The sequence below is a fragment of the Panicum virgatum genome, chromosome 3N (genome assembly GCF_016808335.1).
Source record: "Panicum virgatum strain AP13 chromosome 3N, P.virgatum_v5, whole genome shotgun sequence".
NCBI lineage: Eukaryota > Viridiplantae > Streptophyta > Magnoliopsida > Poales > Poaceae > Panicum > Panicum virgatum.
In genome coordinates this window covers 67,257,183-67,316,319 of record NC_053147.1, presented here as the reverse complement: position 1 = coordinate 67,316,319, position 59,137 = coordinate 67,257,183, and the positions used below count along the sequence as shown (strand labels likewise).

At 47.7% G+C, this 59,137-nt stretch overlaps 4 protein-coding genes and 2 pseudogenes across 6 annotated transcripts; 3 read left to right on the top strand and 3 right to left on the bottom strand.

The window, feature by feature from the left end:
* Positions 1 to 7,564: 7,564 nt before the first annotated feature.
* LOC120668049 lies at positions 7,565 to 10,050 on the top strand (annotated as a pseudogene).
* Positions 10,051 to 19,378: 9,328 nt separating this feature from the next.
* LOC120668048 lies at positions 19,379 to 22,025 on the bottom strand (annotated as a pseudogene).
* A 274-nt stretch (positions 22,026 to 22,299) lies between these two features.
* LOC120666943 (pentatricopeptide repeat-containing protein At5g41170, mitochondrial-like) lies at positions 22,300 to 25,172 on the bottom strand. Of its 2 annotated transcripts, none has more exons than XM_039946935.1 (2): positions 22,600 to 25,172; positions 22,300 to 22,479 (listed from the first exon to the last, which is right to left on the bottom strand). In XM_039946935.1, exon 1 carries the CDS (start codon positions 25,001 to 25,003, stop codon positions 22,832 to 22,834), a length of 2,172 nt encoding a protein of 723 aa, XP_039802869.1. In that variant the 5' UTR covers positions 25,004 to 25,172; the 3' UTR covers positions 22,300 to 22,479; positions 22,600 to 22,831. The 2 variants fall into 2 exon arrangements, with proteins under 2 accessions (XP_039802869.1, XP_039802870.1); XM_039946936.1 differs by having other exon boundaries at positions 22,300 to 22,410.
* A 6,674-nt stretch (positions 25,173 to 31,846) lies between these two features.
* Positions 31,847 to 36,517, top strand: LOC120666939 (putative hydrolase C777.06c). 2 transcript variants are annotated; one of them, XM_039946932.1, is made up of 10 exons: positions 31,847 to 32,108; positions 32,815 to 32,950; positions 33,106 to 33,233; positions 33,715 to 33,862; positions 33,935 to 34,040; positions 34,592 to 34,650; positions 35,357 to 35,392; positions 35,495 to 35,604; positions 35,780 to 35,846; positions 35,974 to 36,517. In XM_039946932.1, the coding sequence occupies exons 1-9, from the start codon at positions 31,912 to 31,914 to the stop codon at positions 35,835 to 35,837; spliced, it is 978 nt and encodes a 325-aa protein (XP_039802866.1). In that variant the 5' UTR covers positions 31,847 to 31,911; the 3' UTR covers positions 35,838 to 35,846; positions 35,974 to 36,517. The 2 variants fall into 2 exon arrangements, with proteins under 2 accessions (XP_039802866.1, XP_039802865.1); XM_039946931.1 differs by having other exon boundaries at positions 33,715 to 34,040.
* A 503-nt stretch (positions 36,518 to 37,020) lies between these two features.
* LOC120666941 (2-methyl-6-phytyl-1,4-hydroquinone methyltransferase 2, chloroplastic-like) lies at positions 37,021 to 38,693 on the top strand. The gene is made up of 3 exons (XM_039946933.1): positions 37,021 to 37,708; positions 37,865 to 38,171; positions 38,337 to 38,693. Exons 1-3 carry the CDS (start codon positions 37,125 to 37,127, stop codon positions 38,490 to 38,492), a joined length of 1,047 nt encoding a protein of 348 aa, XP_039802867.1. The 5' UTR covers positions 37,021 to 37,124; the 3' UTR covers positions 38,493 to 38,693.
* A 1,272-nt stretch (positions 38,694 to 39,965) lies between these two features.
* LOC120666942 (wall-associated receptor kinase 2-like) lies at positions 39,966 to 42,691 on the bottom strand. Its single transcript, XM_039946934.1, has 3 exons — positions 41,682 to 42,691; positions 41,236 to 41,418; positions 39,966 to 41,140 (listed from the first exon to the last, which is right to left on the bottom strand). Exons 1-3 carry the CDS (start codon positions 42,580 to 42,582, stop codon positions 39,966 to 39,968), a joined length of 2,259 nt encoding a protein of 752 aa, XP_039802868.1. The 5' UTR covers positions 42,583 to 42,691.
* Positions 42,692 to 59,137: the final 16,446 nt, after the last annotated feature.

The following is a 59,137-nucleotide window of genomic DNA, read 5'->3' as shown; positions in this document are numbered from 1 at the left end:
CTCGAGGTTGGACTGGTACGTGACTACGTGCTGTTCTGCTCGAAGGCGCCGCCGTCCCCGCAGTGCGTCCACGGCAGCTGGGCAGCGACGGGCGGTGCGACGAGGAAGGAGAGGAGGAGGGTAAAGACGATGCTGGAGGAGGAACGGCAAGCCCGTGAGGTGACGGCCCTTCTCCCAGCTCGCGGCAGCTCTCCTCCCTCGCGCCGGCGAACCAGTGCAGCGTGGCGGCGGCCGGGTGCGGCGTGGGGCCGCCTCCCTCAAGGCGCGGCGGCGGCCGAGTGCGGCGTGGCGGCGCCCGGGTTCGACGCGGGGCCAGCTCCCTCGCGGCGTCGGCGCGTTGCGGCGGCCGGGTGCGGCGCCTCGCCGTCCTCCTGGAATCCGTTTGGGGCAAAACGAGCTCGGATGAATGTTTAGCGGTGAAAAAAAAAATCAGAACTTGCCTTCCTCTTTTCTCAGCCGTTGGATACATCATGGAGGTCCCAGATCGGCCCGCCAGTCACGCTGTGACTTGCCTACCGCAAGTCACCCAATCTGGATCGGGCTGGCACTGGCACTGGAGCTAGCAGAAGCGGATCGGCTTGGCACCCGCCGCAGCCCGCAGACTCCTCCCGGTCTTCTGCGGCCACCGCTGGGCTCCCCCCCCCCCCCCGCCGTCTCGGGCGGACGCACCATGGCTCCCACGCCAGCCACCGTGCCGGAGGAGGCGAGGACGAGGAGCAAACAAGCAGGAAGCAGGCGAGCATCTTGCCAGGTAGATTTTCTTGGTGTCCTAGAAATCAACTGTAGCCGTGTACGGTTATTTCTCAAGCATTCAACAGACGGTAGCGCGTTGATTTAGTGAAGTGTAATCTGAAATCAATTTTGCTGCATCTTAGAGGTTTACAAAATGAAGAGAACCAGCAATATTTTCAATTAATAAGAACCGATACATTCATATCATAAATTCATAATCAGTTTTCGTTTTGTGTCCCTATTTTTTCCCAACATTGACAGATTACACTTCACTAAATGTAGTACTACTGTAGTATTGTTGATGGAGATGAAGATGGAAGCTTAGAATGCGCCAAATGCTCACTAATTAGACAGACTCCTTCCTGAGCTACCTCTGGCCACCGCCGTCGGAGCAGTTACAGTCCAATTGAAACAGCCATGTCAGTGCCGTTCAGCGACACCCTGCTCACTGCAGCCTGTCAGGAACACGCCGGAGAGACGACGCAGATTACGTCGCTGGCGAGCTCACGGCCAAACACAAACTCATGCGAACACAGAGGACACAATCTCGTTGGTGCTGTCAAAACTTGGCAGCTTTTCTCAGTGTCTATTGCCTTGCTTAAATAAACAATTACAAGGAAAGTAATCAGGTCCTTACAATCAGGCCTGCTGTACAATCACTCAAATACTTGCTAAGATTAGCTACTGCTAAACTAGGAACGCTAGCACCCAAGGATTATTCCCAATAATCTCCTCCTAAGCCTTGTGGTGCGAACTGCATATATCAATCAAGCCAATCTTAGAACGAAGTTCATGGAACTTGGTCTTGCCCAGCGGCTTCGTCAGAATGTCGCCCAGCTGTTCTTCGCTCCTGATGAACTCTACCTCGATCAGACCTGCTTCAACAGACTCCCGGACCAGGTGGTACTTCACTTGGATGTGCTTACTCTGGCCGTGGAGTACTGGATTTTTCATCAAAGCAATGGCGGACTTGTCCACCCTCAGCATTGGTGCTCTTGGTGCTGATCCCTGCACCTCAGCTAGCACTCTGGCTAGCCACAATGCCTGACAAGCAGCATTGGCAACTGCTATGTATTCTGCCTCACAGCTTGACTGTGCCACCACCTTTTGTTTCATGGACTGCCAGGTGATTGGGCTGCTGCTGAGGAAGAAAATCACCCCTGTCGTGCTCTTCCTTGCATCAACATCCCCAGCATAATCGCTGTCACTGAAGCCCGTCAAATGAGCCTCCTTCTTCCTGCCAAACCAGAGTCCCCAGTTCTTGGTTCCCTCCAAGTAGCGCAGGATATGCTTCACTGCCTTGAGATGATCCTCGCGTGGCTCTTCCAGGAAGCGGCTCACATACCCAACAGCAAAAGAAAGATCTGGGCAAGTGTTCACCAAATACCTCAAGCTCCCAACGATGCTTCTGTATGCTGTTGCATCCACCGGCAGTTCTGAACTGAACTTGCTCAGTTTCAGCCGTGTCTCCATTGGCACCTGACAGGGGTTACACCCTGCCATGCCACTTCTCTCCAGGATCTTGGCAGCATAAGCACCTTGGCTGAGCGAGATGCCACTCGCGCCCTGCTTCACTTCAATGCCGAGATAGTAGTGAAGCAAACCAAGGTCACTCATCTTGAATGCAGCCGCCATCTCCTCCTTGAACCGCTTGATGTCGTCGCAGCTGGCTCCAGTGATCACCAGGTCGTCGACATACACCCCGACCACTAGCTGCGCGCCCTGGTTTGGCCTGATGTAGATGGCATGCTCCGAGGGACTCCTCCTGAACCCCAGTGACTGCAGTGTGTCGTCCAGCTTGGTGTTCCAGGCACGCGGCGCTTGGTGTAGCCCGTACAAAGCCTTCCGCAGCCTGAACACCTTGTGTTCCTTGCCGGTGATGATGAAACCAGCAGGCTGCTCCACGTACACCTCCTCCTGTAGGTCGCCGTTCAGGAATGCCGACTTGACGTCCATGTGGTGCACCTCCCACCCTTCGTGCGCAGCAAGGGCGATGAGCAGGTGCACCGAATCTAGCCGAGCCACCGGGGCGAACACCTCATCGTAGTCGATGTCGTGCCGCTGCGCATATCCCTTCACCACGAGACGCGCCTTGTGCTTGGACACCGCCCCCATGTTCATCCCTCTTGACCTTGAAGACCCATTTCAGCCCAATCGCCCACCTCCCAGGCGGGAGATCAGCAAGGCTCCAGGTCTGATTGTCTTCAATCGACTCCATCTCCTCCATCATTGCCTTCCTCCAGCTTGGGCAGCACTCTGCCTCAGCAAATGAGGCTGGCTCATCGGAGCTCACTGCGTGCAGCTCCTCCATCAGCAGTGCTCGCGGCGCGAACCTGAGCGGTGATGTCGGCCCGAGGATGTTTTCGATCTTCCGGAATCGGAGTGGAGCCTCCTCATCATGGTCAACATCCAGATTGTCGTCGCCGCCGGCGGGTGGCGAGGCAAACTCCACTGCCTGCGCCCCGCCGGAACCTCCTGCCGCCTCTCCTGCAGTGGCGTGCGGCGATGGTGGCGGTGTCGTGTCGCTGTCCGCAGGACCATCCCAGGCAGCCTCGGCAGCACCCTCAGCAGCCGCCGGAGGTCCCTGGTCCACGGTGGAGCACTCCACCGTGAACACATCGTCGTTGCCGTCCGCCTCTCCAGAGCTGTCGCTGGCAGCCCAGTCCCACTGGGCTTGCTCGTCGAAGACGACGTCCCGCGTCACATGGATGCTTTTTGAGATGGGGTCGTAGGCACGGTATGCCTTTGACCCACGCTCGTAGCCGATGAAGATCATCTTGCGGCCAAGATCCTCCAGCTTCGACAGATGAGGACGAGTGCTGCGGACGTAGACAATGCAGCCGAATGTCTTGAGGTGGTGCACCGCCAGCTTCTTTCCATGCCACGCCTCGAACGGCGTCATGCCGTCCACGCTCTTCGTCGGGCACCTGTTCAGCACATACACCGCCGTGCTTACCACCTCGCCCCAGAACCAGCCAGGCAGCCCCTTCGCCTTGAGCATGCTCCTTGCCGTCGCCACCACAGTCCCGTTCCGGCACTCGACCACGCCGTTCTGTTACGGACTGTAGGGTGCGGTGTGCTGCCGGTGAACGCCGTCCGCCGCGCAATACTCCGCGAACTCGATCGAGGTGAATTCACCCCCTCGATCAGTTCGGAGTGCCTTCAGCTTGACTCCAGACTCGCCTTCCACCCGCGCCTGGATCTCCTTGATGGCAGCCGCAGCACGATCCTTCAAAGGAATCGCGGCTACCCACATGTATCTGGTAAGGTCATCCACCAACAACAAGAAGTACCTGTTGCCTCTTGGTGTCGCCGGCGTAATGGGACCGCACAGGTCCCCATGGACCAGCTCCAGGTGCTGCTGCGCCTGGTACTCTGCTTGCGCCGGGAAGGAGTTGCGCCTCTGCTTGCCTGCCTGGCAAGCCTCGCACACCCGCTCCACCTGGCCAATCTCCGGCAGCCCGCGAACCAGCTCCTCCCGAGCCAGCTTCCGCAGCGCCACCATGTTGACGTGGCCGAAACGCTCGTGCCAACGCCACGCCACTTCGTCCTCGCGCCCGCGCACCGCCAGGCACACGGGCTGTGCCATCTTGATGTGGAGCAGGTACAGCCGATTCTCCACTCGCGGCACCATCGCCAGCAGTTGGCTGCCGGGCTCCCGGATCCTCATGATGCCGTCGTCTATCTTGATCTTGTACCCGACCTCATTGAGCTGCCCGATGCTCACGATGTTCGTCGTCAGCCGGGGAATGTAGTAGACCCCGTCGAACGAGCGAAGTTCACCGTTCTTGCACACGAACGTGACCGTCCCGCGACCTTCAATCCCTGCCGCCGAGTCGTCGCCGAAGCGCACGGTGCCCCGCACTGCCGTGTCCAGCTTGGCGAAGGCGGCCCTGGACCCGGACATGTGGTTGGTTGCCCCGGTGTCCAGGACCCACATCTCCGCCCCGCGCTCCTGCACCTCTCCGAGCTGGGCGAGAACCTTCTGCTCCCGGATCTCGATCTGAGATCCAGATCCCGCCTCCGCCGCTCCATGATTGCCACCACCATGTGCCTGCCCGGGCCTTTGTAGTGGCACGGCAGCACGCGGCAGCGGAATCGCCGTCGGGGAGGTGGTCGACGGGGATCCAGTCGGTGGTGCCGAAGTGGATTGCGGCGGCGATGAATGGAGGACGGTCGGGGAGGCCTTGATGAGGAGGAGCGATGCCTCCTCATCCTCCTGGACGGCGTGGGCCTGCTCCTTCTTGGGCCGCGAGTGGGCTTACCCGATGACGGCCCACCCGACGACCGGCCTCCACGCCCACGGCTGCGACCGCGTCCTCCTCCTCCGCAACGCCCTGAGCCGCCGCTTGTGCCGCCGCCGGAGTGATTCTCTGTCTCCCTCTTCTTCCGCCGGGCGTCCCACTCCTCCTCCGTGAGGTAGAGGCGCCCGTCGTGTTGCAGCGACCCCGGAGCCTCCTCGAAGGCGACCTCTGCCACCTTCAGCCACCCCACCAGATCGGAGACGGTGAGGGTCGTCACGTCGAGGAGCGTGGTGATCGAGATCCATGATTTTAAATAGCGGGCTATGATAAATAACGACGTATTTTTTCCCGAGGCTAAGAGGTTATAGTGGAGACTATAGCGTGTTATGACAAATAGCGGTTTACTACTAAATCATGAAAAATACAAGTAATAGATGCACAAAAACATAGTAATTAGTGAATTTCATAAACATAAATATGTTTCTAGAGCTATGAGAACATTACTTAAGTTGATAATGCAATAACAATCATACAATCAAATATTTATTTGTCCAAAAGACCAAAACAGTAGCACTAAGCTAAGGATAAAGACTATAGCGGAGCTAAAGCTATGCTATTTAGCGCAGCTATAGTCCAATTTAGCGTCCATAGCTGTCATAGCGGCACAAATACAAATAGCGTAGCGGGAACCCTCTAAAAAGGCTATAGCGGGGCTATAGCCCACTATTTAAAACCATGTCGAGATCACGATCTGCTTGAAGTGCGGTGGAACGCTCCGCATGATCTTATTAACGATCTTTACCTCCTCGACTGGATCACCGAGTGTGGCGAGGGTCGATGCCATGCTGTTGATGTGCAGCGCGTAGTCCTCAATGGACTCGCCTTCACCGAACGTCGCCATGTCGAACTTCCGCCAGAGTTGTGCCGCGGACACCTTCTTGACACGTTCGTTGCCGACCAGGCCTCCTTTGCCGACTCCTTGCCGATGATGGCAGGCACCATCTCCGGCGGCACCGCACTGCAGAGAGCTTCGAGCGCCATCATCTCGTCATGCTCGTCGACGCCCCCGTTCTCGACGATGTTCTAGAGCGACCTCGCCTTCAACTTCACCTTCATCAGCAGTGCCCAGTCGGAGTAATTGGTCTTGGTGAGGACGGGGTAGCTACCCCCGCCGCTCACCTCACGAATCACCTGCTGGATCACGACGTCATTGCTGGCGGAGCCGTCGGCGAGCTTCTCGCTGGGCTTCTTCTCGTCACCCATCAGCCCCGGTCCGAAAAACCGGCTCTGATGCCAATTGTCAGGAACACACCGGAGAGACGACGCAGATTACGTCGCCGGCGAGCTCACGGCCAAACACAAACTCACGCGAACACAGAGGACACGATCTCGTTGGTGCTGTCAAAACTTGGCAGCTTTTCTCAGTGTCTATTGCCTTGCTTAAATAAACAATTACAAGGAAAGTAATCAGGTCCTTACAATCAGGCCTGCTGTACAATCACTCAAATACTTGCTAAGATTAGCTACTGCTAAACTAGGAACGCTAGCACCCAAGGATTATTCCCAACACGTGAAAGTGATCGGGTGCTCTAGCCTAAGAGGGGGAGGGGGTGAATTAGGCACTAATAAAAACTTAGACCTATGGCTCCAACTAGTTTGCACAAAACTTAAACTAAAACATGCTATTTAGATGTGCAACTAGGTTGTTCTAGTGTGAAACCCCTATCCCAAAAGAGTTTAGCAACCTATAGCCTTTCCTATCAAGAAACTATTCTATGAAAGTAAATGCACACAAATTGCTAGTATGAAATGCGGAAGCTTAAAGAGCGGGATAGGAGATAGCAAACTCTTGACGTGGGTGTTTATCCCGTGGTTTGGTTAGCCACAAAGGCACACCTACATCCACGTTGTTGTAGCACTCACTAAGAGTATTGCTACTCGGCCACCAAGTCTCTTCCGTGAACACAATCACGGTCACCTTGGCCCCGGGTTCCACTAAGGAGCTTCTCCACAAAGGATGGGGGTCTCCACGTCCCCCGCACAAAGTGTCGTCGCCGCTCCACACCAAGTCGGAGGGTCGATGACGTTGCCGGCGAGCTTCACGCTTCAAGGTGCCGGCGCACCAAGCTCTTGTTTTGGTTCACTAGAGAACCACAACACAAAGGCTCAAGGCCTTGCAATCACACTCACTAAGAGCTAATCTAGCACTCACACTTTACAAAGCTAGTGCTATAATCTAAGGATATGATCTATGAGCTCTTGTATGGCTTGGAGATGTTCTTGGATGTGTATGAGGTGTCTTGGGACTCCAGCAAGCTTCAAATGGCCGGGGTGAGGCGTATATATAGGCCACCAAGTCTTGTAGCCGTTGCTCCAACGGTCAGCTGAAAATCTGCGTATCACCGGAAGAACCGATGCCTCTGGCAGGGGTAGCGTCGGTTCTTCCGGTCACTCATAAACCGAAGTAGCCGTTGAAGTCCTGACAGCTGACGCAGTGACCACCGGTTGAACCGATGCTTTGTACCGATGCATCACCGGTTCATCCGATGCTTAAGAATCTTCTACTGGGCGCTGACGTCATTGCACCGATGGTATACTCCGATGCTCCGTCGGTTGAACCGGTGCTGAAGAAACTTCTCCTGGGCTCTTGACATAGTCTCTGGAACATAGGACGCCCAATGCACCGATGCCCCTTTTTGACCTGACGGTTCAACCGGTGCCTATAGGCTGACTTGGCTTCGATTCACTTCTGCACCAAACTTCATAGCGCCGGTTCTTCCGACAAGCGTCGGATGCACCGATGCCCTTGGCGTCGGTTCTTCCGGTGCTCCTGATCCGAAGAGCCTGAGAATGATCATCTTAACAATCATATTAGTCCAAGTGTTGTGTTGTCATTTGATCATCAAAATCACTCGAAAATGGCATAAAAGGTGCCATGTTCGTTACAACACGGCCAACAACATCCAGCCATTTCTTGTCCTTCACAAGGCTGCTGCATCCTCGGTGCCATCTTCCCATGCTCGACGCCGTATTCAAACCTCACAGCCATCCTCCTCCAGCCCCTATTTGGCAGACAGATGATGATGCAGCCAGTGTGCACTGCGAGGATGAAGGGGATCTGGATCTGTATGAGCAGCTCCGCCTTGAGGCCTTCCACCAAACCTGGTCCAAAATTCAGTCTACGATCAATGAGGTCCTCAAGGGCATTAACCTCAAGCTGTTTGACCAGGTGCTGCAGTGGGTGAAGGAGTCCTTCTCTTTGGTCCATGCCATTGGAAGACCACACCACGCTGAAGTCCAGCAATCGTACCCTCTCCTGATTGATGTGATCTGCAAAAGGATGCCCCCAGCGTTCATTCTCACCAAGAATGCAGAGTTTGTTGATGACATCACGACATTTCGGGATCTTGCGGGGCATCTGGAGTCCAATGGATGTCACCTAGCCAAGCTGTCAGCAACTGAATTGTCAGCAAAACATGGAGTTTGTGGTTGCTTTAGGAGCCTGTTGAGGCAGCTATTATCTGATGTTCCAGATGTTGCTGGTGTTTCTGCGCTGGCGTCTTGGTATTGCGAAGCTGAGAACTATGACCAGCCTATCATTGTCATAATTGATGATTTAGAGCAATGTTCTGGTGATGTGCTGGGAGAGCTTGTGATGATGCTGAGTGAATGGGTAATCAAAATTCCAATCTTCTTTGTAATGGGGATAGCAACTACCCTTGATGCACCAAAGAAGCTTCTCTCATCAGAGGCTCTTCAACGATTAGAGCCCTGTAAACTTTCCTTGGGGTCTCCGTCGGATAGAATGAATGCACTTGTTGAGGCCATCCTTGTTAAACCATGCGCTGGATTCTGCATCGGCCATGAAGTCGCGATGTTCCTCAGAAATTACTTTTTTAGGCATGATGGAACAATAACTTCTTTTATTAGCGCTCTCAAGCTTGCATGTAGTAAGCACTTCTCCTTGGAACCCCTGAGCTTTCTGTGCTTTGGAATGCTTGAGGAAGATTGTGAGGAATTTTGGCGTGATAAGTTTGAAGCACTTCCCCAGCAGATACAGAAATATGCTTTTGGTTTTCCCTCATGTGCAAGTGCAAAGATCTCAAGCAATTCTAGCAACAATATTGTAGAAGGACTTTCTAAGCTGTTGAAATTGCAAAATGATTGGGGTTCTGTTCTCTTGTGCCTGTATGAAGCTGGAAGACATGACAAAGTTCAGCTTTTGGATATATTCTGTGAGGCAGTCAATCCAGATCTGCAAACTGAAAATGTCCTATTTGTCTCTGAAGTGACTTGTGAAAACTTGTCAGGAGTAAAGTCAGGATGTGGTAAAGGATCTATGGCCCAAGTAATAAATACAATAAGGCACCTGCCAATGGAAACTTTATTACATGTCCTTGAAGTTTGGAGCAACCATTTAAAAGGGATTAGTGAGGTCAACGACAAAGTGAAAGAGCTTCGGTGCACCACAATCGGTGCAAATAGTGTGAGGCCGGCAAAGGAAAAGTGGGCTAGGACTAGGAGATCAACAGCCAGTACTGGAAATGGTACAGTTCCACTGAATGAGAAAGCTGTTGTTCTATTACAGGATGTTACTAGGAAATATTTGGTGCCTGTTGAGTGTTTACCTTTTCATGAAATCATCTGCTTCAAGAATGTTGACGTTCTCCAATCTGCACTAATTGGAAATCCAAGAAGAATGGTTCGACTTGATCTACTGAAGTCACAGAGCCATCTGAAATGCTCTTGTTGCAGGTGTGGAACTGCTGTATCAGGATCCTTGCATGACACATCAATTATGTGCAATCTAGCCCAAGAATATGGTGACGTTATTAACATTCATGATTGGTACATGACCTTTGAAGGAATTTTCAACAGCAGAAATTCAAAAATCAAACGGAAATCCTACAGTTCTCCCTCAAAGAAGAAATCAAAACCCTCGACTCCGGAGGGTAGAGCTATGATCCAAGCAAGGTTTTGCAGGGCTGTTACTGAGATACAAATCACTGGCCTTGTACGGATGCCAAGCAAGAGAAGGCCTGATCTTGTTCAGAGAATCACATTTGGTCCTTGATGGTTCTATGATGACATGATGCTGTGCAGGTGAAACAATTCTCTACATGTCAGGATTGGAGTGGACAAATCAAATCCAACCAAGATAGATTAATTAGCCACAAACTTGAGTTTTGTGGCTCTTAGGTGGTTTTATTGTTGATGGATCTGCAGGCTCATGACAATGTCATGTGGTGGAAGGTTCGCTCACTTGTATTGGTGCATGTAAAGAATGTAAGTCGGCTGATAATTGGACAGATCGGCTAAGTTGTGTCGTTGTTTTCCTTGCGTAGCAGTATTTAACATGTTTTTGTTGCTTCACCATCTCCAGAGCTGACATCTGCTCAATGCAGCCAAAGGGTTTATCTATTTTGAATGTTTAGATTCATAGATCCTTAACACCTAAAGAGCATACCATGATTACTGAATCTTACATATGGCCAATCCTTTATGTTGTGATCATATTGACATGATAATTTCAAACCATATGATATTATATTCCTCTTGAGCTCACCATACAGACCGTACAGATCAATGCTACCATTCTGGCACCCAAAGCAATGACCTTTCGTAACAGTTTAGACATCCCTTAACCAAATTCACGGATAACAAATATAATCCTTTTGACCTCACCATACAGATTCACGTTATTATATTCCTCTTGAGCTCACCATACAGATCAATGCCAGCATTTTTTTTCCTTGTAAAAAAGTAGACAAGGACCTTGCAAAAAAAAAAGAAGTTTGACTGGCCCTCCTACTAACGTGCTACTCGTACTGCCCTACTCCATTCGTCCCAAAATACAGTGTGGGTGTGGAAATCAATGCTAGTGAGAATTACATATGTACCCCTATAAAGATATAATCAATGCTGAGAAAGTAGAAAAAGATAACAAAAACTATGTTGTCTTATTATTTGTAGATGTACATTTATTTTGGAACAAATTTTAACTCTAGCAGTGTATTTATTTTGAGATAGAGGGAGTACCGAAGTGGCCGATGGAGGCGGCAGTAGCCTGAAACCCACTCACCCCAGCCTACGAAGGAAGAAGAGAAGAGAGAGCAGCAGTCCAAAATCCCCATGTTTTTCCTCTGCTTTCCTTTTGGAGCGCCGGTCGGATTTCCCGGCCGTTGTTGCCGATGCATGTTGACGCAAATATGATCAACACACGAAAATGCTAGCACATGTAGATTGCACATAATTTTCACCAACGAACTCCCCTACGTCGATCGGTCTGACCGGCTAAGGAGACCGGTCTGACCAGTATGTCATAGAGATCATGAAGACCTAGAATCACGAGCTCGAGAGGGACCTATCGGAACTAATGGAACTAGAGTTGTCCTGAGATCGGCAGGCCACTCAAAACACCACCGTAGATATTCAAGAAGAATAGCAAAGGGTTGGAAAAACTAGTATTTGGAAAAATAAAATAAAGGTAAAGTATATTGATTTGATTGGGGATACCCTCAATCGGTTGTGACCCTTCATATATATAGGGTGGGGAGGTCTATACCCAATAAGAGTCGAAACCCATACATATTGCATGTCAAAATATAACTTCTAACTTGGATTGTGCTGTTTCGACCAATCCGACCGGTTCACTGACCAGTCTGATTGTCCTTGGATCGGTCTGACCGTTTAGACCCATGTGTAGGTGTTAGGCATAATTTCCTTATCCGGATTTCAAATTAGATGTTCTATATATGTATTTCAATCATCTCGACGAGATCTATGTAATAGTGCAGTCCAATTGGTAATTTGACAATATTTTCCAGACCGGTCTGACCAGTTTACATGATTGATCTGATCGGTTTGTCCAGATTGTCCAGCGAACCCGAATTGTGCTAATTTTGGATGTCAATAGTGCCGTGACGAGCGTTTTGCAGGGGGCACACACCCCAGCCTAGTGAGGAAGGAGGGAAAAGATGAGCAGCCCAAAATCCTGATTCTTCCTGTCGTTGTTGCTCCTGCCGTGGATTCAATTGGCTCAAGTTGTACGCAGCAGTCTGCTGCTGTGTTGTTTCAATCTGCGTGGCATAGACTGATCTATTGGCACGCCAGTAGCTGTAGAATCTGAAGAAGTGCCAATAACGAAAGTTGTAGTGCACACTTTTATCTTTCAAACAAAACTGGTTTCACCTGATTCCGATTGGTGGTTAGGAAGAAAATGTTATTTCAGTGCTGCTGTTACAGATTTCAGATTCTGCCTTGTAATTTGTTTATTGAATTTCGACCAGGATAGAAGTCGATTCATGAAATCTGATGAATGGGCCAAACAACGAGTAACCCAGAGAATTAGTCGAATTTTCAGAAATTGCGAGAGTTAATGGTTTAGGCTTTTAGTTCGGGATTTCTTTGAGTAGATAGGCTTTCGGTCGATATGAACTAGTTCTTAAGGGTGGTTTATTCCACAGGTTTGATAAATTCTAGTGGCGAGCGTGTGGCGCCGGATTCCCGACAAGGTTAAGGCAAGTGCAATGATGAATTTCTTGTTATGTGGATATGCTTGTTGTTTCTTGCTGCCCACTTGGGTTATATTTATTTGGTGGATTTATTTCACATGTCAGATTCTCCAAGTTCATGCTTTGATTTTCTGGTTCAATTAAATATTCAAGTTGCATGTGCTTCCCTACATATTATTCAAGTGCCGGGTACCCCGGTTGTGCAAATTGGTCCTTATGTTCAGGTTCCTGTGAATAAAGTGCTGGCCCCATTTATTCGGCTTTACCGGTAAATGCAAAGGAAGTTTCAGGTGACGTCCATTTCAGACGGAAACTACTGTTTCATTGGTTATGGATTTTCCGTTGTTCTTATACTTGCAGTCATTCTTCTGGTTCTGAGTTGTGCTTGCTGAGTATTTTTACTCACTCTTGTGTTTATTTGGCTTTTAGGTACTCGCCGATCAAGTTTGCATGGGCCACTTCATGACGAGCATGCACACATCTTTGCGATTCATTAAACAAATCTCTAGGCTGAATAATTCCTTTGATTTTGAGAACTGTCGTGTGGTCGTTTGGATGTTGCTTAAGTTTACTCGGTCGTGTTAGTCGATGTGGAGTTCTTGATAATATTTATTTATACCATCTTGCTTATATGACTTGTGTGCCCGCGAATGTTAGAATTTACAGAGAAGACTCTGCCGAAATTTACTAAAATATTTATACTTTGTGCGATTTAGTGTTTTTAGTAGTAACCTCCAGGTAGGTCGGTACTTTGGACGTTACAGCCGTCGCGCTAGAGTTGTCCACCTTGCCCTACCATCCCGCCTTGCCCAGCTTCGGTCAGTGCTCGTCGAGCCTCTGTCACCGCGTGGCTTGTCATCGGTCACCATGTACAAGGCTGCATTGTGCTCCAGCGCAGCCCAAAGTTCCAATCTTTTTGACAGAATTCAGATGTAATTGACCTCATCTACACTTAAGCGTCGCTAGGTGACTTAGATTTTAGCTAAGTTGGAGGAAAGAGAAGCAACAAAAGCATCCATGCTAGCGAGTATTCCATCGCTAGTTGATGGCACAGCACCCGAGAAACCGGTGGGATAATGCAGGAATCGAGATGGAGCTCATCTCTACCGCACCACTCCTCCATCCCTTTCAGCCTCCGGTGAGTCCGAGATGGATGGAGTAAAAATGCCTAACAGTGGACCCCATGGAAACTTCGAGAAGCGTGAAAAATTAGACGAGGAGGGTTGCAGTGACGTGGAAGTGATATGTAATGTAATCCTAAGACCCAGCAACCAACGATAACTGTTGTACATAGCTATGGTGGCTTTTATGCAGTGGTATGGTAGGTTGCATATGCTCACATAATGTGTTGCTAGCTTCTAATTTACCAAGCAAAGAAAAGCCAACCTTAGGGCTTTTTAGGAGGAGCTAAGCTTTAGCATATATTAGCACCCATGCACATGCTAAAGATTTTGAGTCTTAACTAAAATTTAGCTCACCCCATTAGCACTCCTGTTTGAAGGAGCACTTTCACCCATTAGGATTTGGATCCAAACAAGACCTTAGGTGATTAAAGTGGAAATTGGAAACCATCTTTTATATTTGAATAATACTCCCTCCATTCCAAATTATATGTTGTTTCGGTAAAAAAATATATCTAGAAATAGTGTATATTTAGGTGTATATCAAAAGCAATGTATCACATACAATTTGAAACGAATCAATGAAGTATATAGCTGAGTTTAGTAATCTTCATGCCATCATCATCACACCAATGAAAACACAAAGCCCCAACCTATTAGATGATATAATAACATATATTTGCATAGAAAAGTGTGATGCCAGCAGGATTCAAATCTGGGCATGAGCGCATGTAGCAATATTATAACTATTCATGCAAATTATCGAACCATAAAATTGAAGTATCTTTTCTTTCTCTGACTGTTATCATTCCTGTAGGTTGCTCATGGACTTGTTTGAGTTTTCTTATATGCTAAAATTGCCTTTTTACCCTCGTTCCCTAATATCCGAGAGATAGATGATTTGAGTTCTTTGGACTATCTGAAAATCTTTTGAGTTGCCATTGATTAAACAAACTAAAGCAAAGATACTCTCATCCTTGAACTCTATCTCTCAGTCACCATACTACAAGATGCTTGGTGTGTTGAAAAGAGAATCAGACGGTCTCAATTTCATTGACATTGATACAACTTATGGAGACCATGTAGTTCAAGAGGAAGATCTATTTTTGCTATCTAGTAAAGAGCCAAATGGCCTACAGAAACTAAATAATAAATTAGGGGTCTTTTCTATAGCAGCGGATATCAGACACAATAATCATTATGTTAGAGCCTTTCCAACTAAGACATTATTAAGTGACATTAAATCAAAGTTTAGATATATGATATTCTTGTGCAACATAAGTGAAAATGCGCATATCTGGAATATATTGGACATGGACATTGGGGATAATATTCTGATCAACCAAATACTGTCGCTTTCGCTCATGGTACTTCCTAGATATCCTTCTCCATGTTTCTCAATTGTCTTTCTTCACTTCTTTGCTCAAAACATAAGTAGTGCAATTGACTGCATTTTCTTAACAGGCTAAAATTTGTACTGTATGTTCTGCAACTCAAATGAAGGTATCTAACCTCTTTGTAAATTGTGGTCTTAATGAAGCGCAAGAACATCTTGCAGCAACAAATGGTTTCTAGTGCAAATTGTGATCATGCTCATAGTATAGATGTTGCTTGGGGTCTTCCGGGAATAGGCAAAACCAAGACTGCCTCAATAGTACTGGCAGCTTCGCTACAATCCAAAGTAGGACACTTGTGTGCGCTTCCAATGTCTTATGTTGAAAATAACAATGCATACCTATGAGAAAATTCTAGAAGATTGGAGGTTATGCATGAACCATAATTGTCATGCTTCACGATGAAATGTGGAATACTCTGGAAACTAGATATTTATATTGTTAGATATTTTGTAGGAAGTGTGTAGAAGATAGACACGTGACAAAACCATATGAGCCATGGAGTCTTATAAATAGGGTGCTCCCCTCCGTTCTTGCTATATCATGGCATAAGAGGTCTCAAGTAGGATATGACAAGGTTGTCATCCAGTGTATTAGTATCATGTTAGGGTAGCCACATAGAGAGTGTAAGAGTCTTGTCTTATAATAAGTTATGGTGAATAAAGAGTTAGTCTCATATAGAGTTGGTCTCCCGTACTGATATCTAGTTGAAGGTCTTCTTGGTGCAGTGTGGGTATAGGGTCCGCAAAAGAAGTGGTATCACATTACTTTGGTACCGCTTCTAGGAAGTCAGTGCCAAGATTAGGGGGCACCAATTTCTCAACATCTCATATTGCTCATCCTTGACTTCCATTCATTGTCTTCTTCTCAACCTCTCTGAACTACCGGAAAATAAGCACTGCTAGTCCCGTAGAAGCTGTTATTTGAATGACTTTGTTGAAGACCAAAGTGTTGGAGATGTACTGTTGTTGTGTGGTATGGGAGAAATAAAGAATGATGCAGCCAACCCGTACTGTTGTTATGAGAAGGATTTTAAATAAATTTACAAAGCTGGAAACAAAGACGCACTGTCAGTTCTAGATTTGTTTTGAAAGAGTGATTTGTGGCCAAGTCAAATAGACTAACCAAATTGTTGGCAACACTTCGGAATTATTCTCAACAAATTTTTTCTCAAGAAGCTGCAAAAGAGTTAGCATGCATTTTCAATGCATTAAAAGGTTTCAATAATCTTTTAGCCAAGTCATCACAAATGAAGAGGTCATGACTGCATTTGGAATATACATTGAAACAAACTCTCCTGCTAAGCCCCAGCGTAAAAAAAATTCATCCATAAAAATCCACGTGTTGCTCACTCTCATTCTAAGTCTTCACCTGCAGCTCCTCAACACAAGTACTAGATATCCAAAAGTCAAAAGATAAATGTCTGAAGCACTTGAAGGGCCTTGAAGAAAACACTTGCATTGACTTATGAGAAGGACACAAAGTGGATCAGGGGATATCACAAAGTGGATCAGGGGATATCTCATTCAAGAAGTAACTGCAATCATATCTCTTCCTGTCAATTTCTTTCTCTTTCATAAGAGTGATACCAACAGACAAATGAAAATGCTAATTTTGGTGAGAGCTGATCAAGTTACATAATATGAATTACTTCAGCATTATTACTTCCTTCAATCAAACATGCTTGGTTGATAGGTGATCATACTATCAATTATAAACAACAATTAAGAGTCAGGTATCTCATTATCTAATCCCAAAGGACTTATGCCAATACTTTCTGTTATTAGATTTTTCAAGATTTATTTGGCCTTTGTTGTAGCTTTCTGAGTTGTTATACAATTGATTTGTTTTGACAACTTTGTACGTCACTTAAGTTATTGTCTTTATAATTATGTTTAACATAAACATTTTCCTACACTTTAAGTTCTGTTAAATGAATCAACACATTGATATATTTTAGCTGTTTTTATGCTCCTTAGGTGAATGGGGACACCAGATTTGGACCGAGTCTCCTCAGGAGACTCATCTCATTGGTGTTGGAGCATTATATGTTGATAACTCAATACCGAATGCATCCTAATATTTGTTCTTTGGTAAACTCAAATTATTATGAAGGAAATTTTTCAAATGCAAACTCAGAGTGCCTCCCTCCCTCCACCACACTGCCGAAAGAGTGCCTCCGCGCGGAAGTCCGCTGGGGCTCAAGAATGGTGGCAGCAAGGCCTCCTTTTCTCACGAGATTTTTCCTCCCTTCTACGGCCCGGTGGTGGTCAGATTTGCCTCGTGCCGGGCCGGATCTCGCCCCTCCTCACCCGCACCGGCAAGGTCGGGAGCACCACGGTCGAGTCGCCCTTTGCTGGCAGGCCGCGTAGCTTCCTGGCATTGCAGGTCAGCTGTGGCCGGATCCGGCACTACGCCGACCGGATCTAGTGCTTCATTCCGGTTTGGAAGCATTTTGTGCAGATCGATGCTGGGGCGGCCTCCGGTGGCGTCCTCCAGCTGTGGATCGCCAGACAGCAGTCACGGTCGGGCCTAGGTCTGCAACAGGTGGCGGCCATCAGCGGCGTTGTGCTTTGCTGCTTGTGCGAATCACCAAGGATTCAAGCAGCGGGGTACACGAGCCCGCGGTGGCACTGGCAACCCCCGTGGCAGTGGTCGTGGAGGTGGAGTCGCGAGTACGAACTGGCGCAGGTGGGCAGTAGTTGCTGGTGGTTGGTCGTGGCGGCTGCCAGTGCCCGCGGTGGTAGTCGGCGACGACCCGATGGACGACAGTGTAACGCGAGCAGTAGAGCCATTTGCGGTGGTGGTCGGCGACGGTCCCATGTGCTGCCTGGTCAAAGGGGTGGCTGACGGAGCTGTGCGACTGCCGCATGCAGCTGGCACGTCGATGCCCCTCCAAAGAGGATGCCATGGGGCGGCGGGACAATGGCGGATGTCTTTGTGATCCCTCCATGGCACGAGGGCGACCATTGCTCGGCCATGGCGTGTTGCTGGCTACCAGAGAGCGGTTCCATGGCTACAACTCAAAATAAACAATGCGCCTTGCTGCTCGTGCGAATCACCAAGGATTCAAAAAGTGAGTGTCCAAAACCTGAGAAGACAAGTTGGATGGATGAAACTGTAAAAGGTTTGGAACCTAAAGGATGTGATCCGGCCATATTGGAAGCAGTCGACCACTTTGAAAGGATTGTTGCAGAAAGTGAATTGATTGAGAATTGAATGAAGCGGATGGAAAGTGAGGTTCTTCAAGCATTTGATTCTATAAGGATGTGTTTGGTTGGTGGGATAGCATGAATCGGAATGGAGCGGCTCCATTTTTTAAGCTGTTTGGTTGGAGTGCGAGAGGACGGAACGACTCTGGATGAGGAATATTCCAGATTCGGGATGAGTTCAGTTCCGTGAAATCGATTGAACCAGTTCGCTCCACTCTTATGGCGTCTCACCCCGTCTTCCTCGCTCTCTGTGCTGTCCATAGCTACACCGTTGGAGCTTCGATTCACTAGATCCGGAACTTCGACTCGCTTGCTCGCGACTTCAATTCAAGGGCCAGTGCTTCGCTTCAGCCGCAGCAAGCAAGCAAGCGCTTGGCCGTAGCAAGAAAGAGGGGCTGGCCGCGCGGCGCATGGGGCAACGGGCGCGCAGAGCCGGCGGCAAGGCCGCAACAGCGCGTGCGGCAGCGGGCGCGCGGAACCGGCAGCAAGTCTGCAGCGGGCGCGCATGGCCGGGCGATTGGCAAGCGCTGCAGGTAGCAGCAGCAGGCGAGCGCGACGAGGAAGAAGACGCACTGTGTTTTATTTCACTGACAGGTGGACCCAGATGTAACGGTACTTGACGGAGTCTAAGCCGTGATATAACTATCCCTCCAACCAAACACAAAAATGAAAGCGCTCCAACCCTCCAACCAAACATACAATGGAACCACTACATCCATAAAATTAGGAGTGGATCCATTCCATTCTACATCACTCTCCAACCAAACACTACCTAAAGCATCAAGTGGTTATCGAGTATGTGCAAATTTTCACCATTCAATTCAATTATTACACTTAAGGGGTTTGGTCATTTGGATTCTTATAAATCATCATTATTTATGATCCTAAGCTAAGGATGAATTTGAGGTGCCTCTAAATTCTAATAGATATCAATGCTTCAGGGTCCCAAGTATGAGTTTGTCAAAATTGACCAGCAATGTCTCATACATGACTCCTCAAAGTCGTACCACCACTACAATTTTACCATGAAGAAAAAGTCTTCTTTTTACCTCAGAAAAAGAGAGGAAAGAGATATTGGGATTATCAGCTCTTCTTTGCTGAAATCAAACCCACAAAGGAAGGAAAACAATTCATTTGCTGGCCACTGCAGTATGGTGAGAATGGTATAAATCTAATCCAATTGATATCACACATTAAATTCTTTTATGACATATATACTTTAATACAAATCTTTGCTGGTTAATTATGAAATTAAAAAATGTATTGGTGGAAGAAATAAGTTAGATTTATTTTCAATAACCTTTGTTGATTGTGTATATGACTATAAGATGTGTCTAAACTACTTTTGAAAGGTCACTGTTTTGGTTGCCGGAATGTTGGCATCTTAGGCACCCAAACAAGTGGTGAGTATGAGAAAGGTCAAGAGGACTCTGGATTTCTGTTTGACAGCATCGGTGGGAGTGACGAGTAGTGACAAGGTATGCTTGCTGACAACTCTTTCATGTTTTTTCATTACTCTGTGGGTTTTTTTTAACAGCTTTAATTTTGTCCTCTGTGCATGATCTCATAAACTATGGTGCTTTCTCTGCTGTGCTGTGCAGGGCACTTTCAGCCAACTGAACAGCTCTTCCAGCCAACTGAACACAAGAAACAGTGTCAGACAGGTCGATTCCTTGGGTCCTGCAACGATGTCGTTGACCGGAACCACGCCTGTCTGTTGCAGTTGCTGCTTCGCCTTCTCCACCTTCACAGTGAAAATGACACAATCAAGAGTACGTTCAAGAAAAAGCTTCTACTCAACAAGATCGAGAACAGTAAAGCACACTCACCTCATTGTCCCAGTTAGTCCTGGCTGTAAGAATGATCAGGGCTATTGTTTGCACAGTGACCGATGTGATTAAACGCCGCCATATTCCCTGAACACAAAGACGGGCTGGAACTAATCAGCATCTTCCTCTGAAAACAGTAGAAGTTACTAAAATTATATAATTCTAAAATGTCACTGAGGAACTTACAGCAGCCACAACGCTTGTTTTGTATCCTAGGATGCATCCAATTGGAAGCCCAATGAGATAGTAGGCCCCAGCATTGACATAGGCAACTATTGCTTGCAATCCACTCCCAATGGCAGCTCCTGCATAATTTTCAAAACAGTTTTGACTTTTGAGATATGTGATGTTTGATGAACAAAAGCTAGGCAGTTTCTGTGCTATATATGTTCTTCAGTACCTGAGAAGATTGGCTGAATCCCATTCAAGAAGATGCTGAAGGCCAGCAATGGCATCAGACTGATAATAGCCTCGATTACTGTGCTGCTGCTCGTGTACAAAGTGCTCAGAATTATGACTAACAGGGTCACAAAAACGCTGAAGTTGATGCTTGCCATGACAACCACAATGACTGAACCTTGCTACCTTTGGATGGCCAGCGCAAAGTTCATTGCCAACACAAATACTGCATAAGAAGTTGGTAAAAAATATTTTATCAATGAGGGTATATAAAATCTAGAGAGATAATTTAGCTTTCTACACTGACCTGGCTACATAGCTCAAGCCAAGCATGATCTGAAAGTCCCAGTTCCAATAATTGATGCTGAAACAAAAAGATTACAGTACAGAGTTATGTCTGAATACAAATACATAATCATGAGCTACCTAAGAGCTAGGATGGCCGTACCGGATACAGAGGGAATCGGGTGTAATCTCTGAGTTGGGAAGGAAGCCAGTAAGAAGCACAAATCCTTGCACATACCAAATCTCCATCTAATATAAACCAGCAAGAAGCACCTAAAACACCTAACAAACTAATAACTAGCACCAGGCCACTCACGCTAGCATGACGACTGAGGCAAAGGCTAGCTTGGCATATCCCCAGAGGCCTCTAAAGGCAAGCAAAAACAGTCCGGCCCAGGTCTCTTTACAAGCTGGACTACAGATGATGTAATCCCATGTCAACACCACAAGCACCCACCAATTACCAAGAGAAGCTCAGTATCAGCGCAGCATTGAGGAGGCCTCAGCCGAGCACAAACACCACTAGCCATGAGGAAAGGATGTGGAAGATCAACACCACCAGTGTGATGTATGCCACAGAGTTGACAATGTGTTCTGGGCCTGAAGGAACCTCTGCGTCGGGCAGAAGAGGACAAAAGCAAGCAGCTGTGGCAGCAGGCCACGAGCATACATCTGCCCCACTACAGCCACATCTACCTCCTGCCCGATGAGCTGCAAGAACAGGCCAGCATACCAGTAGAGGAAGGAGATTGAAATAGCTGCTGTGAGCTGGAGCACAAGTCCCCTCTGGCACACAATGCCCATGGCCTGTGTACCTCCCGGCTCTAGGCCTGACCACAGATAGTTTGAACTGCACTCACCATGCCAATCTGCATTGCACACATAGTGCATGCAAGCAACAAGTGTTGCAACAGGACGTTATGTTTAAGCAAATGAAAAAGGACTGGAGAGCGCAGGAAGCATGTGCACACATACCATGACGCCGTAAGGTAGGCCCTGGATGTCGATGTTGCTGATCGATGCGCCGGCAGGCTCAAGCTCACCAAGGTGTCCCACAAACATCGGCGTGATGAGGCTGAGTGTGAAGCTGAAGAGTGTGATGAGGATTGATGCCCATGAGATGCGCCACAGATTGCCTGCCTCCCACGCTGTCAGCTGTGCCAGCACGCCCATGGTATGAGCCTTCGCTGCAGCTGCTCCTCCGACGCATCTGACGAGTCCTTGATCTCCAGCAACTGTGCCATCACATTGCTGCCTTCACCCCCATTGTCCCCTCCACGAGTTCTGCTCTCAGTTTAGAGTTCACTCTATATGCATATGACCTGTAGTCCTAACTTCTAGAATTCCTGATTCCCTGATTGGAATGGAGGGTAACTAACCTTCCTGGGGGCACAGCTACCAGTTAACTTGCTGGTGAATAGGTTTGCGGAATGGTGGAAGTGGTGAAACGTGAATAACAAGTGGCGTTGCAGCTTAGGAGAGGGCCTTAGTAACCTACCAGTTCAAAGAAAATTACTGGTGCCATGAAACCTACTGATCAGTTTATCAAAAAAAGAAATCACAAGGAAATGGACGCAACCTCAAGTGTTGGCCTTATTACTATTATATCCCTCCAGTCACCAGAATATGGGTGTAACTGTGTAGGTGAACTATACAGCAGTATTTTCAAGCACTGCAAGCCTGAACAACGACAGGGTTGACAGAAATGGTCATATTTCCAGTAGAGCTGTCCCTATTGTTTCCATCTCTCTGTGTCTCAAATAAAAATAGGACAGATCAAATGAAAAAAAAATTATGCGCTAACTTTCATTTGACAACTTGAAGTTTCAGTTGCAGTTCAACAAGAAAAATATCATCACTCATGCTCACCAGTCACTAAGTTGAAGATGTGGTAGTGACATCAAGTTGCATAGGTATCCAGCTCCGGAGGAGTCACTGACATGTTACTGTAATATAAGACTCATGCCATGAGCCCCGAGCACAAATCTCTGTACAAGGTACAAGGCCATGTAATGGTCCTGGTTTGCACCACATTGACTGTTCATTAAATCTTAACTGTCCTATCAACAAAGACAGAGACACACCAGGACCATGGCATAAATCAGTGGTTTTGTTTTAGAATACCTCTTTCAACAAACTTAATGATAAGCTTTCCAGCTGCTTGTGACTCTCCCACTTGGGACAGCTTACTTTCAACTTTTTGACATAACTTAAGGTCAGGAATTAAATTTCTCTGGAACATGCGGCAGGCAACATTATATGATTGGAGTGGCAGACCTCTATTCAGAAAACTCTCCATCAAAACGTGGCATGTTTGAGCATCTCTTTTTGATGCAGTTCTTAGTACCTTGCTGAGGAGATTATAAGCCTCACTAAGTTTACCAAATGCACATAGCTTCTCAATAACCTGATTGTACGCACTACTAAACTCTTGCTTTGCTAACATCTTATCCAGCAGAATGAGTAACTCTTCAACTTTACCCCTTTCACAATATCTATGTATCACCGTCCTGTATGTGACAGGTGTAGGGAGCAAACCTCTTTTAAGCATTTTCTGTACAAGCTCTGTGGCTTCTTTCATTTTACCTTTCTTTCCTAGAGCATCGACAACAACAGTGTATGTAACAACATCAGGATGCCTGTTGGTCAGATACATGTCATCCAGTAAAGAGAGCGCCGATTCCAAATCACCCTGGCGAGAAAATCCATGAATTACAGTTGTGAAGTTAACAACATTAATGGAGCAGCCCTTGCTTTGGCACTGCTCCATGAAGTCTTTGGCCTCTGTTGGCTTTCCTTCCTTGCATAAAGCATGAATCAATAAGTTAATCTCCACAGTTGTGGGGAGGAAACCCTTCTGCAACATCTGCACTACCACATCACATGATTCCTTTAACTTCCCTTCCCTCCTAAATCCATGCATAACAACACTGTATGTGATATCACTGGGAGTCCACCATTCCTCTTCGCTCTTGTTTAGCAATTCCCATGCTTCTGAAGTCTTTCCGACTTTGCAAAGCCCATTTAACAGTGCAGTATGTGTGACTGTATTTGGCTTGCAACCACTCTTATACATATGTTTCATCATCTTTCTTGCTTGATCGAGTTCCCCAGTCCGGCAGAATCCATCAACAACTGCACTATATGTTACAACATCAGGGTGGCACCCTTTTGAAATCATCTCGCTTACAATTTCCTTTGCCTCTGCCATCCTACCATTCAAGCAAAATGAGTGCACAATTGCACTATAACCGACTTCATCAACACGGAATCTTTTCCCCTCTGACTCCCTCAGGAACTCCAATGCTTCATCTGCATGACCATGCTTTGCAAGAACATGAATAAGCATGTTATATGTGACCTGATCTGGAAATAGACCTGCATCATTCCTCATCCTCTCAAGTAAATTCCGCACTTCTGCCACCCTCTTCTCCTTGCACAAGAAGCTCATCACTGTAAAGTAGCTGATCTTATCAGGTGGACACCCATTTTGCAGCATCGAACTGATCATCTCCAGTGCATCAATGACCCTCCGAGCTCCACACAATCCTTTGATCAGGCAATTGTACGTGACTACATCCGGGTCAACCCCAACACGCTGCATCCTTTCGGCAAACTCGAGCGCCTTGTCGACGCGGCCAGACACGACAAGCACATTCACCGCCACGTTGCATATAGATATGTCAGGCGCACACCCATCCTTCTGCATGAGCTGGAGCACGCGCATGGCGGAACGGAGCTTCCCCGCACGGCTGTAGGAGAGCATGAGGTGTGCGAACTGCTGCGGCCCCCGCCGCATGCCCCGGCGGATCATGAGGCGCATGACGCGGCGCGCCGGGTCGTGGAACCTGGTGCGGCTGAGGAGCGCCAGCATTTCGTCGAACACCTCCGGGGCGTGGCGGTACTTCCACTGGCGGTCGGCCCAGCGGAAGAACTCGAACGCGGCGCGGGCGTCCCGCTGCGCCTGCGCGCGCAGCACCGCGCGGACCTGCGGCGGGGAGAGCACGCGGAGGAGGTGCCGGAGCTGCGCCTCCCGCTTCGCGTTCCACGAGTCCCGGAGCTCGAGCAGCCTGCAGGTGTCCCGCACGAGGCGGCTGCGCGACTCCTCCGCGAGGTCATCTCCGAGGGGAACCTCATTTGTGGCGGGAGCCCGCGCGGTCTCCCCGGCGGCCGCCGAGGGTGTTGCGTTGGCGCAGGGGCGGCGGGGCTGGAGGAAGAGGAGGAAGAGCCGTCGGCGCGGGAGCAATGGGTTCTTGGCTAGGCTCCTGAGCATGGCGTGCGCTCGTGCACACGAAAGGCGAGCGCCTGGTGATTGTGAGAGTAGTCGGAGATGGCAGGAGGATGCCGGCGCCGGCGGCCGCCACGAGCGGAATCAGTCGAGCTGGGGGAGCGCGGTGGCCGGTGGGCCAGGTCAGTTTTGCTACGAAGTCCACCAGTTGCGATAAAATTACGAGACCAACCATTTGTAAGCGTAGCACTTTTAGCACTTAAACCGGTGAGCGGTTTAAGATTAACCTTTGAATGTATTTGTATTTTCCCGTATGCACTTTATCTTGACATATTTTGTTAGACCTTTTTCAGTGTAGAATGTCATGTGCTCTTCTCATCCTCCGTTCTTTTGATTTCTCTATTTTTCTCTATATTAAAGCAACTCCTTTACAATATCCTGCTGAAAGTGTCCTCCATTATATCAGAACAGTTGTTTTGCAACATCTCGCGGGAAGTTAGAAGCATTCTCAAGGGATATAGGTCTCTTCATAGATTTTTTTTTAACCGAATACACCACTCCTAGAGTCTTAGTGCTAACATCCTTTTCCTTTTTCTACACTTGGCAAGAGGTCCATCTTACCTCCTTTGACAATAAATGATATGCATTTTTTTATTATCACCTACCTTATTAATGTCATCTTTCATGAAAAAAATGACTATCTACTGGTTTGGTAGCAAACACTGAATTCTTATTGACTTCCTTGCTCATTGTTCGTTGATTAACTTCTGTATGATTTTATTTTGTTGTTTCAAAAAATGCCACCTCAACAAAACACAAATGAAACCATAGATAAAAATCACTCCACAATGTATTATTTCATATTTGCTATTTTATAGGCACTCATCACATTTAATTCTAAGACTCATCAAGAGTTGGTAACCATATACACATGATTTCATCAAGGTTTTATCTCGATGAAACACATTTCATCATTCTTCTCATGAAACCCATTTCATCATTTCTCTTATTAATCTTATATCACATTATCTAAAATGGTGATACTATTTAATATGCATAAAACTCTTATAAAATTTCCATTGAGAATGCCCTAAACTGATGGTGCGGTGAATATTAAAAAGGAAAAATAGGTCAGCATACACGAGCCTATGTGCAAAGGAAAAATTGGTCCTGTACCATCAGGTCAGCATACACGAGCCTATGTGCAAAGGAAAAATTGGTCCTGTACCATCGAAAGATCACCACACCCGTAAAATACCACTGAAAGATGACCGTTCCGTAAAATACCACTGAAAGGTGCAAACATTACCGAAAATTAGCATTATGTTAGAATTTCTCAAAGAAAACTTTGATTTGGCTCATTTCAGCACAACACACCCATATGAAATTACCCTTGTACCCTTGTCTGATGACCAACAAAAAAACAAGTCGGAGCTGGGCCTGCCTTATCCGCTCCATGCCTCTCGTTCCTCCATCTCGCGACAAAGCGCCGCTCCTCCTGCTCCCCTGCCGGTGCCGCTCCTCTGGACCCCTGCCGGTGCCGCTCCTCTGGACCCCTGCCAGCGCCGCCGCTTCTCCGATCGCTCCTGCCAGCGGCGCCCCTCCGCCCCCCTGCCAGCGCCGCCGCCCGTCCCCGAGCCAAGGGCCTGCAGGTGCGCATCCCTTGGCCGGCCCGAGGCGCAGGGCGGCGGGGTGCCTTGGCCGGCCCCTAGGCGAGGCCGCCGGGAGCCTTGGGCGTCGCCTTGATTCTGCAATTGATTCGTATGAAGGGATTTGCCTAGTAACGGTCTAGGAGTATTTTTGTCCAGATTAACAGAGTTGCAGCTGAAAGATGACGGAATGTTACTTTCAGTTTGGGTTTGCACCTTTCAATGGTATTTTATAGAGCTGTCTGTTAGAAGCGACGGCGAACAAAACAATGAAAACAGCAAAGATCAAACTTCAAGAGACACAAGGATTTAACGTGGAAAACCCCTCCAATGCGAAGGGTAAAAAACCACGGGCGCCAGCCAGCAAGAACTTCACTATATCGGGTGTGTGTTTACAACGCCTAACGGCGGCTTAAAAGAGGAATAATCAAATTGATGTTCTCCGGTGAAGCCTATGGGTTAGATATATAGCAGAGTCATATAGTCTCCTGAACTTCTACTAGCAATGTGGGATTAAAAGTTTGCACCACATGTGCCTTTGGGATTTATTTGGAATAACTGAAATACTTAATGGGCCAAGCTCAAATTACAACAATCTCCCACCAGAATTTGGATCACAATATAACATACTCCACCTTGAGACAAATTTCTTCTTGTAGCATATCAAAATCATCACCTGAACACAACAAAGAATAGAAGTTCTGGCGCCAAATAGCCTCTTGGGCTAAACTGTCAAACCAACTAAATTTGAGCAAAGCTCAAACTTAGCTACAGGAACTAGTTTAGTCATCATATCAGCTGGATTATCATGAGTACTGATTTTGCATACCTCCAATTTACCTTGTGAAATAACATCACGAGCATAATGGTACTTGACATCAATATGCTTTGTCCTTTCATGAAATATCTGATCTTTGGTAAGGCAAATAGCACTTTGACTGTCACAGAATAGATCAATGCAAGAATCAACTCCACACAGCTCAGCAAACAAACCTTTCAGCCAAACTGACTCCTTTCACGCTTCAGCAATAGCCATATATTCTGCTTCTGTGGTAGACATAGCAACAACAGGCTGCAAAGTAGCCTTCCTACTCACAGCACAACTGCCAACAGTGAACACATAACCTGTGAGTGACCTGCGCCTATCCAAATCAGCAGCATAATCTGAATCCACATAACTAATGAGTCCCTGATCAGTTCTCCCAAACTTCAAACAAGAATCTGCTGTTCCTCTGAGGTACCTGAAATTCCACGGAACTGTCTTCCAGTGTTCTTTACCAGGATTAGACATGTATCTGCTAACCAAACTCATAGCATATGATAAATTTGGGCGAGAGCAAACCATGGCATACATCAAAAAACCAACAGCACTAGAATATGTGACTTTTGACATGTATTCAACATCCTCATCAGAACTAGAACACTGAGCGGCTGACAATTTAAAGTGAAGTGCAATAGGAGTACTAACTGGCTTTGAATCATGCATATTGAAACGCTGAAGAACCTTGTTAATGTAATTATGCTGACTAAGAAATAATAAACCAGGTTTTCTGTCTCTAGTAATCTCCATACCTAAAATTTTCTTAGCAACACCAAGATCCTTCATATCAAATTCACTACTCAATAATTTCTTTATTGTAGTAATTTTTTTTCTGCTCTTGGCAGCAATAAGCATGTCATCAACATATAACAGCAAGTATATAGGTGATCCATCAACAATCTTAATGTAAACACAGCTATCATATTCAGATCTTTTAAAACCATGTAACAACATGAATCAAACCTCTTATACCACTGACAAGGAGACTGTTTCAAACCATATAAGGACTTCTTCAATTTGCAAACATAATTCTCTTTGCTTGGCACTATGAATCCTTCTGGCTGATCCATGTAAATTTCCTCCTTAAGCTCTCCATGCAAAAATGCAGTCTTCACATCTAACTGCTCAAACTCAAGATCATGCATAGCAACAATACTAAAGAAAGTCCGAATTGAGCTATACTTCACAACTTTAGAGAACACATCATTATAATCAACACCAGAAATCTGACTGAAGTCCTTTACAACTAACCTTCCCTTAAATTTTAGAGGCTCACTAGGAGACAAACCCTCCTTTCTCTCGAAGACCCATTTGCAGCGAACAGACTTCTTTTTCTCAGGTAAGCTCACAATCTCCCATGTGCCATTTTTCTCAAGAGACTGCATCTCCTCCTGCATAGCTGAGATCCACTTCTCCTTATCAACAGAATCAACGGCTTCAGAATATATTGCTGGCTCACAAGCATCCTCCACCTGTTCAGCACAACTCAAATCATAATAAGTCAGATTACACTCCTCAATTAAACGGTTTGGAGGTCCACAACTCCTCTTTGATCTGCGAAGAGCAATAGGTAAATCTACATCCTACTCATGCTGCAAATCAGACTGTGAAACTGGAGGTGAGTGCTGAACAGTATTAGGAACACTATCTGAAACATCATTACCAACAACTTCATTTTCCTGGTTATCCATAAGCTCCACCTGCACAATAACTTGTGGCTGCAATTTTTCAACTAAAGTATCATCTGTGGACAGACTGTCAATAAACATCACAGACTCATTGAAAACAACACTTCTGCTCATGAAAGTCTTTTTAGTTTCAGGATTCCACAATTTATATCCTTTGACCCCCGAACCATAACCAAGAAACAGACATTTAATAGCTCTAGGCTCTAATTTTTCATTATCAACATGAGCATAAGCAGTGCAGCCAAAAATTCTCAAGTGTGAATAATCTGCAGGTGTACCAGACCATACCTCAATAGGAGTCTTCTTGTTGAGTGGAATAGAAGGCGACCTGTTAATCAAATATCATGCAGTATTAGCAGTCTCAGTCCAAAAACGCTTGTTCATGCGGGCGTTGGACAGCATGCAACGAGCCTTCGAGATAATGGTCCTGTTCATGCGGTCGGCCACACCATTATGCTGTGGAGTGTATGGGATGGTGTGATGCCTAACAATGCCTTCTTTTCTGCAATAATCATAAAAACATCCGAACAAAATTCTCCACCATTATCAGTGCGAAGCACGTTGACCTTCTTCTAAGTTTGCCTTTCTATCATAACTTTTCACTCTATAAAAACTGCAAAAGTATTATCTTTGTTTTTCAGAAAATAAGGCCAGACTCTTCTAGAGTAATCATCAATAATGGTAAGCATATAACGAGCACCATCATATGAAGGTTTACGGAAAGGACCCCACAAATCAGCATCAACATAATCAAGTGTACCTTTTGTGGTATGAACAGAGGTATTGAATTTGGCTCTCTTGTGCTTACCAAATACATAATGCTCACAGAACTTCTTGCCACTCAGAATGCAGCCATCCAGCAGGTTTCTCTTCATCAATTCTGCCATACCGAGTTCACTCATGTGTCCAAGACGCATATGCCAAAGCTTAGTCTTACTAGGTTCAGCATTAGCAACATTAGCAGCAGAAACAGAACCATGCAAAGTACAACCTCTGAGAACCTTTAGATACCTTCACAACTCCACCTGAACCGGTGTATTTGAGTCCTTTATCAAGTGTGCTCAACGAGATCAGATTTCTTTTCACTCCTGGTATGTGCCTTACATTCTTCAGTGTGCGAATCATGTCATCATGGGTCTTGATCTGAACAGAGCCAATGCCAACAATCTCACACGGGTTATCATCTCCCATGCGCACAAAATCACCGTTCTGCAAAGACTCATAGGAACTGAACCAATCTCTGTTAGTGCAGATATGAAAGGAACATGCAGAATCAAGAATCCACTCATCATGACCAGCAACACAACCAGCAAAGACAACCAAACAATCCGACTCAGAGTTTTCACCAGCGGAAGCAACACTAGCCTTACCATCAGATTTATTTTTCCTCTTCTTCTTATTCTGCAATTTTCAGCAATCTTCAATCATATGAGATTTCTTCTTGCAGTACTTACAAAATAATTTCTTCTTGGGACCTTTGGACTGGGAGCGGCCTCTACTGTCATTACTCTTGCTACGATCGTTGTTGTCTCTGGATGATCTTTGCTCTGATCTGCCTCTAATATGCAAGGCGTCGCCCCTTGAGGACGATCCATCTGTCTGCACCATGCCTTTCATCTTCTCCTTAGACTGGAGTGCCTCACAAACTTCCGCAAGGGTTAGTTCATCACGACTTAATAGTATGGTGTCACAAAAACTTGCATAAAAACTTGGCAAAGAGCATAATAAGAGAAGACCTAAGTCCTCATCTTCATACTTAACCTCCATCGACCCTAGGTCAGCAACGATCTCCTTGAAGACAGATAAGTGACCCATTACCGAATCACCCTCCTGCATCTTAAGCGTATACATCTTAAGCGTATACAGCTTCAACTTCATATGCAATTTACTGGTAAGATCCTTCGACATGCAGATCGATTCTAGTTTTAGCCACAATTCTGCAGCAGTCTTTTCCTGCAGCACTTTTTGCAGAATATCATCAGATAGATGAAGCTGAATAAGAGAAAGAGCCTTACGGTCCTTGCGCTTCTTCTCATCGGTCCACTCATCCTTCTTCTTCTTCCCGAATTTTTCCAGCGCCTCATCAAGATCATTGGTTTGCGCCAGAATAGCTCTCATCTTGACTTGCCACAGCGAGAACCTCGTCAAGTAGTCTAACATCGGTAGATCATACTTCATTGACGCCATCACGAAACCCTAACTTGAAACCACGGCTCTCGTACCACTTGTTAGAAGCGACGGCGAATAAAACGATGAAAACAGCAAAGATCAAACTTCAAGAGACACAAGGATTTAATGTGGAAAACCACTCCAATGCGAAGGGTAAAAAACCACGGGCGCCAGCCAGCAAAAACTTCACTATATCGGGTGTGTGTTTACAACGCCTAACGACGGCTTATAAGATGAATAATCAAATTGATGTTCCCCGGTGAAATCTATGAATTAGATATATAGGAGAGTCATATGATCTCCTGAACTTCTACTAGTAATGTGGGATTAAAAGTTTGTACCACATGGGTCTTTGGGATTTATTTGAAATAATTGAAATACTTAATGGACCAAGTTCAAATTCCAACAATCTCCCACCAGAATTTAGATGACAATATAACATTTTAGTGGTATTTTATGAATGTGGTGATCGATTTTCCCACGTGCAAAACCATCGCCCAAACAAATTCCGAGCATCTCCGCCCACCGATCCCGTCGTCCTATTCGCCCCCCCCCCCCCCCCCCCCCCCCCCCCCCTCGCCACGGCCTCTCGCGGTCTCGAGGAGAGGACTCGCTCCGGCAAACCCAATGGCCGCCGACGCCGTCCCCAATGGCCACGCCGCCGCCGACGCGCCCCCTCCCTCCTCGTCGTCGCTGGTGTTCCTGGGCACGGGGTGCTCGAGCGCCGTCCCGAACGCGCGGTGCCTGATCCAGCCCCCCGACCCGCCCTGTCCCGTCTGCTCCCAGTCCCTCTCCGTCCCGCCCGAGCTAAACCCCAACTACAGGTGCCGCCTCCTCGTCTCCTCCTGCCCCTCTCCCCCTCCTCCCAAGCCTAGTGCCGTGTTAGGATGTGAGATTTTACCCGCTGTGCTGCGGCGCGAGGTGCTTTGCGTGCTTCTCACGAGCTCGGTGCGGATCTGCGATGGCGTGAGATCGGGGTAGCTTCGGCCTGGTTATTATATTGTTAAATCGTGCATGGTTCGGGCGGTTAGGTGTTGCCCCGATACGGGACCATAGCTTCCGCTGCTAGTTTGGTTTTGTTTGGGAAATGCTGTCAGATGAATACAGTAAATATTTGTTTTATTTGTTCCTCAGAAGTGGGGTTTGTTTTGAGCAGAACTTGGACACTGTAGATATATCATTCTGTGTCCTATCTTCTGCAGCAGCTGCTGTGTCGTTGCCTGCTACATGGGTTTTGAGCAATATAAGGACTGTTGCAGTAATTTGAATTCTGTTATAAGGGAAAAGCTGAGATGCGTAAGATTCATTGATCAATTAATCTGGTAGGTCAGAACTGAGAATCAACCTAGAGTCCTCCACAGGATAGCAAATATGTTTGAAATAAAATGAATTGGACACAGTTTATGAACAGTGGATCAAAACTTCATTCCAAATTTTTTTGGATACTGATGCACCTGAACAAGGTTAATAGCTAAAATTATGCTTATGTGTGCATCTCCTGTTACTAGATTGACTATTGGTTTCTTGCAGGTGCAATACTTCTCTTTTGATTGACTATTGCCGAGATGAAGGTGCACATAAGTATATTATAATTGATGTTGGGAAGACATTCAGAGAACAAGTTCTTCGATGGTTTGTTCGCCACAAAATCCCTTGTGTTGATTCTGTGAGCCCCTGATATACTCATGCTTGCTTTATTTTTTTTCTAATGGTTTATTAGATAACCAAATGGCCAACTAAGGGTTCACTATGAATGTAAAAGAAAACTAAGTGTTTTGCATACCCATGGTACACTGACACCTCTCTCCTTATTTATAACAGATTCTTCTGACTCATGAGCATGCAGATGCAATCTTAGGCCTTGATGATATTCGGGTTGTACAGGCATTTAGTCCCACAAACGATATTGATCCAACCCCTATTTATCTCTCTCAGTTTGCTATGGACAGGTAATTGTGTTAAAACTTTTTTTTTTTTGCGAAATTGTGTTAAAACTTTGTGCGCATTGGTACTGCACTACAGCTCTTTTGAAAATCATAAGGAATTTCAGTCAAGAAAGCACACCGCTTAATTTGTCATGGTTATACTGCAGTTAGCTGATTGCCTCTCACAATATACATTAAGGAACCCACTTCACTTGCACAAAATTTACCACTTTAGCACGCTTCATGAGAATTAAGTCAGTGAAGGATAACAAGTATATTTATATATATAATATTGATATAGTAGCTGATAAATGCAACCATGTTATACTCGTGTGAATTCTTTGTTCTTGGACCGGCATTTCGGTATGTCCTGTTTTTTTATGCTGCAATCTTGTCCAATCTCACAAAACATTTTCATGCATTGTTGCCCTTTATCTGGTAAGGGGTTTGTGCTTCATAAGACACTAGGTGAGAATTCGTACTCATAACGTTCATTTTGAAACAGCATCTCCCTAAAGTTCCCTTATTTGGTCAAAAAGAAACTAAAGGAAGGGGAGGAGGTCAGGCGAGTTGCTCAACTGGACTGGAGAATAATCGAGAGTGATCTTCAGAAACCATTTACCACTTCAGGGCTAGAGTTTGTCCCCCTTCCGGTAATAAGTAGCACTGGGTTCAGCTTCATTTTATTTTGCTATGCATTCTTCTTAATTTTGTATTCATATCAGGTGATCCATGGTGAAGACTACATTTGTTTGGGTTTCCTTTTCGGCAGAAAGTCAAAAGTTGCATACATATCAGATGTTTCACGGTTTCCTCCAAGCACAGAATATGGTAAAACCCTGTGTCTTCTAGTGCTGCTCCATTATTTGTGCTTTTTTAACCATCTTATGCTGCTATGTTGCCTGTGCTTGCTTTTTCTGGAATAAAGTTTACCATGGCAGGGGAACACAGTGGTGAACTGGTGATTCAGTCTAGGTTTGTTTGTTGAGATGAATTGCCTTTGTCTTGTGATATTGTTTTTTTTTTGTTAATATCTTCGTTTGGTACTCACCATAATACATAGGGTTCCCTTACAAAAGAATCTGCTGCACAGTGTGGTCAAATTATGATAATTTTCATGTTGATTTATGGACCTTGAAACTTAAACATGGGGCTTGGGAAATAAATATATGTCCATAGATATTGCATATATCTATTATGAGTGTTTTGCTTTGCCCGATCTTCGCCCTCCCTTAGGAATGCATACATGCATGGGCTGGTACATCATCTTCACTGATTGCTTTGAGAATAGCTGCATGTTCTGTAGATTTATTTCCTGTCCTCGCTTGCTTGATTGCTTCCCAGGATCCTCATTGCTGTATGTACATGTACTTACCTTTCAGCAATTTCAAAGTCTGGTGGGGGCCAACTGGATTTACTCATCTTGGATTGCCTATACAGGGTTAGTTTCTTTAGTTTCTTTTGTTGTATATACAGGTGTTTCCCCCTTTCTGCTGCACATTTTGTAGATGTTTCTGGGTTCTCATTTAAACTAGAGAACTTTTATGGATCCACAGCGCTACAAATTACAGCATAAGGACAGTTTCTGAATACTGAGAGGAACAAAAAGAAATGCAGAAAGCCCCATTTCTTGAATTATCTTATTCTTGTAGTCTTGAACTAATAACTACACATGACAGTAAATCTTTCAGTACTTGGAAATAATGTAAAAATGGGTAAACGTTTGGGTTTCTTAGACACAATAATGTTTTTCATATAGCATAGCACAAGCATGATCTTTTGATTTTGCATCAAGCATATAACGCGCAAGATCTGTCAAGTGAAGTTCAGAACATTGACTGCAACAGATAGATGATATTGAGCATATTAGGAAACCTTCCTTCACACGAGTAAATACACTTGACCAATAACATCATAGATAATGCCAGTTTTAGTTGTGAAAGTAATTCTTCACTTTGCTCTTAACTACTAGTTTCTAAGACAAGAGTCTATATCAGTTCGTAGACACAGCCAGTTGATTTATGTTGCAATTTATGGCAACACAATAGCTGTTCTTTGAGAACATTTAATTGATCTTAACATTGTTATATTGTACCATTATATTTAATTAATAATTTGTTGTCAACTGACGTTCTCTGCACCAACAGACGGGTTCTCACAACGTGCATCTTTGTTGGGACCAGGTTAATTTTCATTTCACAATTTAAGCAAACTGTTTTCCTTCCTTTTCCTATGCGTATATATTCTTTGTGTATAATTTATGTCAACACTATGATCTTATGCAGACTCTGGATGCTGTTAAGAGGATTTGCCCCAAAAGAGCATTGCTCATTGGGATGACTCATGAGATGGACCATGACAAGGACAACCAAACATTGGAAGAATGGTCCAGGAGGTAAATAGTTTACATGTGTGTAGACACATGCTCATGTACCAAATAAGTTGACCTGCAAAGAGCAGTAGCAGACGGAATAATACCGCCCTCTCTCTTCTTTTAACACAATGCTATCTTAGAAAGGCGTGCATGCTCATGCAATGTAATTTGTCTAAAAATGCTTGCTTTACTGCAGGGAGGGGATATATGCGCAGTTAGCTCGTGATGGCCTGCGTGTCTACATTGATCTGTAACCGTGAAAGGTACAAGTCTCTGCCTTTGTTTCCGCCCGATCATATTGCAGTTTGGTCAACTCTTTTCTTTCGATCATAACTGCATATTGTGTTCTTCAGTTCACTGACACTCGACTCTTCTTTGTATATATGTCAGGACCATGACATGCTCAGTGAACTGTACTAGGTTTCCTGCCGCTGTTAACATTCCCCTCTTGTGAAGAAAGAAAGCACGAACTGACTTGGCGCACCAATCTTCGTGTGAAACCAGGAGATATTCTATTTTTACATTTCATAGTCTACACGTGATTCGAAATAAAAGTAAGTAATATAGTAGTTGAATGGTTCCTGTCAATTGGAAGCTACACTGCAGCAGATGCATAATGCCAACCGGCAGCAACAGGTATTGTCTTTGGGAGAGAAGCATGACTCGAATGAATCTGTGAATACCGCAAGCTTTCTGAAGCTCTGTCATAGAATGTGTGGACTTCAATCGATGAATTTCGTGGTGACTGGCTGGGTTGCACAATCTCTGGAAAAGCCCGCTATTAAACAGTAGGTCAATGACTAGATGCCAAAGTTAGAAAGTCTAGATGCCAGGAAGGTGCCTTTTTCGTGATGTTCATTCAATAGGGAAGGGAGATGGTTTTATCCTTTTTTCAATATAAATAAATATGCCTTTTGCAGCTTCGTGAGGTAAAATTAATTCTGCATTAATGTCATTCACACTGTTCACTTGGCTTATCAATCAATCAACTAGCGGCATTTTTTTCTCACATCAAATCATTATCAACTACCAGTCAGCAAGCCAGCAGTATTTTTATTTCGTATCAAATCAGCACTAGTCATAGCCAAAGGCCTCCTCCGTACTCTGTGGGCTTCCAAACGCCGTGTTCGCTTGGCTGTAGCTGATGGCTGGTGTTAATTTATAATATTGCTGACTGGTTGGCTGACAAGTCAACTACCAACTACCTCCGTACTCTGTGGGCTTCCAAACGCCGTATTCGCTCGGCTGTAGCTGATGGCTGGTGTTAATTTATAATATTGCTGACAAGTCAAGCGAACAAACGAAAATTATTCTTAGTCAGGCAGGCCCACCAACTACCAGTCGGCCACGCCCACGAGCGGTCGTGCGTGTCAGAGAAGGATGCCACGGCGCAGCCCACCCATCATCCACCACCCGTCCATCCCACCCATCCGATCCGCCCGTGATCCCTGCCCTGTCCTCGCTCGCCGCATCCAGTCATCCACCACGCGCTCGCCCGCGCCATTCCCCTCCCCCCTCCTCGTCGCGGCGCCGCGAAGGCAATGGCGATGGCCTCCCCCTACGCACCGGGCGGCGGCGCGGGGGCGCTCGCGCCGGGAAGGGCCATGGTCCGCTCGCCCGCCGGGGGGCTCGTCCTCGGCCCCTCCAAGGCCGGCCTCCCCCGCCCCCTCGCCCTCGCCAGGCGGAGCCCCCAGCTCGCGGCCGCCAGGCTGCGGTGCGCGGCGTCCTCGTCGCCTGCGGCCCCCGCGCGGCCCGTCACGGCGCCGCGGTTCATCCAGCACAAGAAGGAGGCCTTCTGGTTCTACCGCTTCCTCTCCATCGTGTACGACCACGTCATCAACCCGGGCCACTGGACCGAGGACATGCGCGACGACGCGCTCGAGCCCGCCGACCTCTACAGCCGCCACCTCAAGGTCGTCGACGTCGGCGGCGGCACCGGCTTCACCACGCTCGGGATCGTCAAGCACGTCAACCCGGAGAACGTCACGCTGCTCGACCAGTCCCCGCACCAGCTCGAGAAGGCCAGGCAGAAGGAGGCGCTCAAGGGGGTCACCATCATGGAGGGCGACGCCGAGGACCTGCCCTTCCCGACCGACAGCTTCGACCGATACATCTCCGCCGGCAGGTCGCTCGCGCTCCGCTGCTCCTCGATTCTCTTCAGTTCGCCTCACTACTGTCGATATCATCCGTCATGTAACTGCGCAGAGCATTGTGAATTTGGTGCGCGTGAATGATGCTGTGCAGGTTGCTGATTTTCGTGGTCTGTCTTGCTACCTTGCAGCATCGAGTATTGGCCTGATCCGCAGAGAGGAATCAAGGAAGCGTACAGGGTCCTGAGGTTTGGTGGGACAGCTTGTGTGATCGGCCCTGTGCACCCAACCTTCTGGCTCTCCCGCTTCTTCGCCAACATGTGGATGCTCTTCCCCAAGGAAGAAGAGTACATCGAGTGGTTCAAGAAGGCTGGGTTCAAGGATGTCAAGCTGAAAAGGATTGGACCAAAGTGGTACCGTGGCGTCCGAAGGCATGGCCTGATCATGGGATGCTCTGTCACAGGTGTGAAGAGAGAACGTGGAGACTCTCCTTTGGAGGTACCTTTCCTTTGCCTTTGCTAATAGAAAGCATAGCTCTCAGATTCACAGCTACGTACCTCAATGAATATTGGCATACCTTGTTCAGATTATAGATTGTTCATTTCCTGCAGCAGGCATTGAGGGGGTTTGGTATAACTTTTTCCATTTTTATCTTCAATGCAGCTTGGTCCGAAGGCTGAGGATGTCAGCAAGCCAGTGAATCCTATCACGTTCCTCTTTCGCTTCCTCATAGGAACAATATGTGCTGCATACTTTGTTCTGGTGCCTATTTACATGTGGATAAAGGACCAGATCGTGCCCAAAGGCATGCCAATCTGAGTGAAGGGGGCTGAGCTCAAGGAAGAGAGGATAGCCAATATCTCAATTAGTCTTCTCTATATTAGGCGCTTCCTGTCTGTTTTGTATTTACCTTTCATTTTTCTTCTGTTATGTATTTCTTCTACTGTTGTTCGTGTTTGTGCAAAGCAATAATATTAAGACCTTGATTAATCTCAACTGCTTTTTGGGCATGAAGTGAAACCTCTGTTGCAGGTTGTTGGTTTTAAATTAAATGAAAGCATGTTTTAGCTGTCCTAAATCTGCAAAACATCTTCTTTGTTATTATGCTAAGAGATACAAAAGGTAGGTATCTGAAAGCTCAGCAGATAAAGCATTTCTTGTTGGGATGGTATTTGAACTGCATTCATCGTTTTTGTTCTTCATATACTTGATGATCTGACAGTTTTATTCCAGAACATATGTGCTTGTGGATCCAATTGCTCTAACAACTCAAACCATAATTCTTCATTTTATTAAGGCATTGCATCTATTAACAGATTCGATTGTATCCTTTCTGCACAACTTGAGCCTTTATGCACATTTTAAGCAGGATATTTTCCAGGTTATTGATTTTTAATCATATGAATGTATAATTTAGTTGGTTCCCAGATTTTAAAATTTTCTACTTTGTTATTATTATTGGTACTGCTACCGAGACCTTTTTTCTTTTAATGTTCCGTATCTGTGACTCTTTTGTTGGGTTTCATCTCTAGCTTACCCGGTTACCTCAACTTGCTTGTGATTAGTAGGCTTTATTGTTATAATTGTTGTTATGCTAAGTGGTACAAAGATATGGTATCTGATAGCAATGCTAAAACAGCATTTCTTATTGGATGGTACCTGATTTTGTTTCCTCACTTCTGTTCTTAATATACTTGATAGTTAAGGTGCCCATGCTCAGGCACTGTGAATTGTTTGTGCAGGGAATGGATAACATAAAGTTAAGGTCCTGGTTATTGCATATCTATTGTATCTGGTTCTATGATAAGGTATGCTGCTTAATCTGTTCGTTAAACCACAATTCGGAATACACTTTTCCATTTGTTTTTGTACTTCTAGATATATTGCTGCTGTTTTGCTACTGACTGAACTGCAGGAAAAATGAGGTAGCAATGTAGCACAAAATTGATTAAATAAATTTAAAATCAAGTTAGTACTTACATACAGCCTATCTATCATAATCCTGATGTCGAAATATTGGTCGTGGAAAAAGACTATTCTAAAGAAAAGCACGGAGCTCTTTGACATGTAAACACGTTAATGGAACACCCAAATAAACTTTAAAGTAGAAACTATGGATGTAATTAATGCTGACAGTTTTTACAATACATAGTAAGGATCACACCCTCAACTTTGCTGTACATAAGTGATGATTCTGATTGCACACACAAACGCCTAGTCTGTATTTATAACTACTTGTCTACATCAAAAAGTGTAAACCAATATACATAAAAGGGGCAACATTGCAAGTATTTATCTTGCAAGATCTATCTCCAACACCAGTTTCGATGTCTCTGTGCTCTGGTACCCCTTCTCATCTGAAGGGACAGATGCTGATGGCCCTCCATAAGAATAATGTGCTTGAATAGGTTGTGTCTTTGTGACTAGCTGCAAATGGAGCCTTCTCAATATTTGTAGGCGTTCTGCAACGTCCTTCATTGTTGGCCTCTCATCTCCTTTTGGGTTCAGGCACTGCATGACTAGTTCAGCTAGTTTCTCAAGTACTACCATAACTTCATCATCTACTATTTCACTATCCAACATATCCCGGAGCTCATTCTGGTGGAACATCAGTATGAAAGTATGAGATAATGCTTTCTTTTCATTAGAGATATCAATGTATATGGCCTTCTTTCTGGTCATTAGTTCTAAAAGAACAACTGCGAAGCTGTATACATCACTTTTGTCAGTTAGACGGTGACTGACAAAACTCTCAGGGTCTATATAACCGAGAGTTCCTTGGATAAGGATAATGAAATCATTTTTGTCCATGGACTTCAGTGCCGATGCCCCAAAATCTGAAACTTTTGCGTTGTATTCATTATCCAAGAGTATATTGAGGGATTTGACATCTCCATGCAGAATTGTCCGGGAAGTTGATGAATGAATATATGCAAGAGCCTCTGCTGACTGTGTAGCAATCTTCAGTCTAAGATCCAAGGGGATTGGTGATTTGTGATCATAGTCATGAAGAAACTCAAAGAGGGTACCATTGGAAATGAACTCATAGACCAGCATAGGCACATCTACCTCCAAGCAGCATCCCAGTAATCTTACAATGTTCCTGTGGTTAATTTGTGACAAAATTATTATCTCATTTACAAATTCTTCTCTGCAATCATCATCAATTACTTTGGACTTCTTTATGGCGACTTCTTTGTTGTCATCTAAAGTTCCTCTATAGACCATTCCGTGGCCACCACATCCAAGAACACGATCTTCACTGAAGTTATCTGTAGCTTTCTTAATCTCTTTCTCTGTAAGTATATGGATGGTTTCAACCTGCCTTGACCTCATCTCATCATATAATTTGAGACCTCCATTTTGTTTGAAGTACTCATCCTTCTCCTTCTTATACTTCCTTCGTTGTGATTTCATGACCACTAAGCATGCCAATGATATCAGTACCATTGCAGAACCACTTAGGCCTGCACAATGATTATTCTATGTAATCGAATGCCTCAAAATCCAAGAAATAAATCATGGATAGATTTTAGAGTTTTCTCTCGAGTATGATCCTTACCTATGACCACCTTTTCAGCTTGGCTAAGCACAGGTCGGCATCCAGAATTTGTACCATCTGATCTTGTTCCTGCCCAGCACTTGCATCTATAGCTCCCTGGTGTATTGCGACAGTGCCCATTTTCGCACGGATAAAGTGTTTTGTACTTAACGTCCTGTTTACGCAGCTCGCACTCATCTATGTCTGAAGGGAGTTAAGATTTAAAAATATATTAACATGGATTAAGGTAGAAGATCACAGTGTGACGTATTTCAGTATATAAAGTATACTAACTATATGTTGAACAAGTAACAAAAAGTTTTGATATGTTGAACAAGTAAGTCTTGAGTTGTACTTCCAATGACAAAGCTGGCTATAATTTATTGTTGGCTAAAATTGTTCCTGCAGTTGCTGATCTTGATTTCCAAACTCTTTTCTACAGAAAATTTATTTGAGGAGATACTTACCTTGGCAACCATTGGGTAGATAAGGATTGCCCTCATAACCTTCAGAGCAGTTGCACAGGTACCCTGGCCCATTGCCTGCATTCACGCAGTAGCTGTTTGAGCTGACACAAGCATAGTCTTTAGGTGCTTTTGCCCCATCTTTTGGACAGGATCCATTTCTAATGGCCCAGTCACTAACGACTGGGACACCTCTATTGGCCTTCTCCTTCATGAACCCAAGGTGCCCTCCAAGGTCCTGCCTCCTGAAGCTGTACCACCCTTCCTCTACAAGCATCGCATAGAAGCATGGGTTGAATGGCCACACACTACTCTGGTTGAGCAATTGTGTCACGAAGTAGGTGAGATTTGGGGGTATGGTTGTCTCGCAACATCCCATCCCGGCGCATGATGCACCATCTGATGTGCTTTTGATGTCTTGGCAGTAGGAGTAGCAACCAGCCACATAAGGGTCAGGTGTGTTGCCTTGAATAATCCCCAGGGCACTACAGCCGATGACTGTGAACCGGTTGCGGGTGGAAGGGATCAATTGTGTGATCTCCAGGCTTAACCCGACATCGAAGCTGTCTGATACGGTTGTGTTTGATGTGAAGCAGATGTAGCTGACATCGCCATAAACACGCACCTCACCATGCTCCAGCGAGATGTCGATGACCTCTACAGCTATGGAAGGGTCACCAAACATCGGCCTTGGTGGCTGCAAACTGTTGTTGCACATCAGAGCAAAGTAGCGGTTATGACTGGTTGCGGCACAGTCATCACCGATACCAAAGGGGTAAGGGATGGATACATTGCCACACTTGTCGGGGCATCCAGGCAATGATATGGGAGGCCCGGAAGAGGTGGCTAACACCACTGTTGCTGGGTAGATGATGAGCACCAAGAGGAGCAATGCTTCTTGCATGGCTGGATATGTATGGTGGCCAGTTGCTAACTTGCTATGGCACCTCCCTAACTTGCTAACCAGATATATACCATTGCTCTCTCATGTTTCATCAATATTGTGATTATTTATGCATTCCAGAATGGGCTAGATCATTGGTTATAGGGAAGGAGTTGTAGATCAGATCCCTTTGGGATGATGTATTCTGATGCTGATGCATTGAATTGTTCTACATGCAATTGATTTCCACAAGCAGTAATAACTATTGATTTACTGTGCAGAGTTGAAAAGCACAGCATACATAAATTTTAAGATGAGGTTAAGATATCTGTTTGAAATTGCAAGAGGCCCGCTTATTGTTGACATGCTGTAGATATACTAAATCTTGAGAAGTCAGCTCCAGTTTAAAGGCATATTCATGTGCCAGACAATCCTTGTTTCCAGTCCCATTGTATGAGTTTCGTCTGATGGTTATGAAAGCATGCCTTATCTTCTTGAGGTGTCACTGTAATTTGAAACCTTCCTCTGCAATAACAAACTAGATGAAATCAGCAGTACTGGATCGACATGGAAATAAAGTTGAGACATCTTAGACGGCAACATATATGAAACAAATATATTGGATTGATCATTTCATCAATGGTTCTGTGTATAGTTATGCTTGAATCCGTCTCTTGCTTGTTTCTTTTTGCGGATGGGCTGTCAAAATGTTTGACTTATTGGTCTATAATGTTTTCGTGCAGTTGTGTAGAAACGTACGTCTGGATTTGTCCGTTTGCGGATGGGCTGGATCCATGCTGAAAAATACGACCATTACTTCTCTACTGTGCGTTAGTGGCTGCAACGACGTCGACAAGCACGAGTGCACTACCCAAGCTAATAAGCAGTGACCCATGGAGTTCCTTCGTTCTCGCTTTTCTGTAACATGTCTTGCATCTAGGGGTGTAAATGGGTGTAAATGGGTGACCCTTAGGTGCACCTCCAACCCTCTTTATTTTAAAATTTTATACTAATTTTTTAAATTGAGATGTGGTTTTGAAGATTTAGTACAAAATTTTGAACTAGAGAGGTTGGAGGGGCACCTAATAGATACCAATTGGCACCCCTACTTGCATCACTCTGTAGGCCATTACCGTGACAGCAAGAAGAAACAACAGATGGGTGAAGCACAATCGGGCAGCTAAATCTCGGGCGTATTACTCTAGCCTATCATATGAACTGCTTTCCCCTACCCCAGCTGAAGCTGAAACGCCAGATGAATTGCTGCACTAACTAACAGCTGTGAACTGAACTGGGTGTACAAGTTCATTGCTGCATGATCTACGCCGGAGTAAATTGCACCCTAGGTCCCCAAACTTATCCCGAGATTTCACCTAGGTCTCTAAACTCTCAAATCGTCCATTTGGGTCCCTAAATTTTGTTAAGTGTTCCATTCGAGGTCCCAAACATGCTACACCAGCTTCCAATGCCGACGTGGCATGCCACGTGGTGTCACGCTGGCAAAAAATTACAAAAATCCCCCTGTAAAATATTATCTTCTACAATCTGCTCCTCCCTCCAATATCTCTCTCTTTCCTCTCTCCCTCCGCCGGCCTTCCTCCTACCGGCGGTGGGCCTCCTCCCCGTGCCGCCCACGCCGAGCTAGCCGCCGCCGCGCCCATACTCCTTGCCTCCCTCTCCGGCGCGCGGGCCCGCCGGGTCTGCGCGGCGGCAGGATCTGCGCCGGCAGTGAGAGGCCATGGTGCGGCCGCGGCCATGGCGGGGAGGCGTCCTCGTCCTTTCTCCCTCGCGCTCTGGCGAGCTCCAGCACGACCCTCCCCCTCCCGGCCTCCCCCTCTTCCACAGCGCCAGCACTATGGCTCGGCTCGGCTCCAGCGGCGCACCCCTCCTCCCTCCACACGGTTCGCCCTGCGGCGGAGGGCAGAGGGCTAGGGGAAGAGCAACGGCACGCGGCAGAGGAGCAAGGGGTCTGCCACCGACGGCGGACCTTGCGGCGGCACGGAGGCCATGGCCGGCCTCCGGTCTCTCTCTCTCTCCCCGGCGCGCCCGGATGTGGCTGCCTCTCCTCCGATGCTCATCTCTTCATCTCCCTTGCTCTCCGGGCATACGCACGGCAGCGGCCTCCCTGGCCTGCGCGCGCGGCGGCGTCCTCCCTCCCCGCCCCGGCCCCTGTGCGCCGGCCGCGGCTCCGTCCGCTCGCGCGCCGACCGCATTCGTTCTCTCTCTCTTGATGCCCCTCCCTCTCCGCTCGCCCCTGCTTTCCTCCCTCCCTAACCTCGCCAGCGAGGTGCGGGGGCATGGCGGCGGCGGAGGCCGGTGATGGCGCGGTCGGCAGCCACGGGTAGGGAGAGAGAGAGGGAGATAGAGAGATTGGAGGAGGGAGAGAGAGAGGAGCAGATTGGAGAAGATAAGATTTTATAGGGGGATTTTTGTAATTTTTTGCCAGTGTGGTACCACGTGGCATGCCACATCGGCATTGGAAACTGCCGTGGCGTGTTTGGGACCTCGAATGGAACACTTAACAAAGGTTAGGGACTCAGGTGGACGATTTGAGAATTCAGGGACCTAGGTGAAATCTCGAAACAAGTTTGGGGACCTGGGGTGCAATTACTCTCTACGCCGTGTGAAGCTGCACGCACATGCATATTTTCTTCATTGGGTTACAGACTTATAGGCTGCCAGCAACTGAAATGCACCCAACTTCTCGCCGGAGCGATGACAAAGCCAACTGAAATGGAAGACGAACGGGGATCAGACCCATCGCAGAAGCACCTCCTCCACCCCCATCATCTTCCTCCCACCTCCCCCACCCCCGCGGCACCGGCCATCCACCCGCGCCGCCCGCCCACCCACAGCCCGCCATCCCATACTCTTTCTTGCCCTCGCCGCCAGCCCCGCCCGGCCGACGGCGCTTCGGCGCCGCCTCGCCTCGCCGCTGGCTGAGCCGCCACCACCGCCAGACTGCCGCCGCCCACGACCTCCCTCTACAGCCGCCCAACATGGAGCCGCCCCCACCCCGGCAAACCATAACCCTACAGGGCGCCACCTTGACCACCACCCCGGCCGGCCGGTAGACTCGCCGCTGGCCGCTTCCCCCACCTCCCACCCCTCGCCACCGGCCGCTCCTCCCACCTCCCAACCCTCACTGGCAACCGCTCCCTCAAATCGCGAGGTGGAAGAAGAATAGTAGGTGGAACCCACCTGCAGTGACTGACGGGAGGCCTTCTGCAATGACTCCGAACATTTGCAAGACGAACAAACTGTTCAATTTAGGATTTGTTTAGGGGCTGTTTGGTTGGGTGGCCAACCCCTAAACAGGCTCTAGCAGGCCACCCAGCCCATGTTTGGTTGCCTGTACAAGGGTTGTAGCCTGGCTCGAGTTGTGCAAAAGAGGCCCCCTGACCTGGCTCCACGGGAACGGCCGAATCGGGTGTACTCCCGGGCCAGGCCATGTCTAGCGCCCGCGCGCGGCCCGTGTTGAGCACCTTGGCTCCCGTTGGCCCTCATATAAAACGTGGTGTGATCCACTAGGGTTACCTCCCTCAGCTACTGTTCACTCTCGTCGGCCGCCACCTCTCCGCTCTCGAGCTCTCGACCGCGTCACCTGCCTCGGCTCTGAGGCGCTCTTCCTGTCGTCACCTAGGGTTCGTCGTGAAGGGGCCTCTCTGGTATGGTGTGGCCATGGAGTTCGCATCTGAAGCATCCCCGTTTGATTTCTGTCTCGTCCTCTTTTTGTTTGCGGATGACTTGTTTCTGTCGATTATCCTTGATCTGCGTTTTTTGCTTGGTCGTATGCCTAATACTTTGTCTTGGTTGTTTGGATCTGGTATTATGTGTTGTTGGTTCGGTAGATCTGTCACATGAACTCATTTGGGTTGTGACGAAGTTGATATATCTGAGCTCTATGAAGTGGTCGATGATGTTTTTGGCACTAGGTGGCGCATTTGTCGCAGCCGTGCCATAGTTTGTTACATTAGATGCAATGTTTCATCAGTAACAGCACTACTTCTATGTGAATTGATTGAGCATTTTTGCCCTCTGTTATTTGCCCTGTTGTAGCCATGGATCCTGCTGAGTTGCATCTGATGATGGTGCGTATGGGAGCTGCAGTAGTGGTTGTTCTGTGTACTTGGTTCATTGCCAGGCTTAGAAGTAGATCTCGTCCATCCATAACCTATGCCCCCATGTCTGCAAGAGATGAGCAGTGGCAAAACAACCTAGCCTTCATCTACCAATCCTCTGATATCCAATGTGTTGAACTTTTGAGGATGAGGAGAACCCCTTTCTTCCAGCTTTGTGACCTGTTCCGTAGCAGGGAGTTGCTGAAAGACACAATTCACTGCTGCATTGAGGAGCAAGTTGCCATGTTCCTACATGTTGTAGGACATAATCAACGGTTCACTTGCATAAAACTTAATTTTAGGAGATCCACTGAAACCATAAGTAGACACTTCTAGGAAGTTTTGTTTGCTATGGGTGAGCTGAGAAATGAGATGATAGATCCTCCATCTTCTGCTGTTCCCTCTAAAATCCACAACAGTCGGAGGTGGTATCCCTACTTCAAGGTTAGTTGTATGCAAAAATCTGGGCTTAGTTAATTTTATGCTAAGTTTACATAAATTGTTGACTAATTTCAAAATGATGTAGGATTGTGTGAGTGCTATTGATGGGACTCATGTTTTGGCAAGGGTTCCAGAAAAACATAGAGCTGCATTTTTGGGAAGAAAGCACACAACCACACAGAATGTTCTAGCTGCTGTAGATTTTGATCTAAGGTTCACATATGTTTTGGCTGGATGGGAGGGTTCTGCACATGATGCTCTAATTCTTGCTGATGCCCAGCAAAGGACTGATGGTCTTAAGGTTCCTCAAGGTACAAACTAGTAGACCACCACATGAATCATTAGAATCCATGTACTATCTGATTGTTGGTGGAGAGTGTCTCCGGAATGGAGGAACACTACAACAGTAATGAATGAACACGCAAAACAAGGAGGAAATGTTCTCTCTCTATTCCATCTATCTCATCAATGAACATTACAGGGGATATTTATAGGTGGCGTTATGCCTCCCATGTATCATTACTCTTTTACCCCCTTACAACGGTCATATTCCCTGAATATTCCCGGACGTGCACTTGATTTCCCTATTACAGTATGGTGCGGTACAGCCCAGAAAGGCCCACAACCCCAAGCGGTCCTCTTCACCCTGGTTGACGAAGACCACGGGGCCTACTGACCACTCCCTACCATGATGCTGGCATCACCCGGTCTTCGCCTGTCTTCGCGTTCCGACCCAAAGAATAGCGAAGACGGGCCCCCTCCGCGCTTGCTCCTGGCGTCGGCTTCAGTGCTCTTGGTGTCTTGTCTTCGCCTTCCTACCCGAAGACAAGCGAAGATGAGCCACCTCCGTGCTTGCTGTTGGCATCGGCTTCAGAGTCCTTGACTTCCTGTCTCGCGCACCTTCGGCGACCGGACCGAAGGTGGTGTCCCCAACAGTAGCCCTTCGGAGCCTCGGTCCGATCTTCGGGAGGGGCGGGGCTTCGACTCTGTGGGCGCCGTGGGCATCCCGAAGCACCACCCTTCGGGCTGGGCACCGTGATGGTGGCCAGCGAAGCACAGTCTGTGTTCACCTGCAAAAAAGTTGTAGTCTGGTGGAGGAAGCAAAATTTTCATGTTCTTAACTATTAGCTTGCGCCTAAATTATCGGATTCAAACTTTTTGGCGGGAAACCTTGCGTTGTTTCGTAAACTTGAAAAGACAGAGTTGCCCCTCGGTCTCTTAAATCTTACGCGCGTAGCGCGGGGTTCTTTCGTCTTTCCACTCGCTCGCCCCCCCCACCTATAAATACTGGCGACGCGACTGTTTTACTTTTCACTGCCCTTGCTTCCCAGCCTCCTCGCTTTTCCTTTGGCGAAGGTTCTTTCTAAGCTCGTTTTTCTTCGAACTATTCTGGTGCTTAACTTCAAGGGTGGCGATCTCAGAACATTCTGCATCTTCGGAGATGGCTCCGAAGAGGGATCAATCAAAAGGGCCGACGACAATTGTGCTCAGCTTGTCGAAGATGACTCCGTCCCTCCTCGACGACCTGGCTCTTCGGGGCTTCGTCTCTGCGGACGGTGTCAGGGCTCCACCGACGGGTGAGACCGTCGCTCATCCTTGCGCAGACGAAGTGATCGTGTTCCGCGATCTGTTCAACGCCGGTCTTCGGATGCCCCTCGACTCCATGGTAGTGGACATCTTTAGGCTGTTTAAGGTATATCTGCATCAAATGACTCCCACTTCGATCGTGCGGCTCAACCTGTACATGTGGCTGGCGAAGACCTGCCGCCTTTCTCCAAGCACCGAAGGCTTTGCTCGTGCCTTCAGGGTACACTATCAACCGAAGAAGATTTCCGTACAATCGGCCGGAGGTGCGGAGATATCGGCCATTCCCCAATATGGCTGCTATACCTTCGCCTTCCACAAGAACCTCCCGTGCCCAGTCGCTGCGAGCAAGAACAAGTGGGCCAACGACTGGTCATCCTACTGGTTCTATCACAAGGTGATGCTGGATCCCATCATGAAGACCCATCCCCTCGTCATCGACCACGTTCCTGCCCTTGGTGAGTTGCCGAAAGTCGCCTGTCATGTCCGCGCCGAAGATGAGCCTTTGCTCGCCTTGCTGCAGAAATTGTCCAAGACTTTCGGCACGCATGATGTCATCGAAGAGATCATCGCATGCGGTTGTTTCCCATCAGGGTTGGGTGGGACATCTCCAGCTGGCTAGCCGAGGACCGCTGGATCGAAGGTATTCCAGTGCCTGATTTTGCGGCCGTCTTCAGCCTTCATGCCGATCGTAAGTTCTTGTGCTTGGGTTCTTGTTAAGATGTGCTGCCCGCTACGTTACTGATGGTTTGTGCCTCTTCGGCAATGCAGGGGTAGATCCTGTCGTTATCGAGAGCCAGGCCGACGAGATGGCCGGATCGGTTTCGAGGGACGAATATAAGGCCTTGGTGGCTCACCTCAGCGGAGTCCGCCGGAATCGGGTATTTCATGCCTTGGGCCTCTCCGCTCCTCAGAGGGCAGCCGAGGTAAAACTTGCGGAGGGCCAGGACGCCGCCCCTGCACACGCCTCGGGGAAAGCGAAGGCCTTGGAAAAGACAAAAAGGAAGCGGGCGTCCTCTTCGGCGGCCCCGACGAAGAAAAGCCGGATCCTGGATGACATCCTGCATCAGTCACCCCTGCGGAGCAAAGAGGAATCCGAGGATGGTGGGAGCGAAGACAGCAACCATCCTCCTACCGAGGCAGCGCCTTTCGGCATTCCATAGGTGGCGGTACCACTGAGGGTGGTCCATCCCGGCCTGGACCTTGAGTTCAGCACCACCCTGGAGAGCGAAGACGAGGGCGACGTCGAGGAGATCAACGTCGTGGTCGACTCCCCCCGCCGCTCGTCTCTCCCGTGCGGAGCCCCTACCTCCGGCAAAGAAGCTGAAGTGCCTTCCGGGAAAGACGCCGAAGCATCACCCTCGGCTGAGAAGTCCACCTCCTCCTCCGGGATGAAAGGGAGTGGCGGCGAAGGGTCAAGCAGTTCATCGGATAACAGTAGCTTCTTCGTTCATGACGCTGATCCTAAAGCTGCTGCTGTGGAACTCGGTGCGAAGCCCACTGCTGTGCGCCTCGGCGGGAACATCGTCAAATCTCTTCATTTTGAGAGACGGGACCGCGAATGTGGGCTTTTAGCAGCGGCGGGGGACTCCTTCTGCTTCCCCCTCATGGAAAAAGACTTGATGGGGAGCGGGCTAAGTAACATCCTAGAGAGCGCCCAAGACTTGTCGCTGAAGGCCTTCGTGGCTGCGCGCTGTGCTGCCCGGCAGTTGGCGGCTAAGGAAAGCTCAAAAGTTGTTGTTGCTGACCTGGAGGCGAAGGTGGCCTCCCTGGAAAGAGAGAAAGCAGAGCTGCAAAAGTGCCTCGACAGATCTGCTTAGGAGAAGGCGACTATTACCACGGAGCTGCTTGGTCTACTGATCGGGCGGTGAAGGCGGAGGACGCCGCGAAGGCCGCCAAGTTGCTTTCTGAAGACGCTGAGAAATGTCGAGATGTGATGCAAAAACGGCTCCGCACCTTTAAAGAGGCTATAAAGACCGGCTCGGAGAAGTTGCAGGAAGAGCTTCCTGACCTCCTCGCCAGGTATGGGCTTGTGGCTCCGGATATGTTTCCGGAGTGCACCGACACAGTTGGCCTGGGCTCCTTTTTCCAGTGGCTTCGTGCTTGCGTTGCCATGCTGGACACCGGGGCACATTTCCATGAAGATATCAGTGCCATGGTCGCCGTCCGTACTCTCAGTGCTGTAGTGTACGGTCTTTTTCCCTCCGAAGCTGGACAGACTAGCGGTGTGACAAAGGCTCAACTTCGTTCCCTTCATGACTCATCCTTCTGCTGGCCGGGCGAGGAAACTGTTTGTCCGGAGACGCTGCCGGCTTTGGCGAAAAACATCGCCGTTAACTTCATGGAGCGCTTCTTCAAAGGCGAAGGCCGTGCCCTTGTACGACGTGAAGTCGAGCGGATGAAGCCCCAAGTGATTGTCTGCACTTCTCTTTATTGCGAAACCTTCTTTATTACGAAAAACCCGCTGACTTGTGGTTGGCATCGTTCAGCTCCAGGCCAAGGCTGATGCCATCGCGGAGCCTATCCTCAAAGAATTTGTGACTACCGAAGAAGGACCTAGTGGCGAGGGTGCGGATGGCGAAAGTGGCTGCGACGCTACTGACGGAGCCCTGGTGCCCGAAGACTGGACAAGGGCGTCCTCTTCTCGTCCTTCGGATGGCGAGGTGTGAGGGTCGTTGTAGGCTGTTGTATAGGGGTCTTCTGGTTGTCATTATTACTTTTGTAAGCTAACACCTTTGGTGCCTACGCAGGACCCTGCGTTGGCCCCTGCGCAGGTGACCGAAGGCGTGCTTCCTCGCAAGCTAAATCGAGGGGATTTCTGTCGCTAGTGCGTCCTGGGCGAAGTCCATATTCGTTACCCTTCGGTTTCATTTGAAGAATTTTGTGCGGATAGGGTGAGTGTTTACGACCTTCGGAACGCCGATACGAAGCGTTTTTTTGCCGAATTTCAGCGTGATCTGGAAAAACACGCGAAGGTCCTTGCTGACCGCGTGCTTCGTCGCGAAATAAAATGGATTCTCGATACCGATAGGCCGTACAGTGCTCCCGCCGATCTCCGTGAGCTGAAGCCGGAGCCGGTGGACGAAGAGCCCCTATCGCCTCATGAATTTACGTACCGACGCAAAGGCATCTTCGACAAGAGCTCTAGTTAATTTGCGTTGCCCTTGGTTTCAGGGGACAACTTCGAAGCATTTCTTCGACGGACAGCCGAAGAAATAATAGATGTGGCGGTCCGGGAAATCATATCTGAGGTGGACCGCCTAGTCTTCGAGGAAGAGGCCTTGGATGTAACTATGTAATTTATTTCTTTGTGCCTTCGCGCGAAGTGTATCTTCGCGGTGTAATAAACCTGTACTTTGTGTGTAATAAATTATGTAATTTTTTAGCGTTTATCCTTCGACTGTGCACAAATATATTCTGCGAAGCGCCACCCCCCCTTTGCGCGGGCGAGGTTACAAACACCTTTTTGTTTGTTCATCTTCACCGGCGTCGTGCGTGTTTCTTGTTTTGCGAAGCGCCACCCCCCTTCGCTCGAGTGGCGGGGATGATGACTGTGAAACGTGTTTTAGCCCCTCCGGCCTCTTGTTCTTGTTTTAATTATGCACGCCTTTGCCTTCGGCTTTGCTCGTGAGGACTTGCACAGGGTCTTCGGTGCCTTCTAGCGTGCGGAGCCTGCAGGCCTCTGGCCTTGCCATAGATGCGACGATAAATGGGCCTTCCCACTTGCTGTGCATCTTGCCCTTTTGCTTGGCCTTCGGTATTCTTCGAAGCACCAAGTCGCCCTCTTTGATGTTTCTGGGCTTCACTTTCTTATTCTTCCACCTTCGTGTTTCCTCTTGATATTTTCCCAAGTTAATTGCTACTTGTATCTTGCCAGCTTCGATTGTGTCAATTGATGGCTTGATGTCTTCTTCGATGTTTTTTGCCCCTTCGGCTGTTCTCCAGGATTTGAGTTTGATTTCCTCGGGTGTTACAGCTTCTTCACCATATAGAAGCTTGAAAGGGGTGAACTTCGTGGTCCTGGACTCTGTTGTATTATGAGACCATATGACCCTCGGCAGTTCATCCGCCCATTTCCCCTTCGGCAGCTCAGTGATGTTTTTCTTGATGCCTGCGAAGATGATGCCGTTGGCCCTTTCCACCGCGCCATTGGACTGCAGGTGGTAGACCAACGTGAAGCATAAGTTGGTGCCAAGTTGAGTGGTGAACTCCCTGAAAGTTGCACAGTCGAACTGCTTGCCATTGTCCACTGTAACCTCCTTCGGGACCCCGAAGCGGCAGATGATGTTCTGCCAAAAGAATTTTTGCAGGGCTCCTGCTATGATGTCCCTGAGTGCTTTGGCCTCGACCCATTTGGAGAAGTACTCTACCACCACAGCGGTGTACTTGTAGTTTCCTGGAGCTGTAGGCAAAGGTTCAACAATATCAATGCCCCCATCGCGCGAGGGGCCATACCGGAGGCAGTAGCTGCACCTCGTCGGGTGGGAATTTACTGTATGGGGCATGCCTTTGGCAATTTGGACATGTGCAAACCACATCGTGAGCATCCGCCACAGCCGATGGCCAATAAAATCCTTCGCGGAATGCTTTGCCAACCAGGGCCCTCGTTGCGATGTGCGAAGAACACATCCCTGCATGTATCTTTTCAAGCAGTTGTTTGTGTTCTTCGCGTGAGATGCACTTTAGGAGTGGTGCGCAGACTCCCCCTCGGTATAACTCTTCGCCTATGATTCTGTAATTCCTGGCCCGAAGTGCCATTCTCTTCTCTTCCTTCTCATCCTCCGGGACGAAGTGTCCGCGAAGATAGGCCATTATGGCATCCCTCCAGTCTTCGCTGGTTATGGCATTGACGAATTTTGCTGGTTCTTCGGCACAATTGACGGAGGCCTGCTTTAATGTTTCGAAGAATACATCCGGCGGTAATGGATCAAACTGCGCTGATGCCTTCGCCAGTTGATCAGCTTGCTTATTCTTCGTTCTGGACAAACTGCGGATACTAAACCCGAGGAAGTATTTCTCCATGCTTCGCACTGCTGCCAGGTATTTCGATAATTCTGGCCTGAGAGCCCTGTTTGACTTGTTTATTTGGCATGTGATCAACTCTGAATCAGACCTGATCGTTAATCTTCGTGCTCCCAGCGCTCTTTCTTTGCGAAGACCCAAGACAAGGCCTTCGTATTCTGCGACATTGTTGGTGCACCCATTGAAGTCAAGTCTGACTACGTACTTCAGTTGCGTACCCGAAGGTGCTGTCAGGATTGCTGAAGCTCTTGCTCCGTCTCTCTGGTAAGCCCCATCACACTCAAGTTACCATATTGCTTCTATCTTCGGCTGCTCTTGCGAAGGTGCGACTTGGGTCCAATCTGCCAAGACCTGTGACTTGATTGCTGATCTGGAGACGAAGTCAATGGTGTGCTCGGCTAATTGCATAGCCCATTTGCCTATCCTGTCGGAGGCTTCTCTATTTTCAAACATGTCCCGAAGTGGGAAAGAGGTTGGAACCTTAATTTTGTGGCTCTGGAAGTAGTAACGAAGCTTGCGTGCTGCCATGACCACCGCATATGCCATTTTCTCCATTTCTGAGTATAGCAATTTTGACCCGTTTAGGGCTTCGGAAACGAAGTATATAGGCACCTGTGTCAATGCCCCTTCGATCGCGCGCTCTTCGACGAGAGCAGCACTTACGACTGCACCTGATGTGGAGATGTATAACAACAACTCCTTCTCCGAAGGGCTGGACATGACTGCCAATTTCTCAATGTACTGCTTGAGGTCTTCGAAGGCCTTCGCCTGCTCTTCGCCCCATTCTAAGTTGCCAGAGCCTTTCAGCGCCTTGAAGAATGGGAGGCACTTCTCTACTGACTTCGAGATGAATTTGTTCAGCGAAGCCAACCTGCCTGTTAACTTCTGCACCCCCTTTCTTGTGGTAGGCGGCTTCATCCGCCTAATGGCTTCGATCTTCTCCGGGTTTGCATCGATTCCCCTTTTCGGTGATCATGCATCCCAATAGTTTGCCTCTTCGCATGCTGAAGACACATTTCTCCGGGTTCAGCTTGAGGCCATGGCGACGAAGATTTGTAAATGTTTCGCGAAGATCTTGGATATGATCCTCCTTCTTTTTGCTTCTTACAACCACGTCATCGATGTATGCAGAGATGTTTCTCCCCAATTGATCCCCTAATACTTTTTTGATCATTCTGTTGAAAGTGCATCCGGCATTGCGAAGGCCCTCCGGCATTCTCACGTAGCAATATGTCCCGAAGGGGGTGGTGAAACTAGTCTTCTCTTTGTATGCCTTGTTCATGAATATCTGGTGATAACCTGAGAAATAGTCCAACATACTGAGCATCTCTGAGCAAGCTGCTGCATCGACCAGGGTGTCAATTCGTGGTAGTGGGTATTCGTCCTTCGGGCACGCCTTGTTCAAGATTGTGAAGTCAATGCACATTCGCCACTTCCCGTTCTTCTTCTGTACCATGACAACATTTGCTAGCCACTCCGGGTACTGGACCTCGCGGATGACGCCCGCGTCCAGCAATTTTTGTACCTTGGCCTGAGCCGCTTTCTGCCTTTCTTCGGACATTGACCTTTGGCCCTGCTTTACTGGTTTTGCCTTCGGGTTCACCCTGAGCTCATGCTCGATGACTTCTCGACAAACCCCTCGCAGATCCGAAGAAGACCAAGCAAACACATCTTGATTGTTGCGGAGAAATTGTATAAGCCTGGCCTCTTCGGCCCCTTCAAGCCCTTTTCCGATGATCACCATTCGGTCGGGCACATCTTCGCATAATGGCACATTCTTCGTGTGTTCCGCTGGGGATACACCCCTGACTTCTCTGGCTCTTCGCTGTTTACTGCCTTATTGTCTTCATTTAGGGTTTCAATGACATGGACATTCTTGTTTGCGGTTGATGCATTGTCTTCGCACCTTCTTGCTTCTTCCTGGTTGCCGAAGACTGTGACAATTCCTCCGGCCGTAGGCAGCTTCATGCATAGGTACGACTGATGGATTACTGCTGCGAATTTGACCAAGGTGTTGCGGCCGAAGATGGCGTTGTAGGGGTAGTTAATGTCGACCACATCGAAGGTTATTGATTCGGTTCTTTGCGCTGCACCTTCGCCGAACGTGACATTGAGCTCTATCTTTCCAAGAGCTTCGATTCTCTTGCCTCCGAAGCCAATGAGCAGATACTGTGACTTCTTCAGCGTTGTTTCTGTGAACCCCATTTTGATGAAGCACTGCCACACGAGGATATCTGCAGAGCTCCCATTGTCCACCAAGATTCGTCCTACATCATTCACTGCGAAGTGCACTAAATTCTTGCCGATGTTTGCCCTTATGATGAGGGGGTCATTATGTGGGTAGTGCTGCAGCCGAAGGTCTGCCTGCGTGAAAGATATTGGGACATGCGACCAAGTTGTTCGGAAGCATCTGCCCTCGCTGACGTGGGAAATGGTTCTAAAGTATTCTTTGCGCTGCTTCATCGTCTCATGTACTAGTTCGTTGGATCCTCCGGAGATGGCATTGATGATGTTGACCCTGCTGCCGGAGGGTCCCTCTCTTGCTCTTTCTGGTAACTGCCCCGGTTCGAGCTTCGGAGGTGGGCGTAAAGTTGTCAGGTCGTAAGACTGTGACGTGGAGCTCCTCGACCATGTCTGACTATAGTGCGGAGGTGGTAGCATCGGTACTGATTGTTGCGAAGGTGGCGCATACGGTAGCGGATTGTAGTTGAAGACCGGGTATGACACCGGCCAATTTGGCGTAAGAGCCCAAGTGGTTGCCGTCGCCGAAGACTGAGGTGGCAACTGCGAGGTATGATTGATTGGCTTCGCTGGCTGGGAATTCTGCCAATCAAACTCTTCTTTTCTTTCAATGGCGAAGGGGCATTCATTTGTCCAATGGCCATTGTCCTTCCCGTGGAAGAAACAGAATGGAATTTTCTCTCTTCGACCGCCGCTGTCTCTTCGGCCTTTGTTGTGTCATTCTTCGCGATGATGACGATCATCGCGGTTGGATCTTTCTTCGTGGCGGTCCCTCTCGCCTTTGCCCCTGTGATGGTGTCTGTGCTCTTGGGGGGGGTTCTTCTTCGGACACGTTGTTCACTGTTCTTTTCTGCTTCGGCTCGTCAGCATGCCATGGTTTTGAATGGGACCTCTCACTGCTTCGCGACTTCTTCTGCTCGTTCTTCTCCTCGAGCCTTCTCCTCTTCGCATGGTCGGATATGTAATATTCTTGCATTATTTCGAACAGCTTCGTGACTGTCTTCGGCTTGTGCCAGGATATGTACTCTCCGCATGGTCCCAGGTTGATCCCCTTCACCACCGAATCGATGATGCTCTGGTCGGCAACATTAGGTGCTCTTGCGCGAAGCTTCATGACACTCTAAAGATATTCTTGTAAGGTCATGCTTCCTTGCCTTAGATCGTGAAAATCGCAAGATGTGACTTCGTCGGGCCTCACGGTGCGGAAACTTGCACATAACTCGAGGCGAAGCTGCTTCCAAGATAGAATGGTTCCTGGTGGGATGTTTGCATACCATCGCTGCGCCAAGCCCTTCAATGCGAGGACGAGCGCCTTCGCTTTACACGCGGTGCCTCCTCCTGATGCTTCTATGGTGGCTTCGTATTTGAGGAGGAACTCTTCGGGGTCTGACTCCCCATCAAACTGCGGCAATATTGCTGGGTTGAGGCGATAAGGCCACTGCACCTCCTCCAGCTCTTCGAACAATGGTGATATTATTTGATGCCTTCTTCGGTAATGCTCTTCGGTGTCTGACTCAGAGTGGTCAGAGATCTCTTCGACTAGCACGAGCTTTGGGCGGAACCTTGGTGGTTCTTGTTGCCGCGGGTTGACCCCTATCATCTCCTTCTGCGGTGGTGGTGGTGGAGGTGCCTGTAATTTCTCGAGCTGCAGCCGCTGGGCACGGAGCTTCTCCTGCATCGCCTTGTAGCGAAGCTCCTCCTCCCTCAACTTGTTGTACTGCTCTTGACATTCTGCTTCCCCTTCGCTCTTGTCGTCATCTGTGGCTCCGAAGGTTCTGCTTCCAAGGCCTGCTGCTGAGCCCTTCGTGCCTCTTCGATGCGAGCATCGATGCGATGCATCGCCACGATGTCTTTGGCTGAGACGCCGAGGTCTAGAAGGTTGACTTCAAGCTGGCCATCTGCAAGGGCGTCGACGGAGACGTCGTCGCTGCTAGCCCCGTTCGCCTGTGTTGCTGCCGCTTCGCCCTACGAGGGTGTTGTTGTTGTCGTCGTCGTCGCCGTGTCCTCCGAAGTGGCTCCGGTGGTTCCTCTCTTCTTCGTCGCCGCCATGTGGTGTATTGAACCGACGGGTGGGCGTCAAACTGTTGGTGGAGAGTGTCTCCGGAACAGAGGGACACTACAACAGTAATGAATGAACACACAAAACAAGGAGGAAAGGTTCTCTCTCTATTCCATCTGTCTCATCAATGAACATTACAGGGGGTATTTATAGGTGGTGTTATGCCTCCCATATATCATTACTCTTTTACCCCCTTACAACGGTCATATTCCCTGAAAGGCCCTATTACAGTGTGGGTGCGGTACAACTCAGAAAGGCCCACAACCCTAGGCGGTCCTCTTCACCCTGGTCGACGAAGACCACGGGGCCTACTGACCACTCCCTACCATGATGCTGGCGTCGCCCGGTCTTCGCCTGTCTTCGCGTTCTGACCTGAAGAATAGCGAAGACGGGCCACCTCCGCGCTTGCTCCTGGCGGCTTCAGTGCTCTTGGTGTCTTGTCTTCGCCTTCCTACCCGAAGACAAGCGAAGACGGGCCACCTCCGTGCTTGCTGTTGGCATCGGCTTTAGACTCCTTGACTTCCTGTCTCGTGCACCTTCGGCGACCAGACCGAAGGTGGTGTCCCCAACATTGATATCATCTTATCCAAGTTTCCTTACATTTGTTGGGAAAATTCTACTTGGTAGATGCTGGGTATGCATGCAGACCAAGATTTCTGCCACCTTACAAAGCCTCTAGGTACCATCTCAGGGAGTATGGTACTAGTTTCCCTCAAAATTCGAGGGAACTGTTCAACCTTTGGCATTCATCCCTGAGGGTCACTGTGGAGAGGGCATTTGGTGCCTTGAAGAATAGGTTTAAGATTCTTTACAACAAGCCATTTCATCCTTACCCAACCCAAGTGAAACTAGTTCTTGCCTGTTGCATCCTACACAACTAGATTCTCAGTCATGGTGTAGATGAGCATGTACCTGCTGAAGATACCTGGGAGCCTAATCATTCAGATGAAATTGTCCCCAATGATTTGACGATGGACAACAGCACTTGGGCTGCCAAGAGAGATGATTGGGCAAACCAGATGTGGGCCAATAGGAGGTCATCCAGGAACTGAACTGTTACTGTATCATTTGATTTGCATGTTGTTAGTGCTGTTTACTGATGATTCAT

Coding starts and splice junctions, on each gene's coding strand:
- LOC120666943 (XM_039946935.1), bottom strand. CDS start 25,003: ATGCTCAGGAGCCTAGCCAAGAACCCATTGCTCCCGCGCCGACGGCTC.
- LOC120666939 (XM_039946931.1), top strand. CDS start 31,912: ATGGCCGCCGACGCCGTCCCCAATGGCCACGCCGCCGCCGACGCGCCC. Junction 33,234..33,714: donor TCTCAGTTTGCTATGGACAG/GTAATTGTGTTA, acceptor ATTTTGAAACAG/CATCTCCCTAAAGTTCCCTT. Junction 35,393..35,494: donor TGCATCTTTGTTGGGACCAG/GTTAATTTTCAT, acceptor GATCTTATGCAG/ACTCTGGATGCTGTTAAGAG.
- LOC120666941 (XM_039946933.1), top strand. CDS start 37,125: ATGGCGATGGCCTCCCCCTACGCACCGGGCGGCGGCGCGGGGGCGCTC. Junction 37,709..37,864: donor CGATACATCTCCGCCGGCAG/GTCGCTCGCGCT, acceptor GCTACCTTGCAG/CATCGAGTATTGGCCTGATC. Junction 38,172..38,336: donor GTGGAGACTCTCCTTTGGAG/GTACCTTTCCTT, acceptor TCTTCAATGCAG/CTTGGTCCGAAGGCTGAGGA.
- LOC120666942 (XM_039946934.1), bottom strand. CDS start 42,582: ATGCAAGAAGCATTGCTCCTCTTGGTGCTCATCATCTACCCAGCAACA. Junction 41,419..41,681: donor TCTACCCAATGGTTGCCAAG/GTAAGTATCTCC, acceptor AACTCCCTTCAG/ACATAGATGAGTGCGAGCTG. Junction 41,141..41,235: donor AGCTGAAAAGGTGGTCATAG/GTAAGGATCATA, acceptor ATCATTGTGCAG/GCCTAAGTGGTTCTGCAATG.